Genomic DNA, 55,260 nt, shown 5'->3' with positions numbered 1-55,260 from the left:
TTTTCTCCTTAATGTGAAGGAAGTGGTGAATTAGCTGCCATCGTATTTAGCGCACATGCATTTCTTGGTTCCCAGTTGCCTCAATACACTATATGAGTCATGTGTCCCTTAGAGGCCACTCAGTATCGCATTGCATTTAGAATATAAACATGTTATTTGCCTCTGGGTATAGAGAGCTGGTATACCTGCAGGCAGTTTTACTCCCTGTCTCACATTGAAAAACACATCACTAGATTAGCATATCTATCCCAAAAATAGGCAACCAGATGAGTGATGTTACTGAGTCTTGACTTACTGACTTACTTTGTTCTATCTGCTGAATGCAATTCTCATCCTTGCTCTCTTGGTGTCTGTCTGTGTAAGATGACAGCCATATCAACGGAAGCCTTTGCTAACACATCCACATGGAGATTATCTTCACTATTTGCACATAAACTGATCTGCACAGCAGAAAATGCACACCAATAACGCTGCAAATGAAAGGCATTTGCCAATCAGTTTAAAAAAAAAAAACATACACGAGCAATCACATAACTCTGAGACAAAGAAACATTCTGGAACGCACAAAATAATAGTCAGTTTATCTGAATGGTTGATAGAGTAAAATATCTACATAGGCACATGCATTTCACATGCACGGGCATCGTGATAAACATAATAACCAAATCTCTACAAATGTCACAGGTGTGTACATCGGATAGAGACATTTTATTCTCATTTTTGGAATTAGGGATTATACAGATAAAGATCACTAAAAAGACATTGCATGGTGCAAACATCATATCAGCATGCTCGAGTTGTTCACAAGCAAGGATGGGGCGAGGTCCACCACTTTGTAAACAGCTGCATGAGCAAATAGTCCAACAGTTTAAGAGCAATCTTTCTCAACGAACAATTGCAAGGAATTGAGGGACTGCATGAGTCCAGGATATCATCAAAAGATTCAGAGAATTTCGAGACTCAGGTGGTATTGCATTAAAAACTGGCACTGGAACGCTGAGCCACTGTCAGGTATGTAATAAACTCCATTAGATAAATGCATTCATGTAAACACTTTTGAGCGCACGTACAATCAATAGTAATTATTAGCCAATAATTCCATCGGATATACGTTGACCCGAAATTGATGGATTTGTAATGTATAAAACAACACTTCAACCTTTATTTGCATGCAATTGGTTTGACGATGAGAAAACATACTGTAGTAATCGTAGTATGTTTGGAGTATTTTTTTGTGTGTTACTCCTCCTCTCCTTCTTCCAATTTACCTCAATGACTGATCCCCCACTTTCTTCAGATAATAAGATACTCCCATTGGTCTGTGAGACTCATTCCCTAGGCATCCATCACTCCCAGAGTCACATTACTGCCCTCTACAAGCACCAGGATGTTTTTCTCCTTAATTGTAGCTTTATATGTACCTCACCTCCTGTAATAATAAATGGTCTTGTCCTCCATTATGGCCATTAGGGAACTCACACTGAGAGTAGCACGCCGCCCACATTGAGGACAGCTTGTTTTGAATGAGTTGGTACAGCCAAGGTAGGAAAGAATGTCTCTTACATTTGAGACACGCGAGGGCTTGTGGTATTTGACTACAGCACTGAATTGCTGGTCGTGTTTTTCACAAGCAATGTCTTTCCCTTCACAATGTCACAGCGAAGTAGAAACAGCAAGCTGGACAGTTGACAAAGACTCCCTGGAGCAATGTTATTTGCAACCAGATGTCTCAAACCTGCAGCCAATCTTTATAGATGGGGATTTACTAGAAAGGAAGGTACCCAGTTTGGCCAGAAGATGTCCCTATATAACTATTGTATAGCAAAGACTGCTTGCATCCAAACCTAATCATCAATATGCAGCACTCGTGAAAAAAGGCATTTAAATTAGATGCCCCATAGGGCTTGAATAGAAAGGTAAATGCTGAATGACTGACTGCGTTAATGCTTTTATCACTCTAGCATTTATATGCCGTTGGCACTACAAATATCTTGACTTCGGTAACTATAAAAGTTATGGGAATAGAATGCTGTATATATTTACCAATCCAGCAGATAGTCTAGTTTTGTCACTATTTTTGAAGATCTCAAAACACCAATTATAATTATTTACTTTCTAATAATGTGTTCTGTGAACAAAGAGTCTCAGGTTTGACGTCAATAAACAGTTGCACTTGAGCAAGGCAGCTCCCCTCTCTACTCCACTGCGGCACAAATGATGTACACTTGCTGGTGAAGTGAGTGTAGAAAACGGATGATGTCATCTTCTCTTGAGAAGCACTGACTCCTGCAGTTGGCACAGATGTGGCATGTTGCCTGCCACATGATCACACCATTTCAGAAACTACTGACTGAAAATACAAAAAACAGAATTTTTTTTAGGGGCTTATAGCAAGTCACATTAATAAATACAAAAAAAAAAACATTGTGATATATAATCACTGCTATATTCGCTTAACTCATGAAAAGACCTTCTCCTTCTCTTTTTATTGTGAAACAAATTATAGTTAAATAATAATCATCTTATCACATCTTATGATTGTTATATTGTAGATTGTTGAAATATTTTAGAGTAACGATGGCACAACCACACTTAAACAAAGAAGTGCTCCATATTTGCTGATTCAGCGATAAGGGACCATCTGGCACGCACTCACAAAGCAGCTGAGGGCCATTCACTGCCTAGCATTCTCATTCACGTTGCTGCAGAACTCAGAAGTAAGATGAGAAAAATTGTAAACACATTGGTGGTCTAAATGTTTTTGCATTGGTGGGAGGGAGTTTTTTCCCACAATGGATTTATGTATGGCTTTTTAATATTAATGTTTCTAAAGGGCATTGAAGATCCTTATTCTACATCTGACATGAATATGGTGTTTGTCCACTGACTTTATTTTGGCGGGCTGAGTTCCTATTTGGTTCCTTTGCTTGTGGGTTGCTTTTTTTTTTCATGGTGGGTGGGCCTCTTTTCTGGAAGCCCATACCTGCAAGTAATCCGCAATCAACTAGCTGTTTACAGCCAGTCAGGCCTGCATGCACATGGTTCGGGCTCTCACAGTGGTATGTCTACTAACCCAATAATGTGAACTTATGTGTTTTGGAGTGTATCACTGTTTGATGCTTTGTTCTCGTCACCAATACTTCCACAATATTTGCTGTCGCTTCTTGCTTGCATTGAATCACTCCTGGACCCAGCTTGGGTCCACCTCTTGAACCCAGTAATTCCACCTACAAATAAAAGTAGATCACTGGTAAAATAGCGACTTTCTGGGAGCATTCTTATCAAATATAGTTAAAACATTTTATGTTTTTTTTCCTAAAAGTGTAGTCTTCTATCAGTCTAATCAATCAAGTGAAACAAAACATTAGATCTACAACAATAACTGAATGAATAACTCCCAATTGCTTTTATATAGACACATATTATGGGACATTTTTGTATTTGAATTATGCTGATGGTATTTAGTGGATGTTTGCTACCTGTGGGTTCTCTAGGACTGTTTATTTTTAATTACAAATAAAAGACAATAAGCACAGCAGACAATTATTGGCATCCTCCACACATAGTATGCTTTATCCTATCTTCCAATATTTTTTTATTTTTTTTTGGTATGCTGGGACATTCAATCTATTTTTCAGATGTCTGCTGTCATGTAGTATGTGACTATTTGTGCCTGAAATCAGCAGGCCAATGTACAGACGGTGACACAAGAAACGGACATGGGAATCATTACGGACAGATTCATAAATATCAGCTGCTCTGTTTCTTTTAATGGTCAGGAGTCAGAAGTTTACGGTCCCCGAGCTAAAAGACTCAAGGATAGATCAATGTCAGTCGTCAGGGGGGAATGAAAGCCAGTCTGGTGGAAAAGGGTGGGGGAACAGGAAGGAGCTTCAGGCACTGAAAAGTCATATCATAAAGTCGTCAGGGTGGGCTATGGTGGTTTCAAATCATGAATTCTTTAATGTACTAAGTCCAAATGGTCCCCTGTGCCCCCACAGTGCCTTGCCTGGCACTCTGAAAATAATTGAGGACTTGAGCAAGAGAAAAAGGAGGGGTGACACAGAGATCAGGATGTATACTGTGAGGGAATGAATGGATAACAAAAAGAGCGAGAGAGACCATGCTCTTTACAAAAATTACCTTAGATCTACACTTACAATGCTCTCTTGTGACACAGGGGGTCATGGTTTGTTCAAACCTCCTGCCTCTGTATTATCTGTACTGATGATGAAGCTCCGGTGGAGGGAGAAGATGTAATCTCGTGGCATTTCAAGGGATAGACCTCAGAGAATTACTTCTTTCATTGGAGGTCATTAATCGCTCTGTCCAATCAGCTCGCTCGTAGATCAATACTACAGACCCGTGCTGGAAAATTAAGGCATGAGAAGTGATGCTAGAGTATAAAACATGTAGTAAAGGTTTCCCATGAGCAACTTTACAGATGGTGGAGTGAATGAGTCAGAGTTGGTCCCAATCTTTGTTTTTTAGTGATGAAAAAGTCAATAGCGTATGGTCAGTGAAAGAGCTCACGGGGCTTCTTCTAATATATATTTAATATTTAACTCAGAGCAGCAATTCAATTTTAATTATGTCATAAACATATTCCCAGAGTGCTTTTTTTAACTCGGTTACTCAGAAGCAAGGATAGGGCCATCAACAGCATGTGAAAATGTTAAAAAAGTTTAAGAACTTTTCTCAATGTACAGTTGCAAGTCATTTAGAGATTTCATCATCTATGATCCGTATTATAATCAAATGTTTCAGGGAACCAGGAAAAATATTCCCATCTCAAGCAGCACAACAACATTGTCTGAAGGATGTTGCCATGTGGGCTCAGGAATGATGTAGAATACTATAATAATGGCAAACTTTGATTGCTGTGTTTTAAAATGGCAAATATGTCTTTCCACGCCTAGTACCAATATTTTAGGTGTTGTGATAACGTACATCTCCTGCAAGGTTACTTTCCTTATGGCACAATTGTGATTAAACAGTACAGTGGCATATTTCTACTGTGAACACGTACGTCTGAAAGTAAGGTGAAAACATGGAAGTACCTGTTATTTGGGAACCTTACTAGTTGTCTTCTTTGATGTTTCAGTTCAATGACTATCGGACTCTCTCTCTGGTTGAGTATTCATTAGAAGTTCTCATTCAGTAGTTGAAAAGAATTTGAGCTTTTACAAAACCCATTAAAGGTCAAATGTCACCAATTTAACTGTGCAAGGCTCATAAAAGAAGTCATGCATGCCACTGATGTTCATTGCCTTTCCATTCTTTGTAATGAGCTGCATGCACACTGCTGAGTGTACAGTACTGTACGACTTTAAATGAACCAGCAGTTACTCTATTTGTGTCAGATTGTGTTTGATTACAATGTGGAGGTAGAGTTATTTTTATTTTTTATTGTTTTAGACTTCCAGCCTTGTGATTTTTAAAGGTGATATCCTGCAAAATTAAATATATTAAGCCCAATACCAATTTCTTGAAACAACAGCAGCCCATATACACTTACCCTGTCTGTTCAGCATGAGGGGACAAATAACCCACATCAGCACGCCTCCCAACATAGCCACGAGGGGAGGAAGTGAAAGCGGGATTGGGTTATTCCAAAGATGAATGTGCCTTACAGCTTTTGGGCACAACACAAAGCCAGCGAAAGGGAACATCGGCATCATTTGATGAGGCATTCCAAATGTCTCAGGGGGACCGAATTGCCACAGGCTAAATGACAAATATATGGTGTCGGTGGTGGAGAGTGATTCTGCTGGCTGCCCTCAGGTGCTCTGTGGCTGCCAGCACTCTTCTATTTGTCCTTGAAGATGTTGGCTGAAAATGTTGTCATCTGCTCGGCTTGCCTCTTTTGTTCCTGCTTTATTGTGTGTACAGTATCTACTTCCAATTGCTTTACTCTCTGGGCAGGGGATCTTGCAATGTTTTATTAAATTCACACCCATATGTAGCTTTATATGTACAGTATATGTTTTTGGTTTTTACCTTTATTGTTTGTATTTCTATTAGATTTGTGCTAGTATTTCATGGATTTTATTTCCTCAGGCAATTACTATGGTGACAGTTTTAGTTGTGGCATAAATACAAACAGGAACTATCCAAAGTAGAGTGCAAGGCTTCCGGAAGTGTTAACATAGCTTAGGAAAAAAATACCATCAAAAAGGCAGCTCTTTGTTTGGTGAAAAGGGGAAATCATGTAAAAATATATTTTCAAAAGTGTGTTCAGTGCAACATTCTACTGCCACTTACTGCTAAAAAAAAAAAAAAATGACGTCAAAGAGCCAACTTCACATGACCAAACCCAGAAAACAGATGAGCCATGTAAAACATGTCACTCCTGCTGAAATGGGGTAATGACTGCTTGGGAAACCAGTGGAAATTCGACATGTTGAAGAACAGCCCCCTGAGGGGGACAAGGGTGGCTGAGCCACTTGACTAGAGCTTTCACTTATGATAGAACTTTTATGGGTTTCCCCTCCCACTCACAGAAAAAAAAAAGTTACGTGAATAGTAAATTAACGTGAAATTCACTATAAGGCATAGTAGGGCCAAATTTTGAGTTGAATTGACTCAAAATGGACTCTTTGGTGTGTTTTTATAATATAAATAAATTTGTACTTTGGTGCAAAAGATTATCGTAACATATGATAGTCCTACTTGTATAAATATATCAATCCAAAAGGCCCAACACTGTTTAACTGCTAATCATTTATATCTTTTTGAGTGTGCTGAAATTATTTAACAGAATGCCTGACGGCACCACGCAAGTCCTCAAAAGCATTTTAAATAATAAATATTCTTATGACAATTTCAGAATAACATATTACAGTTTCAATCTTATATTTTCATCACGAGTGCCTTGCTCTTACACCATGTTAGACATTGCTCCCATTTAAAAGTTCTGTAAGTGTAAAAGACTCACACTTACAACAAGCATGGAGATGAATAATTCTATGTGGGGTAGGCATTTGATTTGTTTTTTTTCTACCTACAGTATATGCTTGAATTATTGATATAAGACACAAAGAATTTCTTCCCTGTGCACAATGTGGATTATCTATGCTTATGCCTAAAGACAAAACAACATGGTAAAAACCTCCATCAGAGGCTGAGCGATGGAGTTTGAATATTTGCAGTCAGTTAATGACATTTCCATTCTGTGTGCTTGTCAGAAATAACAAAGCCTCACATTTACCCTCCGCATCTGCTTAAGTCTCTTTCCTCCTCCCCGTGCCCCAAGTGGCTCAGAAATCCTACTTTATAGCAGAGAGGTGTCAGAATTTTAAACAGGCCCTGTCTTTATCCCCCGCTTCCCCGAGCTCTTTCCTTTTAATTCCTCGAAGACTAGGCCGCGGTCGCCTTTTAACCCTCATCGTTTCCTCTGCTAGAATAATGTTGGCTTCGGGTTAGTGGATGAAGTGGGGCTGTAGAAAGTGGAGAGGTGATGGAAAGAGTGGGGAAAGGTGAGATATGGATGTTCTGCACTCAGGGAAGATAGGGTTAAAATGCGAGGAAATACAGCGGTGGGGAAGAAATTTGATTGAAAAAAAATGTTAATCGACTTGCAAACACAAAAAGGAAAGGATTGAGAAGGCTGTTTATTTTTTATTTTTTAGGGATGGGAAGCTGAGTAGCTATTTATCACACTCCACTGTGAAAAGTGGATTTGGGTAGTGGAGGGTGTTTATCTCGTGTCAGACAAACTTGCTGACAAAGCGGAATCCACACACATTGATATCAAGTACGTACCTACTCCAATGGGAAGAGTTTATAATTAACTTTCTTTAAATCTTAAACCATAAGCAGAATGAGAGATTATTTGGCAAAATACAATTGCTTAACATGTCTTCATTTTTATGGAAGACAGGCAGTTGCAGTATTCATGTTGACTGTATTTTTCCCTTTAAATGTACCCACAAGATTGGAACTTAAAATTAAACAATTCCTAAAGTTTCACATCGGGAGAAGATATTCTGACAAAACAAACCGTGAAATGCATGAAAACTTTATCAAATATAGGACATTTATTTTCTTTTTAAATCAGACCAGGACTAAAGGGTATTAAATTGGGAGACGTCTCAAAATGAATTGTCTTTAAATGATATTCTGCTGTATAAGTAATTGCCTGAAATTCACTCCCCTTTGAGTCAATCTCATGTGTGAAGTCAGCGCTGTTAATTAGACCTATTTTCATGTTCAAGGAACCAGCTGAGCCTCTTCTGTTCTCTTTTTTTTCCCTTTCTTGCTCACTCGTTTTCTCTCTCTGGCATTTGCACTTAATTACTGAGGGACTGCTGTCTGCCACAGCGAGGCATTGCAAAGACATGTAATGTTATTAGCAAGGACACACAAAAAACTAAATTAATCTTAAGGAAAGTAGTAACTAGAGTATTGCATCACATATATTTTTCTAGGTATTGTGGTGTAGTTGCAAAAATCGGTTATTGGTTGTGTTGGTTATTTATGCTTTCAGACACTACATCGTAAAAAAGCATCCTGATCATGATGAGCTGCAACAATGAAGCTTTCTACATACAAATATTTGTTAATCAATCCAAATTCTGTAAAATATCATAGTTAATAACATCACATTTGTTAGAGAAACATTAAAAGTATTGTTTTAATTGAAATGATGTAAATAGAATGGGCATAGTGGAAGTTGCCATAAGGCACACAGTATCACCTACTGGGTGTTGAAAATTGGATTCTCACCACAGTGGTTGGTTCCGTTTGTTGTTCAGTGCAGTGTGGATATTGAGTGTGAAGATAAAATACATGTGCACAGACACACGCACACACGTACTCAGGTTTTGACACTTTTGATTGCATTTGACACCACAGTCCACGGGACATGAAAATGTGGAAATTACCCATTGATTAAAGATCTCAATGGGTTCTTTATATATTGACTTGAATCGTTGTACTGATCGCTTTTATTCATTTAGTTTCCTCCAAGGGATTACATTTCTTACTTCAGACATATGTAATTATTTCAAGAAAGAACTGTTTGAACCCCAATGATTAATCTTTGATTATTATTTTTATCCTAAGAAACAGAGCCTGCAGAGATACAGTGAAGCCACGGAAGTCAAACAGGCCCCTAATTTTACAAACAAACTGATCATTGGTTGTGGATACTCTGACTTCCTCACTGTTTTGTGTCACTGGAGTTGTCCGTGCACAGCCCCAATCACTCTAAGGGAGGAAATAACCCTGAAGATTGGTTGAACATTACCAAGACAACACTGCTCAAATGTTTTGCTTTTTCAATAAAAGAAAAAAGAAAGTGGACCATCTTTATCAACTAGAGCATTTAAAGCTGAAATTACATTTCCAAATGCTTGGAATCTTGATTTATTATTTGATCTCTTTATAGCCCTGCAGTTTATGACCTTGGCATACAATTAAACTGCTTTTTCTTCCTTTAATATGTGACCTTTTCACTCCAAAGTGTTCATTGGTGTTTTGATGCTCAAGCTACGTACATACATTCTAGGATAATAATGGTCACATTAAATGACTGGAAAAGAGTAAGACTGCCATAACTGTCATATTTTTTATGTGTTAGTGTTCTTCTCATTATGCAGTTATCAGTCATGGTGTTGCTCCTCCGTTAATGCATGGATTACGGTCTATGGTTGTTATGCCCTGCATGCATGAACATTAACTTCAAGTGCTTTGATTGTAGTTGAAACGAATAAACATTTGCCAGTTTATTCCATAGACTGCAAATGCTCTAAAATGCAATAAATCTGTGTACGGGTTAGTAGTATTTTTTTCCCACTCATCTTGTTCTCTGTAGCAGCAATTCATCTATTTAAGATTTCTTTCCTTTGACGCATTACTTCCCGTTCATTCTCCTTGGTTTCTAAGTTTGTTCAACAATTATCAGATCAATTTAGTAGGATGTGCATGATTGTCATAATTTTCCTGACTTTTGAATGGACAGTCAAAGCATTGAATGAGATTAAACATCCAAGTACTTGTGAAGTATCTGTGTCCCAGGCATCAAATTGTAATTCTAGATTTTTTCTTCTGTAAAAATGTATTTTTCAGATTTAGACAATAATGATAAAGTTCACCAGAGACATGCTCTCTTCCTAAACATATTCTTTAGTTGAGGCCTCATACAATTAATTGCACAGGAACCTTTTTTTCCTGATGCATCTTTCAAACTGTACATTTGCTAAAACTTGGCAAAAAAGTAGCTCACTGTCGAACCACCAATTCTCCCTGTTAATATACTTTGTGATGTCATGTCGTGCCAAGGCTATGCTTGCCAAGATGTTTTCTGTCAGGCCAAAGGTGAGACACCCTGAATAAAAAATGTACAATGTTGGAACTGAAACACACAGACAACAGTAAAATATGGAAGATACAGCAGTTGAGTACAATGAATTTGACTTGTTGCTTGTTTCTTTGTCATATTTTACTTTAATTGACCTTCTTCCACATGGTGTGGTGTTTGGTGAAACCTTATGGGTTAATCATACATCAAATACTTTACGAAAAAAAATAAAACAATTCAACCACATATCAAATCACAAGTTCACTGTTTTCATAATATTAGCAGGATCGAAAGTACAAAATAATGACACAAGAAAACAACAGCAACATACATTACGTATCAACACTGTTTATAGTAAACAGCCAGTACCAATTTGTACGGTGATTTGAGTATGATGAAGATGATGCTCAGACAGACAAGATGCGGCTTTCTTGTAACATGCATGCAAGATGAAATGTCTGTAAAAAGCATCCTTAGGAGGGTATCTTAAGGTCATCACCATCCCTCGCAGCTGACTGGAGCTATAAGTTGATAAATTCAGAGGGGCATTTGCCCTTCAACTTGCACAATTTGCTAGAAGCCATGCCTCTCTTAGACCAGCCCTAATCTAATGCCAACTGTCTGCGAAGAAAAAAAATGGTAAAAATGTAAAATTACCATCAAATCTTTTCCTCAGCCTCCAGACTCTAATCGAAATATGTTCAGTGGTAGCATTTATTGGGTCTGGGAGAATTTCTTATGCTTTGGCCTCCAAGGAAAAATGAACGCAGGCAATTATAGATGAAGTGATTGAACATTCCAGAATTCCTTCTCAGCAAAAGTGAAGTGTCGGTCATGGTAGTCATCCGATGACCATTTTACTGTAAGTCTGTTGTTGCAATGGTGCTGTTGTGAGATGTTTTCTGACATCTTATTTAAATGTAATATGAATCTTGGTGAATTATTATAATCCATTCAGCTAACATTTAACTTGAAATTTCTGTAAGAATATTTCTATATGAGGACTCCAACATAGAAGCAGATTTACCCCATTTGAGTCCAGTCGTGCCTCAATCAAACACATGCAAACACATCCAGAAAGGGAGACGCGGCACAGTCACAACTAAGCAACCCATCACACACATTAGAACCTAACACCCCCACAAGCACTTCTTCTGCATGCCTCTGCCATAACTAACTGGATTAGTCAGCTACAATCGATTTGGCACATGCTATCAAAACCTAACAACCAATCTCCTCTTCCCTGTCCGTCTCAACACCTCACCCCTTCTCCCACCCCGCTCACCCCACCCCTTGCCTCCTGGCTTTTTTAAAAAAGCCAAACCCCTTTCCCCACTCCATCTGTCCCCTCAAATTCAATTCCCACTGTCGCCCCACTGCTTTTTTTTTTCTTTCAACGCACCACCTCATCACTCATTCCCCCTCATGTCTTTCTTCATCATTCCCTCTTTTGTCCCAATTCAATCGATTTCACTCTGGCAGCATTCTTCATTTATTTCCCGATTCCGCCTTCCTTCCATTTACTTTAACTCATTAAAGCCCTTTCTTCTGCCTGTTAATTTTGCCACAAAGCCTTTACATTATTCAAAATTTTGTCCCTCCCCTCATCGTCTCCGCTCATTGTCCCCGCTTCTCCTCCATTAAAAATAAACTTTCCCCGCCTTCCTTGTCCTCTGTCCTTCACTATGACTTTCCCTCCTCTTCCTCATCCCTCCCTGCCATGGTGCCACACTATTGCTCACCATGCATCCATCGAGCCATTCTTTCTTAAACTCACCAGCCAAATCGCTCTCTAACAGATGCCGGCCTCATTCAGTCGGCCTCCCAAGTGTATGGGTGTGTGCCTGTGAGTGTCAGTTGTGTCTGCGTAATTATGCATGTGTGTGCGAAGGAGCACGTACGGGCACGTGTGCATGTGCATGTCTCACTGGAACAGGCCTGGCCAGGGCTAATTGCCGCCTCCTACCTGGTGGTGACAGGCCTAATCAAGGATGATGAGCTCACTGTTGGTCTCTCTCACTCTATCGCTCACTTACTCTCTCTCTTTTGCTCCCTCCTCTTTTGGCAGAAAAATGGATAGACAGCCTCCAGTACCCCATTATGGGTTGGGTTTTTTTTTTTCTACGGGAGAATGGGAGGATGATGGTGGTAGAGGAGACAAGGCTTTTCATTTTTGGTCTATTCTCTGAAGGGGAACGAAAATCTGTCTGAGTGCTCAACGGGTTTTGGTACACAGGTTGCTGTACAATAGGACTCGCTTTCTATCACACAGTAGGGTCATCAAAATTGACTGGATGAATGAATAAATGAATTAAAATATTGTGTTTCAGGGTAGTTTGGGATAAAGGTGGCAAGACAGACAGAGAGTGGTTGTACGCTGAATATACTTGTGTGTTTGTGTGCTTATGTATCCAAAAATTGCCTCTCGTAGCCCAGGACTGCATAACTCGTGTGTTTTTCTACCTCAGTAACGCCCTTGCAAGCGAGTAATGGTGTGCATGTTTGCCTGCTGATAAGTACAGGTGCTTGGACAATGGTTCTTTGCATTAAATTAGGATGGTGTAGGGTGATTGCATGATGAATTGGGGCTGCTTTTCGTCTTCAGGACCTGGATAATTGATGGAACAATGAATCCTGGTTTTTACCAGAAAATCCTGAGTGAGAATACTTGCAAACAATACAAATTAAATAAAATGAAGACTCTAACGTGGCCTATACGAAGTCTGGACGTATCTGATTGAAATGCTGTGGCATGACTTTAAAAAGACGGTTCATGGTCCAGAACCAGTGTTGTAAATGAAAGCCATTCTGCAAGGATGAATGAGCCGAAATATCTCCGAAGAGACACGAGACTCAGCGCCAGCTAGAAAATGTTGTATTTTCACATCTTGCTGCTGAGGGTCCCCAGTTCTATGGGCATTAACACAGGGCGGGGGGGACGGTTCGAGCAGACATGCTTGTCGACAACTCGATTATGTTAAGGGCTGTTGTCAATTGTGAGTGAAGTAATTATTTGTTTTAAACCCACTCTCAACAGAAGTGGCCATCAAAACCACCAACATTATATGATCCAAGTAACAAGCCCTTGGTGCCAAACAAGCCACTAATAGCAGTTTATAGTGAATATGAAATTGTCATTTCACACAACCTGATAGTGTCTAATGCTAATAAAAAATGACTCACCTTTTTACAGAAATATAACATTCAAATAATTAAAGCTGGACTGTTGAAATTAATTGCAAATGTCATCTATGAACACATAATTGAAGTGTAAAAATAACATAACTCACTGGGACATGAATGCTAAGTGGGATTTATTGGCACTGACAGAAACTTTCCTGACAGAAAGTGAAATCTACCTGTCGTTATATATGTAAAATATACAGTGATAGCTGAAATAAAATAATCTTAAGAAAGCTTCTTGATGCAGTATTCACATGAGGTCAGTGTTTTCTTGTATAAAACCTGCAAAGCAGACATTTCTTCATATCCACAATGTTTGCTGTTTACGGTTGTTGCTGTATATCTGGCACTTGCTTTTGATTCTGTCAAATACTGTAGCAACACAATTAAAATCGCCAACACTCGTTATTGGATAGTGTGTTCATTAATGTCTACAGTGATTGAATTAACAAGGCCAACATTGTTGTTCAATAATGAGCCCATTAGCAGCGAGAACCACAGCACTGGAGGGCCAAGCAAATCAGACCAACAATTAGCCGTCAGTGTTAAAGCAGTAAGATTGGGGCCACGGCACAATGGCATTTTATGACAAGAGCGGTCAACTCATTTCCATTACAATCAATTAGTTCTTTTGCTAATTTGATTCAAGAAAAAAAAATAGAATTACCAATTGACAATGACCATGGTGAGTACTTGTTTGAATTTCAACTGCTGTAAATAAAAAGTACATTATCCATTAGTTCTTTAGAACCATGTCATGTTTTTTTTTACTGACTACATTGGTGAATCGCCGTTTAAAATGATATAGTCACAGAAATGTAACATAACATACCAGTAGAACATACAAATGCAGGTGTTGCAGGTCTGTTTCATCATTCTGCCCTTTCCTAGTCTTGACTGATGACAAGAACGTGTTTTGTTTGTTTGTTTTGTTTGTGTGTTTTTGTGTATTTGTTTGTTTTGTTCTTCTTGTTAATAGAGTCTCAATTTGAGATTCTGTGAGCACATTCACAAATATGTGATTTAAATTAAAGATAATTCCATTAAGCATCATCATTTTTAGGAGAGTGGTATAAATAAGTACCAGTCTAACTAATAATATTTGTTTGACTTACAATAATGCTGAATCATACTCTATGATCAAATGTTTATGTATTGCATCAGCATTAGTAGATTACAGAGACTCTAATTTGTGAATAATGTTACCATATGTTACCTTGCAGGATTTCTTAACTAAGGTTGTTCTGAATATCATGTTCTCAGTTCAGCAAGTATAAAGTGTGGCCTCTTAAAATGACCAGAACAACTTGACTAACATTGTTTCTTTGTCTTTGTATCAAAAATGTACCTCAGATATAAACTGTCATGAAACTGTCTCTCTGGTATCATTTCAGTTACTGATCACAATGGAAGCATCACTGCAGCATCAGAAGAGATACCCAATGAAAAGAAATCTGCACCATACTCCCATTTTGATAACATCAGAGTGGCACTATAAGGTAAGACAGCATGATTTTGTTACCTCTTAACATCTAAGTGTGTAATTTGCTTAGCAGCCTAAGGGAGGCAGGCAAGGCCTGTTGTAAGAATGGATACAGTAAAACTATCATGACATCATTTACAAGGACAGTACCACCTTGATTTTGTCAACTTCCTTCTAAATTTAAAATCCAAATAGTGTCAGTTATGACAAAGGTTATTTTAATTCTAGCATCAATATAGTTAATGTGATTTTAACATTGTGTCAAGCCACAGAATCAAATATTTAGCCTATATAAACATCAATGCATCCTTTAAACTTTTTCACATAGAAACAAGTTATTCAAAGCTGGTCTTTTTTGCACGCGCTCCTCAATAAATATTTAACGACCATTTTAAGAAAGTACTTCACTTTACCGACATGATTTTAATTTTTAATGTAATGAGGTGCATGAATTAAAGTCACAAAATTAAAGCCTAGGATTAAGCGACCTGTATTGACAACCCCTCCTGTGGTTGATCTTGTCTGTGAGCGCATGTGGTAATAACAAAGAATTTTTTCTTCTGTCTGTGTCTTCCGGCTTTAAATCTGTTGGTGGTTCAGAGCAGACTCATGCTGGGTCCCTTCAAGCGCTCATGCTGTTGTTCACCATTTGTGTGTGGCCTCTCACTCTTCTATTTTGCCTTCTATTCCCATTTTTACTAGTCTCTCTCGCAGTTTTTCTATCGGTATCCATCACATTCTGTTTTCAACACAATCTCTTTCGTTTGGATGCTTATGAATTTATGGATTTCTTCATGAGAGGTTCTCTTTCAGAAAACCAAAAATGATTTTGTAGTCTGCTGTGTGGAATATGGGTGAGAACTCAAAGCATCAGACTGCTGTTTTTTTTCCCCGTTTCAAACTACGCAGCCGTGTTCCTCCCCAATTAGAGCTTTTGAGATATATATACATGTATATATATTTTTTTAATCTAAAGTATATCAGCCGAATGCCTTTTAGTTTGAAGGCCAAAGTATTGGCATCTCTGCCTCTCTTTCTGATATTTTGGAGAAAATAAGCGTGGATAAAAAAATGCCTTTGGCATTGCGTTGCTACCTTCAGCTCATCAGCCTCAAAAGATGCAGATTTGTCACAGCAAAACCACAGACTGGTGGCGAGGAATAAGGGATGAGGACCAAAGAGTTCATTGCCAAAATATTATGTCAAATCATGTCAAAACATGGACAGTCAATAACTGTTTGCTAATGACAACTTAACTTTTTCCATCATCAAAGTTGTCAGATACAACACAACACTTGTGTGGCTTTCTGACAATGTGTCATAGCACTTGTTGCACTGTGGCAGATGGCTGTTCTGTGCTGAAAATTCTGCTAATGACAAACAATGGCAGCATGGTCACTTGCAAAATATGCCTGTTTATACTTAGACAGAAGAACAAATGAAGTAACAACAGTGAATCAGTGAAGTGCTTAATTTTTCGGAGCCAGGCTACAATGTGGCAGCCTAGAACACACTATGGTATTGAATACATACCGGTTTGTTCAAGTACATGATTCCCACTAATAACTACATTCATTCTGCAGTCTGTATTGTTTATTGTTGGTTATATTCAGACATAGGTGAGTCTCTTAAAAAAATGTCAAGACATTATTCTCACAGGTACATGTGGTTAAGCACAATATCAAGGTCACATTTCAAGTTGTGGTAAAATGTTAAGGAAATGTTATGGCTAGTGTATAAATACGTATATTATTTATTACAAGTTTTGAGGTTGAGAACATCTGTTGTCTACGAGTTTTTTTTTTTTTTTTTACTGTTCCTCTGTCCATACCTTTGTATTGCTTACTGTATCCTCTCCATCTCCTCCTTCATGTATCATCTCACTACTTTCTAGTTTATAGTTCTCCAAGGTCTTCCCTTATGATCCCAGCACCGACTCAGTTGTGAAGCTTTCAAATTGACCATAACTTTTATGAAGGCCAAGCCACTTGTATATCACAAACCGCAAGGACTCCTTTGGAACAGCTGTCATCACATTTTTAAACACCCAATGAGATTAACACATGTTGATTTCATGTTGAGTTTTAGAGCTATAGAATAATGTTCAAAGTGTCATATATACTATATAAATATAAATCCTCCAAAGGTGAGAATCGCAATTCAAAATATAAAAATACGCTAAACTTACATACATGTTAATAATAGATTAGCACTAACAACATAAGTCATTTTTTTTGCCCTCAACAAATTTTTTTTACATCAAGTGTAATCCTAGAATAAAGTATCATGTCTGTGCACCATAAATATTCCGCAAATATTGTTGCCTTTATTCTGACATAGACTTAAAAAACTGCCTTGCTAGTCAATTTCTGAGATTTTATATTATGTCAAAAAGACATAAGAAAAAGACTAAGAAAAGGAATACATAGCTCAGTTACAGCTGAATAAATTCCTCCCACATATGCCATTCTTACATAACATGTCACTTCTGTTTGATGGACACAAATCCCCGCAAAGAATGAATTATCTCTACATAGCCTGAAGAGTCAAGAAAAGTTTTACTGTTTTACATAATCCTGCATTGTTGTAAATCACACATAGAAAAAAACAGTTTTCCCTCCAATTTATAAAAAAAAAAAAAAACGCTTTTCCTTCCAATTTATCTAGGTAAGAAAATCCAGTTCAATCTTGTGATTGCACCCCAACTTGTGCCAACTTTCAAGCATTTTCTAGAAAACTAATATACTGTACTAACATAAACAGTGATTTAATGGGGATTTTAGTGTTTGTTGTTAAGACTTGAACTACCTCATCATGACCTTATTGGTAAATAGTCCTTGCCAGCACCACAAGCAAACTCAATAAAACTCTAGACCCAATGATTTGGTCCCGAGAGGTGTTGAGACAGAAGGAAGGGAGGTAGGCAAGAGAAAGAGAGGGGCTCTAACAGCATAGACCAAGAAATAAATAAGGAAGCAGATGGGGGAGAACAAGATATTGAAATTGAGGGAGACGGAGGCAACGGATAAGCCAGGAAAGAGAGAGATCAAAGACAAACAGTGAAGCAGCTGAGACAACGAGAGTTACATTGAACGAAAGAAAGGGAAACCAATGGCAGCAAAGTAATTTGGTGCTGGAGGGAGAAGTTGTGTTGTGTTTTTGCTCTTGGCCTCACCAGCTGTAATGAGCCTCAGATTACATCTTGGCCTTGACCCTGACATGTGCAAAAGGAATTGCTAGTCGGGCTGGCAAAGCAGGAGACGGCATTCATAGAGTCAGCTCATCATTAAAATATTTTGCCCTCAGCCAGAAGAATTGAAAATGGCAGTGGGTACTGTGCTTTCTCAGAAAGTAAAATAATCATGAATAAAACCAACAGGAGATTAGGAATCTATGACCGATTTGAATCAGCCAATTGGCAATGTTTCAATTCAAATTCTGGTACCCATAAAGATGAGTTATTAGACAGAAGACTAAAAAAACTGAGTGCCAGTCCAAAATGTTGCACAGGACAATAATACTACAGTATAAACACTTCACCTTATGATAACTAAAGTAATTCAATTTCTACATTTATTCATCTCAAGATTTTGAGTTTTAATTTATACACCAATACTATTGTAAAGTAGATATGTTTTTTTTGTTTTTTAAATAGCATAGCTATTTAAGTTGGGTGAACTTTGCTAAAATATGTTAGGGTGTTTGCACCTGTGAATTTGGTACTTTAATCAATGCTATCCTGCCATTTCAGTGTGCAACAAACCAACAAAGGTAAGCCACTAGGCAATAATTCATTTCCAGTGGGGATTCTTTTCCCGCGTACATCGCAAATGATTTTGGTCCAAAATATAAACCAGAGCTAAAACACGAGGGAAATATGTAACACAATTCCAATAAGGACAGAGAAGCCAAAATGCAGTCTTGTAGAATCCATACTGAAATCACTTTTTGCAAGTCCAATAACAGTACATTGATATATGATGTTTCTTGAGAACTTTTATAATTAATAATAATTCATTCTGTTTCTTGTTAATTGCTTTTAGGTTTGTAATTCTTTTTTCTTGTTTTTGTTTCGGATAATTTTTGTTTGCTTGTTTTTGATGGTGATTCTAGTTTCTTGTTTGCTTTGCTGTCGTTTCATATACTTTCATATATATTCATATTTTTATTATTTTTTGCTTGGTTTGGGGGGTTGTGATTTGGACTGCAGGGACACCATAACATTCTGGAGACATTGACAATACAGGCACATTAATTGTTTGTAGTAAAACTAAAACAGAAAAGAAAAACATACAAACATCTATCCATGCATTTTTTTGTACCACTAAATATTCCATAAAATTCCACTGTTGTTGAGAACACCGAAGCAGCTTCTGCAATACACTCCAAACTACAATGCTATAAACAGTATTCAATGAAGGAGGGTTCGTTAATCCTCACCCCGGGCCATGCCACAAGTTACAAAACTAAAAGGTATTGTCTTTCTGATTTAATACAGTCAGAATTGGCAACTGTTGTTGCCAGAAGACAAACGCACACATGCGCATCCAGTGGCAGACCTGCACAACCTTCTGCACTCAAGCTTGTTAAGACCCCTATCTCATGAGAGAGAGTGAGAGCCCTTTAGCCATACTCGTAGGGCTTATTTCCATTCCAGTACCCAGCAACACACAAGACGTGCTCTTATGCTACACATGACAACAGACATACACATGGTCACACACTAAGAATGTGAAACTTCAATCACTTGTAGATTACTATGAGACATTGACTTTTTTTTTTGACCTTGCAAGTACCAGGAAGTGGAGATTGTCAACCTCTAGAAAATGTGTGCTTGAAATCCAAGTGTGTTTTGGTTTTAGTAATATAAATTACACCTCATCTTTGAGTCCAATTGTGTGCGTGTGTGTGTGTGCGTGTATAGTGGCTGATAGAGGCGGATAGAGGAGTGGATCTCATCACATAAAAGGTCACACCTTACATAAAGTGACATACTTTTCCTTGTATAGTACTCTTATTTTAGTTCCTAGATTAGCTTCTGTTTACCATAAAACATGGCCTCAAGGACTCCACTCCACACACACGGGTGGGGCTTGTTGATATACAAGCTGCACCCGTCTTCATTTCTTTTACCTGTTTTACCAAAGCAAATCCTCTTACAATATTATAAAAATCAAGAAGAATCAAACACACTGGTCCATAAGTCGTTCAAAGCTTGCGCAAAAAGTAGCATCGTATAGTTCGGAAATTACGGTACTTATTAATACCATAAAATGGCATTGCAACATTACCTCATGTTTAAGACAATATATGGACTTCCTAAAGTTGACATACAGCTTTGCCTCAAGGTGAATTTATCTTGCCTGACAGACCTTGGCGCTACAGAAAGACATAAAATCCTATCAGACCTTACCATTCGCCTGTAATTAGAAATATAATGAAATGGTTGACTGCGTATTATATCTGGGGTAGGATATATGGATAGGATTCTAATTGATCCTAGACAGCATGGTGTGGCAATTTATTTTCCATCTCAAGTTGTCGGTTAGATTCCTTTGAAATTATAGATGTGCAATGGTTTATCTGTAAATGTGTGTGTGCCTGCGTATGTACTCCTGAGTGATGAGTGACATATTCAAATTTTTGCATTTATTCTTAAGTGATACACTTAGGGCTCTATACTCAGCACAGTTGCGGTTGAGTATAACATCTAGCACATTTTAATTTTTGTACCACTCCAAGCCTTGTCCTGAGTGTTAGGAAAATTGGCGGATGGCTCTGTGTGTTCTGGGTTTATCATATTTTAATGAATATTTAGCAGTATGTGAAAATTTGGAATTCAGTTCAGTTTTACCAACCAACGACAATCGTTATAATCTGATTTTTAAGGCATTTTTTGTACTTCAGCAAAATGCCCATTTTAAGAACAAGCTATTTAACAATATAAAATGTCACGGAGACCAGATGTAGAAAGTTATTATATTTGTAATATACAGTGCCCAATAATTTTGGAGCAATTTCCTTATTGTTTAGATGTTACACTTGAATGAAGAGCAATTATATCAAGATGTGTCAAAACCTCATGATTTAGAGAACCAATATCATAATACCAAAGTAAAAACAACAACAATAAACCCTGTTGACCTACAACACAATTTAACAGTCCAAATGACATATATGAAACTATCTTTTCACTTTGCGGTTTGAGGACAAGTCAAAGTCAAACCTATAGCTCATTCCGTGTGTGGGTGCCTCGATTCATTTTCTCTTGACTTCCAATTCAGAGAGGTAAAAAAAGAAAGTAAACCCCATGGCAGTGACCTCTGCTGTAGGTCCATGAATAATGGAGACTATTAGTTGCAAGTTACTGTACTTTGAGGAAAAAACTGTCATTTCTGCCGTAGGATGTTTAATTTGGACACAGGATTGAATGAGACATCCTGTGAGAATGTTTTGCCTGTAGTGAAAGAAATCTACTCCTGTATAGTCGTTGTTGTCCCTCTGGTAAGCAACGCGACAGGGGGCTACCATCTTGATGAAATTTTCACCCCACAAAAAGAATTTAATAATCCTAAAGCCTTCATCTGATATTCTAAATTTTTGGTGGATTATGCTCAGGTTGAAGCAGATTTTGCATTTTGACAGATTTTCATTTTTGGGAAATCCTGTCTTGTTACTCTGACACACTTTCCAACATTATCCATACAGCATGTGGAGCAATGTATAAAACATGTTTTTTTAATGTCATGGCAATTATGCTCTCTAACACACAGAAATGTTAGTCTCAAATGTTTCTATATCCAAAAGGCCAAATCAGAAACAGTACCACGTAAATCATATAGCTTGTTTCATAATACTTAATAGACAAATAGTCTTGAAGGTGATCTGTGAGTGACAAAATCTTAAATTCCCAGATGACGCCAGCAGAGAAAATATCCTGCCCTTCCCTGTGTGCAACAATGTAAAGCAAAACACAAATTAATCACAATTATTATGGACGAAAATGACCCAAACCTACTCGCATGAAATCACTAAGTACCGCATAAACCTTGCCTCCTTTATTTTTAATTGATTTATTTTTTTCTGCCTCTCCCTGTGCTTCTTCTATCTCTGCCCATCAACAACATTCACTTGGAGCAAATTCACACTTCATTAATTAATTCATCACCTAAAAGCAGAGTATTGATTTTTAGTAATGGCTTTACAAATCTTTCCTGCAGCAGCAGGACAATTAAAAATAACTCCTATTTGCAATACATCATCCATAAGAGGGTCAAAAGTCTCCAAGTCAACAGAGAGGGAGGTTACAATATCAACAAACAGGCTGTAATAACCACCGGTTATTACAGATGCCCAAGGAGAGCTTTTATGATGTTCTTTTCGTTTGTTTGTTTTATTCACTGACGTAATATCAATGACAATGTTTCTTGGGCAAGTGATGGAATGTCTGAAACTTAATGATTAAGCTAATGTGACAACATGTTTAGGAGTTCTGGTGCTCACTAGTCCAAATTTTGTAGTTTTAAATAGAAGTAGCGTGATTGTTATCGGGTGGAATTCTGATAGAAAGTGAGAGTGAAGCAGAAATTAATCTAACTTGGGAGCAGCAAGAAAAATTAGGTACTGTAAATAAAGAATAGTTTTGCATTATGTTATTTCTTCCACATGGAAAACCTTGAAGCCCAAGGCGTAGTTACACATGAGCGCAGTTTTACCCCAGGTATAATTTATCAAGAAGTGATGGTAGATATACAGCTACATTGGCTCGCTCACATATGAAACAATGTCTTGTCCAGTTACTGTAACAAGGCTTGCGCCACCAAAGAGCTAAGATTAATGATACTGCTGGTTGGTCTATATGAGGTATACATTAAAACCAAATGGTGTGCATGTATGTGAAGCAATTAAGAGATGGAGAGGCGGAGAAGTGGTCAGAAGAAATAAAAATTAAAAGTGATTGTTGGATATATGATGCAATCAGAAAACAATCTAAACCATAAAGAATAAGAAAGCAGCAATGCAAGGAAGAGGAATTAGATGAAATACATAAAGAATATCACCATGAAGGGGGAACGGGGAATAATCGAACAACGGTATATGCCAAAGTGCTCCCTGAAAGCACTAAATAAATCTGTACATGGAAGCCACAAGGCATATATTAGTATCATAGAGACCATTGTCTTGGGTTTACTATAAATTAATGGCCTTTACAAAGAATGGTTCACACAAAAGACAATAAAGTACTACCATCAGGGGAGGCATTTATCATGGATAATGGCAAAAAGACATTACAGCTATTGTCATTAAAAATACACCCACACAGACAAAACCCAGTACAGGATGTAGTTAATCTTTGAAGAAATTAATAGAAGTCAATCTGAGTTAATATTGCACAATACCATCCCGTGCCATTCTACGTACGTATACTCATCACTAACCTTATACTATATGTTAAAAACGTGTAAACTGCAAGCACATTAAGAACATGGAAAAAATCTATACAGTCGACCGTTTCAACGACTTGAGACTGTATCCTCCAAGACAACCAAAACCGTCCGGTGCTGATTAATTCAATACCCGGAGAATGAAATGACCCGGATGGGAATATCCACAGACATTTCAACAAAGTAACTTAACCACTTATATCATAACGGGTGTGCTTCACACTTCACACTGAGAAACAAATCCGAACAAAGTGAGATTGAGCTTCAATTTTTACAACCATTAAAGAAGAAATTGTCCAATCTTTTAAGAGCTGACTGATGGGGATGAGAGACAATGACCCAAACACACTGACATGTTGCTGTCATTATCTTATCAAATGACACCCTGGGCTGTACTATCTCTGGCTTGGATCCCCAATTACAAACCAAAGACGAGTTGTGATACCACAGATATAAATTTATAGTGCCTGTTGTTAGAAAGTAATGTTGCGTAAAGGTCATGCGGGTACACCATCAGTATGTATTTGGGAATTGACGGACTGAACTACATCATATTGAATGCTTGCTGTAGAGCAGGTGAATCTTAACAAGCCCAGCCACCATCATAAAACCAGAATCAGAGAAGATTAGAAATGTTAGCAAAAATATACATTTTAAACTCTGGTGAAAACAGACAATAGTTAGTTTGTGGTAAATCATGACTAATCTTCCTCTTACATTATCCTGTTCTGCTGTAGTACGCTGCATCACACTGCATGAATAATGTAGGTGGCATATGACAGTTCAATGCAATATTTATTTTTCACCTGACATTGAGTACAGCCATAACTTCCTTGTTTATTCCCAATAGAAATGTCCTTTGAATAAAGAGCTCTCATGGAATGTAGACAAGAGGCAGGTCCCCTAAGTGGCTCTTCATCTACCTGCTGTCAGGCTTGACCTTGCACTGATGGCTCACTAAGTGTGTTGTGCATGTCCTTCTATTAAGTGACCGCCAGAAATTTCGCCATATGCTGGTGTTTTAACCAAATGCAATATCTCTGATTTCCGATTCTCCAACTTTATTTGGTCCCAGGGCAGACCATTATTCAATAGGTTCCACAAAAAATAGAATATATACAGTTGTATGAAAACATTCTGCATTGTTTAGATTGCACATGTACATTTCACTTGATGTCCAAACACAATTCTTTTTAAGAATGCTTTATTTGTCGAATCACACCATTAAAAGTTAAAGTTTTATTTAGTTATTACTGTGTTAGGTCCTGGTCCTCATGAAGACGATAGTACTTAAAGCGTAAAAAGTATGAAAAAGAGGATTAATTGATTAGAATTTTACTCTGAATGATAATTGACTCGTGGAATGCTCCAGATTCAGCTGCAGGTATCACTGAAATTCTCATTGGCCTCTTCACCATAAACTTCCACTTCACACAGTGTCAGGTGTTCTCGTCTTCCAGGAATCACAATGTTTACATAGCGGCCTTCCATTCCATTGCACTCAAAGGTTTTGGATTGGCCAGCTGAGATTGATAAGATCACAGTGCATCTAAAGGGATAAAAAGAAAATCATTATGAAAACACAATTTGAGCCCTTTTTTCATAAACGAGGGCACATTTGCTCGACATAAAAATTGACATCTTCATTTCTACTCTAGTTTACCATGTTAGGGAATTTAGCAGACAGGGTCGGGCCTCACATTATGACAGACTGAGGGCAGTTTCAATTACATGTCCCGGGCGCACCTGACATTTTGCTAACAGAAAGAAAATTAGAATTGAGACCAGCTAAAAGTAGGTGTAAGTTTTGCCACATGAGTCTAACGCAATGGTTCTTAACCTGGGTTTGATCCAACACTAGGAGTTCGGTGAGTCCGAACACGCCTGATTTATAAATTCGTGATAACGCATATCTGAACTGGCCTCGCAAAGGCAACAGCAGAAGTCACACTGATTTGCAGGTCTGTAATTTGTTTTGAGTTCATGCAGTGTTGGTTTTGTTCTAAGAACAAGGTGATGTTCATGCACGGCTCATTTTGTGCACCAGTACTAAATATTAATGTCTTGAATTCGAAGAAAAAATAGATTTTTTTCACTAAAGACGGGTTCGGTGAATGCGCATATGAAATTGGCAGGGTTCGGTACCTCCAACAAGGTTAAGAACCACTGGTCTCACGTAATTTGGGTGAATTTGATCAGAGAAAAGGCAGATAGATTCTGAGCTTGTGTTTGTGTGTGGAGGGCTTCATCACATTTCATTCATAATTCTGCCAACATCATGCATCAATCCTTTTGAATAATTTTAGAAATGAATTAATTATGATTATTATCAGCTGAAATATATTTTTAAAAGCACTATCCCCGACTGCAGCCCAACTATGTTTAGTGTAGTGGGGGGCACTATAACATTGGTAGAAGGTGTGTCCAAGTGCACACTCCACAACAGCCAACTTGACATCATCCGCAAGTAGAGATTTCTGTGCAAACATGGTTATTGCTACTTTAACGGACAGTACACTTACCTGGGATTAGCATTGCCATTGTCATCAAGGGAGTCTCCAATGCGGAGCTCAGCCCCATTAAGCCGTTCATGACAACAATCTCTTCTGTTTGTAATAATAACGGTATTTATTTTGTACGTTTTCTGGAGGTCCAGTCTCCACCATGGATTCATATCTCGATTTGTGTGAGTACAAGAGTTCTGTAGCCAATTGCTCGCACGATTTCCATCAATGGCCCTTTGGGGAATGCCGTTCCAAATATCCAAAGAGGACTGCTGAGCTTTTCCAACCAGGGCAATGTTATCTGCACACACACACACGCACCTTTTTTTTTTTTCTGTAACTAATTGAAGTAATGCACAGTGAAAAATGTACATTTCAACATTCTTAAGGCCTAAAATCTAAAAATACAATTAGATTTGCCATAATCTAAAAAGTAGGGATAAACTTACCATTCAAACTGCTTGCCTCTTCTGTTATAGCCAACAAAGTGAGAACCACGGCTAAAATAATCATCCTATGAAAGTGGGTCAACAAGTTATTTACATATACTTCAACAACATAAGTATGTCTTCTCTAGCCTGTCAGTCGTAGTCAAACGTCACACTTATTATTTTATGTTTCATGAATCCTTCATTTAAAATAAATAAATAAATATTATCATTGATTGTTATAAACATTCACTGTGGATTAGGCTTTTTAAGTTGCAATGTTATCCTCATAGTTGAGTCAAGTTATGTCAAGCTTCTCCAAATGTCTGGATGATCGACCTACCTGAGGGTATCGGTTAACTTGAAAGCTGTCACCTGTTGATGCCGGTTTAGAGAACACTTATATACTCTTGAGCTTGATACTTGAGCTTGATGAGCTTGACTCTTGATATTCTTGTATGATTGACTTGTTTTATCAGAGAACATCCTGGTCAAATAATGAGTGTTGGTTTTATTGTGTTTGAACTGTGCCTGGCTTGAATGTTGGTTGTTAGCCATAATAACTGCAAGGTAATCGTTGTGGCCCATATACAATACTTTTGTTTTGATTGTTTTGTTTTGCAAGTCAGCACAACGCTGACTTTTAAAGTGCAAATATTGAAACTCAAACACTACTGTTTGCAAGCCACTTTTAAGATGACACTCACCAACTAACAAACGTACTGAAGAGATGGCAACATTTTTCATGTTAATTCACATATTAAATGTACTATATTGATGATATCAAAAGAAAAGAAAGTGTTGAATTGCCAATAAATACTGCACCTTAACGATGTACATAAGTCAATACACATTTAATACATGTGAAATATTAGAAGAATTACACCAGCTCAAATGTTACTAATTTAACAACATGCTATTGACTATTATTATTTGTACTAAATATTTTCCATATGTGTGACTGAATTTTAGCCTTTAAATAGCATGTTGTCTAAAAAATGTAATTGTGCCCCTTTGATTTATATCTGAGTATCCCTCAATGTATATGTGCAACCCTCAATGTACAATACTTTACACACAAAAGAAAATGAAACAAGGAATCAGAAAAATAAACAAAGAAAGTTATACTTTGATTAATAAGGTTATTAATTTTTAATCATTTTTGTTTGACTATTTAACACGCTACCGTCTCCCACCTTATCCTGCCTTGACCTATTTATAACAACCCTCTTCTCCTCCCCCATCCCCACGGTCTGTGTCTACTCGTTTCATTCTGCCATCATTCTACCGCAGTCTCTCAATCCTTGAACTGCTTTTACATTTGTCACCTGCTCTCCCTCACCATGCTTTTACCCATCACTCGCCCCCCTTCTGCTCAACGGAGAAGAAGTACAGCGGCCTTTGTCTAAAAACATGTGGAAGGAATTAATTGGCTCAAGTGTTTGGCTCTTTTCACCCAGCTGCTTCTGTGCGGTTGTCACCTGGCTCTTGCCTTCGTCATCTCTTCTCATTCCTTCTCATTTCCCCTTGTTCTTTACTGCCTTCATATTCATTCTGTGCCGCAGTACCCCTTTGCAAGATCAAGCTCTGTTGTGGCTGAAGAGCTATCGTGGTCTGTCTAATGAGAGAGAATAATGTAAGCTGTGCTGTTGTAGCTGATGGTTAAGCGTGAGGTGAAAAATAGGTGACATCATAGGATGACTTCAAAAAAAGGAAAAATAGTTCCATCCATTTTCTATATCGCTTCATCATATTAAACTAAAGATCATATTCCAACGCAGGTTCTTTATTTGCCATGTTGTAATCTGTGCAAACACACACATTTAAACATTTTAGATAAATGGGTGAAAAACTACTGTACATACATACATCTGTCACAAAGTGATGAAAGCACACCATTACTCTTTCTGTCCATTCTTTTCATAACCACCCCTACACATCCGTGTGTTTGCCAAATGCAAAACGAAAGGGGGTGATCATGTACAGGAAGCCTGATATAAAATAATCTTATTCCACTTCATGATCCTCTTTTTATCTCTTCCCCATCAAACCAACCAACCACCGCTCATCTCTGCACTAACACCTCACATTTTCAATGCATTAATAAAAACGTCTAATTTCACTTCATCCCTCTTTCTATTTCCTCTTACCCCAATTACCATCCACCTCTGTTAATATTGCCCCACCCTGTGCCCTTTCCAAAGAAAGAGGCATGAATCAGGCTACAAATTAATTGTATTCAAGGGGAGGCCATGTGCTTGGCGTACTCAATGTTTCCATGACAACTGGCTCGGGATCTATAAAGATTAGAAAGAAGGGGTAAATAGAGCTGGAAGGGATGGTGTGTGTGTGTGTGTGTGAAGGGGGGTCACCCCAAAAGAGGATAAGCATAATTACAGTGAGCTAGAGAGCCAGTTGAGAGCGACCAACTCTGTAAGCAAGTGTCCCAGCCAGAAAGCCAATAGTCTGTCAATAAAGTCTGCCAAAAAAAAAAAAAACATCTTTCTGTATGCATGTAAAAATGAGTACAACAATAATATCTTAAGAACAATTACTATCATGCCATTTAGGCATAAAATGAGTAATTTAATTCACTTTGAGAGGATGGAGAAGATCTAATGGCTTACCAATTTGCATGAATTGATGAAAAAACTGCTTCATTTTACTGTAGTCGTGCTATTTTTGATAATCGTCAAAATTCACAAAATTCTTACAACATTGTAGAGCGATACAAGTAAATAGCAACATCTTTTCTTCTTGACTTGTCATGCATTTCTCATGGTGAAGTGACTTGCAGACAAACAGCCTATGGCTGGATGTGAGCACCAGCTCAAAGAAAATGGTATTTTCCAGTTAAACAATACAGTATACATTTATATGCACATGTTGCACAAGAGCGAGGCATACCCATTTGTCTTATCTGTTTAGTTTGGTACATACACACTGTATCTTCTACCTACACAAGAATGATTATAGGCTATCAGAATTACCGTATTTTCCCGACTATCAGCCGCTACTTCTTACACAAACTTTAAACCCTGCAGTTTATTGTCCAGTGTAGCTTATCTATGGATTTTTTTATGATATTAATGATATTGTATGATTTGTGCATATCTTATATAAGAAAATTGAACATTAAAACACCTGCAGCTTATCAGTGTGTCTTGTATACACAAAACGGGATTTGCCCCTAATTTTAGCTGGTGTGGCTTATATTTGGGTGCGGTTTATAGTTCAGAAATTACGGATTGATTATGCCTAAAATTAACAAAATTGTCATATGTATATTGGTATGGCATTTTTTCTTAAAAAATGACCATGTCTAGTGAGGCTTTTTCAAAACAGATGACCAAATATTGTGAGGATTTTTTTCTGAAAAAGACGACCATAGTCTTTATTTATTTTTTTATTTTTTTTAATGACCGTGAATGCTTTTTTTGTATGTCTACCTGCCTTTTTGTGACCATGAAAGCTAAATGTTATGGTTTATTTCTGTCTCTTTTACTGGCCTCAAGGTTGGAGCAAGAGCCTCAGGCCCTATTTCCAAACTATGTTTGATGGATGAATGAACAGACAGATGGATGGGAAGATCAATGGGCTGATAAACAAACTGGCAGACAGATGAACGGATGAACAAATGGCTGTGTGAATGGATGGCTGGGTAAGACATTTTTACAAATGGTTGTGCATCTCAATTCATATCATGTCCAAGGAGGATTTTTCACCCATATGTGAATGTGTGGCCACGTGTTTATGCATACAGTATTTATCGTCACGGTTTGTCTTTTGTGTACATGTAAACATCTCACGCTGTGTTTAGCAGACAGTCTAGTAAGAATACACGCTTTAGTTTAGTATCTTTCTTCAGAAGGGCAGATTAGAATTGTTTAAACTTTTCCAAGTGTATGTTCCGTGCTAATATCTTTTAATCCATTATAATAGTTAATAGTAAAAAGTTGATGCAAATAAACAAAGAACTCGATCTTCTTGATGGGCATTGAAAAGTTTATCAAATGAGCATTAAGAATGGCATTCTGTTCTCAGAGAGACGTCAGGAGAGCCATTTCACTTTTTGCAAATCATTCAGCAATGTCATTGTCACAATCGGCTTCCTTTCAATATATCATGAATGCGGATGTTATTCTTCATTAAACGCTGTATTTCTCCAATTCTGACACTCATCACTTGACCTATTTTACAATGTAGACCATCTGAATTATCTCCTCTCTGAACTCTGATCTTTATGAATTTGCTTGGTGGCTTTGTTGACCTCCATTCTTACATTGGCACGCACTTCCTTTATTTTGATGATAATTCTGCTTTCATAACCTTCAAGCTGGTATGATGGATTACTTTACGAGCAAATGCAATGTAGTCTTCACTTTTGCACAAGAAGAAAAAGTCCTTTTCATGTGCTATTTCTTTCTTTCTTTCGATTAGTTAGCTTTATTTAAGTTTCTGCAGGAATTTATTGACTTTACAAAGGTGAACCTGTGGGAACTCAGTCATCCTGGGAGCAGGAGAATTATGCTGCCGCTTGCATTCCCACCATTGCGAGATTCAATACTAATTCTACTTTTAAATGTAATAGATGAAACAAATTTAAAAAATTCATTGATATATTCATATATGCATGACAGACAGCGGCATTGAAGTTGGGGTAAAACATTGGAATGATGCACCAGGGCCCAAAGCACAGGGGTGCCATTGGATTTGTATAATTTTTTGGGAGGTTATACTCGTATCTTTTTTTTATCAATTACGTATATGTACATGTAAAAGAAAAATGTATCCTGCTATGATAGTTCAATTATAAGGTTGCTTTAATCAAATTTAAATTCTTACATGACCTGCACCCACTTTGCAAAAATGCAAAATGTTTCATGTCATGTTCTTAAAGACTTCTTCTGTTCTTAAAGACTGTAAGCATTTGTTGCTAAACATTCTGGATGAGACACAGTGAGAAAAAAGAGACAGGAGTGTTGCCAAGGTTTTTTTTTTTTTTCTTCAAAGAAAGGTTATTATTTATATTATAATTACACAACATAATCAACCAAATTGGTTGCTGACAATCCGGTGTAAAAGGTACGCACGCGTGTGCTGTTTGCTGCCTTTTGTTACAAATGCTGTTTTTTGGTGGATTTTACCATAAACCATTTTTCCCATTGTGAGACTGTGGTCTGTATTGTGTAAAATGTAAAATACAATGCTGGAGAGAGTTCACCAATTTACCAGGGCTAAACAGATTTCTGACGGCGCTACACTACCCTGAGCCCAGGTGACATTTTTTAATTTAGGGGTTGAAAATGGTCCATAGGGCATCATCTATAGGTTGAACGCCGCACTGCATGTGAATTTGGCTTTCTGTCATCTGATTAGACGAGCAGCGAATCCTGATGTCACTTCCAGAATCTTAACAATCTATGTGGCTCCTCCACTGTAAGGTATACAAGCATTTTCGTCCATCTTAGTCCGCTCTTTCCCAACTAAGTACAGACAGTAGGCAGGGGACATCGTTAACTGGTTGCCAACCAATCAACCACACATATAGCTTGTCATTGTTTATAAATTATATGAGTAGTATAGTTTTATATAGTATAGTTTTAGCCTGACCCCCTGCCCTCTCGTAAGCCCAATGGTCCTCCAGCGAACGCCCTCTTTGAGTGCCATTTTCAAATATTAGTGAGGGGTGGAGCAAGAGTGTGGTGGAGGCGAGAAAAATCCTTTATGCTAGCATGTGCATATTGCTGATATTTGCACACATTATTTTAAGGTGCATGTTACAAGGGGGTACCGATTCTGATAATAGTGGCAATGAAGGGAGTCAGCCAGGTGCCTTAACACCTGCAAAATAAAAGTGCATTTCTGCATGTGAGCAGGAATCCATAGTAACTAGCACCAGAGGGAGACATTGCAGTACCTGCTAAATCTCAAAGAAGAGAGAGAAAGAGTTTGTTGAGCTGATAGTTCACAGTAGCCTCTCAGTTGTCCTTTGTGTGTGGTGCTTGGGGGTAGGTGATGTCAACCAGTGACAGGTAATTTGGTCTCAGCCCTGTCCTGTGGGACCAGCAGCACACATACACTTTGCTAACACATATACTTTTTCTAACTGATTGTACATCAAGAGTGGGCTAGCAGCAAATGCCCAGGCACGTAAGTAAGGCCTATTGGTAGGGGTGGGGTTGCTACAAACACATGACACAAATCCGTATGCAAGAATGAATCATACAAAAAAATAGTGTACCTGAGGAAGCTCAGCCATGGGAGTGTTTTGAATTTGTAGATTTTGGAAGTCATCTGTGACATTTTTAACACATTTTTCAAAAATTTTACATGTAAAATTTTTATTCAACCATCCATGAATTTTGCAGAATATAAGAAATGCAGTTATGCCTTTTGGTCCATTAGAAGCTTACAGTTAATGTGCAGGTCCTTTTGAATGACTGGCCATAAGTCCTATTCACTGTAGTTTCTATCCTACAACACATCTTACACATTGTACACCATTGTGAGCAATGTGTTGTCAACATCCTATCATGCCTGGTCAGTGCTGCACTGGCCTCTCTGGACTGACAAACTGCCTAGTTTATGTCTGTCTGTCTGTCTGTCTGTCTCGCTCTTCCACGTGGATACATGTTGCCAGGTGTGGCTGTCCATTTCTGGAGCAATTATTTTCCCTGCCAAGTGACCTTTAACCTCCCCTCTCTTTGGGCAGTTGCTTAAATCTCATATGTACTGTAGTTATGTCACTTAAGTTTAGTACGGTCACCTCTGCTTCTGCCTGACTCGCTGTTGGTTTTTGCTTTTTCTCAATGCAATAATAATCATCATCATCATCGTCACATTTCATCAAGCGATTGTGTGACTGAGGCAAGAATGCCACAAGTGTTTTAACTTTTTATTCTTGCATGGTTCAAAGTATGTCTGAATTGGATTGTATTAGTTGCCAAGCTTTGTTTAATGGCTATATGTGTAAACTATGATTGCCATTGATTGATTGATTGATTGATTGATTGATTGATTGATTGATTGATTGATTGATTGATTGATTGATTGATTGATTGATTGATTGATTGATTGATTGATTGATTGACTGATTGGCATTTATTTCCATTTCTGTGTTATACCTCCCAATTATCTCTCTCGGGCCAAGACCTCATACCCTCTATTGAACAGAGATAGAGGAGCGGTCCTGTGGAGGGTCATGCTCTCTGTATGGTTAAAAGCACTAGATAAGACGCACACACACAACCTCATATGCACACTCAAAACATCAGATAGAAAAAGATCCACACCCATTATCTTCCTCCAACAAATACATTTCACCCATCACTCAGCGGGGCACAGGGCGAATTCACACACAACAAATAGACCTTTGTTTGCACACTAATGAGTTCACAGGAGGCAAATGTTAAACCTCATGAGGTTAGACGGTACCTGCAGTGTTAAACAGGGGTGAAATAGTGTATTTATACTGCTCTCCGTCATTTTGGGCTTTGATGAAGTAACTTTATTACTCTATTTAAATGTACATTATGCATTACACACACAACTGTATAGTATTAGATACATCTGTGCCATCTAATGAGAGCTGCAGAAGATTTCTTTTTTTCAGTAACACAAACACTATTGACTTCCATCTTGTCCGCCTGAATATTATGGCTACAAAACTTGATTCATCGTCACCAGTTGATATGACTACAAGTCCAACTCATGCAATAGCAAATCTGGTCATTATCTTTATAACACTATGATTGTTTTTAAATCAAAGTGTGAATTCTGTCTACAGGATAAAAGTGTGTGAAAACCAAACAACACATCCACAAGGCGTTTGAATAAATGACAATATGACATCGATTTTTTTTCTTTGTTACTATAACAGCTTGCACTTGTTGTGTCTCTGTAGGATTTACTTTGTGTATGTATGTGTTTATTTATCCTGAGGAACACTAATAAGGTCAGGTAAAACTATACCTCAGAGAGTGCCTTGGAGCTCACAATGGAAGGTGTTAAGGTCAGGGTTAGCTCTCATTTTATTGCTCACTAAATTCATCAAGTTATGGATCTTTTCTTATCGGATGGATGGATGGATGGATGGATGGATGGATGGATGGATGGATGGATGGATGGATGGATGGATGGATGGATGGATGGATGGGTGGATGGGTGGATGGGTGGATGGGTGGATGTTTCAGAAGCAGCCACACAAAGATGAGACAAGCGCAACTACGTACATTACTGCATTATTCAACCTACTTTTCCTTTCTCTTCATGTCATTCTCTCATTTTCCCTTCTTCTGCTATTCCACACGCATCCTCAATTCCCTTGGCGGTAGCTGAGGTGCTTAGTGAGATGCTTCAAGGGAGACCAAGAGGAAGGAAGATAGCAAGACAAGAGAAAGAGAGAGCGGTAGGGTGAGGCGGTGATATGCAGTCTTGGCACCAGAGTGCATTGTTTTCTTTCTTTGCCATTTTCACCATCTTTGCCCCAAACCCACTGCCTCACATTTGTTCTCATTTCGCTCACTATCCAACAGTCTGCCTTACTGTTAAGTGCTACGCTTTAGACACATCAAAATGCAACTCACTGATGTGTAACTAATGTTACGACACAATATGCAGCCACAAAGTCTTAGATCATAATTCCATTTAACATGGCATATAAAAAAAATGGAAAGAGACTGTGCGTGCACCATTAAGCATTCCTCAAAATCTAATGAAAGTGGAAGATGCATCCAGCAATTTGACCTATCTTGAATGATTGTTATCTACAAATCATATAGCAGTTGTTGAGCTTTGTTGGCAAGGAGCATTAGCTTATAGATCAACCAGAATTTGACTGGAAGCCAGTGTTTGTGTGTGTGTGTGTGTGTGTGCGCGTGTTTAGTGTGTGTGCATGCGTGTGTGTATATTGCTGCTGCCAAGGTTTGGTCAGACTGCGAACCCTGGCAACTGAGTTCTGCACATTGCAGTCTGTCAAGTGAACTGCCAGGAAGCCTGAACAAGAGTCCATTGCAATTGTTCAGGCAGAAAGTAAGGAACGAGTGGGTGAGGCTCTCAGATAGAGTCAGACAGTTAAGGCCTAAATTGGGAAGAAAATATTAAATGGAAGGCAGATCTGAGAGCAGATTTCATGGGGGATTCATAAGAGATGGAGATTATTATTATTATTACTATTATTATTATTATTAGGTAAAGTATGTTTTTGAGAGAGCTGCAAGGCATGATGGAATTAGAGCTACAAAAAATTGAAGAAATGTAATAAAACATGCTTCAATGTGATGGATGACAAGGCACTGGGAAATGCATAAGATGGTGAGATAAGATAATCACAGCTTTAATCTATGAAGTGCGTATGTTTTACCTTTTACTGAAAGGTTTTGTATTCGATTGTTCCTGTTAAAACTGCTGAGTTAAAAATTGGACCGACATGGGAAGTTGGGTTAATTTGCCCAAACTTTGGGTTAAAAAAACATTTTATTGGATTGTGTGTACAATGGGTTGTTTTGTACAAAGCAGTCAATTTTTTAACCCCAATGAGGTTGTTTTTAAACCAGAATTTTTAAGGGCGTCGTTTTACCAATGCCAATCGTCTTATAACACAATCAATTAAAAACCTAACCTGGAGGCCAGCTTGTGTGGAATCTGTAAGGTTACGTTAAATTATTTCAAAAATCTTATTCAGAGAACTGAATTGCCCTGAACATCCTTTGTAAGACTTGAGCCTCTCATGCTCCTCTGGGTGAACTACTGGATCAGACATTTTACAAGTCAGACTCTCTGTGACAGGAACCCATATGTGAATACAAGGTGAAACTATTCCTCCCACATGGTGCACAGCAGCAATGACAGGTTAAGTAGCCACAGAGGATTCAATTATATGCCGCTCTTACCCAGCGGATAGATGGCTGTCTTTGTATTGACCAGTCTTGAGGCAGAGGAATGAACTATTCATCATTCCCGTACATGTGTGCATGCATACTATGTGTGTGAAGACAGACAAAACCCTTTGAATATAACCCATTGGTTCCATACATATAAATAAATCAATCATTAAACATCGTGCTGTGACTATGTAAAAGATGTTAGAAATATCATTATATCAGTAATCAAAAAACAAAAATTCTTTACATTTTAGGCATTGTAAATTTGTATTCAGGCCCAAAGCTATTGTGGGGCCAATAAATACTGCATTTTCTGTTAGTTTTGTGATGACTGAGCAACATGTCGTTCTATATATGCCCCATATTGTCTTTATTTTATCAACCAATTTCTACGCTCATGTTATTTTAGATTCCCTCTTCTGCTCTGTCTTTACTTTTTTCTCACGATATCGCTCTTTCTTAGATGTATCAGTAGTTGTTTTCCGGGTCTTGCTGGTTGATGGTTCCCTCCCTCCACATGGCCTATGATCATTTATTGATGACAGGAGAAGAGAGGGAGGCCTTCCCAGCTGCTTGTGCCTGGCACCCTGGTACAAACACACACATACCTACAAAATCAGTCACATTGTTTTCATCACCACCGAGGACAATGCATTGGCTAGCACTCATGTCCTGCAAAACTTCCTCAGACGTGGAATGACACACATTGAGAATTGTTGTGAGGTGCAAAGCAGTACACATACAAATGCGGGAAGAAGAAAATCTAGTCTCAGGCCATCAAAAATGCCAGTTTGACTCCCTGGTGTTTTGTTTTGCAGTGTCACAAACTACCATCTCTGCTTGTCAGGTTGAATTCTGTGCTGCACTTTTGCACCCGTTCCCCCCATCTGCCGCTTTACCTGCCTCCAGCACTATTTCACATCCTGCTGTGGTGCTACTAACTCCGTCAAACAGACGAAGACAGGAAAGACACCTGCGTGGAGGGAAAGAGGGAGTTAATGCTTGAAGGGAGTGTGTGAAATCCACAAAACTTACTTATGTAGTGAACAAAATAGATAAAAAATTGGGACGTATCAAAAGATGGACTGGCTCATACTTGCCGACATAATTTGGTTGTGAAGGGCACACGTAGGAAGACTTTTTCCACTCCTGGGTCATCTCTTATACTCAAAACCTGTTGATATGGTATGCTGCAAAAGCAGCAGGGATGAAGCAAAGGAAGGTGAGCAGTATCTCAGCACATGTCCCTGTGATATAAAGGCCGGTGTAAACACACATGTCCTTCCTGTAACGGTGTCATAAATAGCCTGAACCATGCATGTTGCCACTTTGAAGTTACACATGGGATACAGCTGTGATTTACAGCTGGCTTCGGCTGGGCTACCCCAAGAGATGCGTGAAAACGCATGCATGCGCACACACACACGTGCACACAAGCATGTAAATACATTCCCTCATATATCACACACACAGACACACGCAACAACAACCTCTCTATTACCCCAGAGGTGCTGTTAGAGCTAACACACAAAGTTACACACCAGAAGGTTCATCCTACCTCTGCAGCCTGAAGGAAGGAATGAGAAATGTGTGTATGTGTGTGTGCACGTGTGTGTGTTTAAGACAAAATAATTGCACTTGACATTCATGCAAGTCTCTTTCACCGTGTCTGCAAATGCACCTGTAGGTGGCATCAATATCACATGTGAAGGAGTTATTGGGTGTTAGTCGTAGAGAATTACAACACAATTTGCTCAGTGATCATTCATGTAAAATATGAGTCTGCTTAACACAAAACGCCAGAATTATTCTTTAAGAGTGAAATATACATATTTTTTTCCATTGCCAGATACCATAACAAATCAACAAGGCTCCATAAATTTGAAAATGAGATGAAATATAATTATTAAAGACAATCAGCCTCAATAAAAGACCTGTTCTGAAACCCGCATTACGCGTCAAGGTAATTACTATTTGTGTGTATGTGTGCACGCACACACACGAGAATATTAGGGCCCGAAGACAGGTTGACAGCACAGACATCTCTTTAGAGTTTAATCCCCTCATAGGTCACTATGAGTCATGGTGAGGCACAATTGTTGGTGCACATAAAACGGGAGAATTTCATGTCACAAATCGGTCTTTATACGTCTGCGTGCAAGCTGTGGTATGTAGAAGATTTATACAGGCAGACGAGCCATATTTACGCCACTACATTATATGGACAAATCCCCTGAAATTAAGAATGTAGTATGTTTCTTGGATGTCTTGAGAAATCCCATATCATTCTGTTTTAAGACCATAGAAACCTAACATATTAGTTTGTGTTGACTGTGCTAGTATGATGTTTTGTTCTGAACCGCAAAGTTGATAGAATAATCATCATGTTGAACTTGGCCTGGAGGGATGCTTTATAACGGTTTTGTGCCTGAAAACTCCTTGCTGATGTATTTTGATCAGTTCATTATCACTCCTACAATGCAATAATAGTAAGTAGAGCTTTAATCCTGCACTATTATAACTAAAACATGAGACCAAGCCAAAAAAATATATACCACAGATGCATTAATGTTGAGGCAGAGGAATATGAGCGAACAATGAATAATTTCTTTATCAATGAGCCAGCAGGAGGAGCTGTTTCACACAAGATGAACAAAGCAATTGTGAGGCCTGACTGCAGTTTTGTTAAGTCACTTGAAAACATGGAATCACTTGCATTACTGGTAGCATCATGTGTTATATTCGTTTTTGTATTCCTGAGAGTTTATCTTAACCTCGCCTGTTGGACTTTTTGTCATTAAAGACTATTTGATTTTGATTTGTTGTGTAGATCCAGTTTTGTTTCCTAAGCTTCAGTTCACACTCTAAATAGGGAGCTGCCCTGACCCTCAAGCCCCCAATTTGAGTTCTAGAATGCAAAAGTGGCTGATACAAGAGGTGGTAGAGTCCATGTGAAGGATTAAAAGAGAGTGGTGAGCGAATGTGCCCAGTTAATCAGAGTAGTTAGCATAATACCAAAAATGATTTATTCACACATTTGCAGATTTAAGTCTTAATACACTGTTTATTGGCTTCATTCCATCTGAGTATCCAGTCAGGTGAGATTTAACCTTGTATTTCTAAATTTACAGACAAGGCATTACCTTTTAATGCAATGCCCCTAATTTAATGATACCATTAAAAATGCAAAGGACCAGCTGTTTAGCTATTTACATGTTCCATAAATGGTTGCTTTAAGTATATTGTGTGACATTATACACACCTTAATCTTTCTTCTCACCACATGGACATCATGTGGTTCTGTCAATGACTGTTGGTGAGGGTGCCAGCTCACACAATTATGTGTGGTTTTGGAGCGGGTTCACATTGCGGGAGTAAGAAAGGGATCATTTATGGTGTTTTGGGAGCAGCCGGAATGCTACGGCTGCAATGTTCCGGATAACCATTAACATTGCAGTAATCTGTCTAGGACATTAGTCACAAGACTGTGAAGCTACTGCTGTATTTGTGATGATGGTTTAGGTTTGCACATTGGGGAAAAAAATGCAATCACAAAAGGTGAAAACATTTTCTCACTCCAATCTACGTACAGCCCCATACAGTTTGCATAAAGGAAAAAAAAAATCAGTTAACACATGCTTGATTAAAAAAAAGAGAAGGAGCTGATATATTTATTCAGACACCCAATTTCAATGAGGGACAAGCAACCAATTTAAAATAATGTGATTTCAGTGTAAGGGTAATTTCATTTCATATTCAAGTACACTTGAAAGTATATTTAGGTTTAAAGTACCATAGAAGCAACTCTCTGTGGTGAGATATTCATACCAAAATGCAAATTTGTAGTTTAGTCCATGCACAAAAACATATATTTTATAAATATATTATATATTTGATATTCAACAGGATATAGAGTGTATAGGACTTCTAATATACTGTATAAACAATATATTAAGGGTCCTCAAGTTCCTGTTGAATAATAAATATAGTCCTGAATAAAAGAAAATAATCTTTGGAGGACATTTACCAGGACATCAAACAATGTTTTCCACTCACATCTACAGAAAGAGATGTCCAAATGGATCGCACATGCAGGGAATCTCAGTAAATAACTTTCTGATCACAGATTTCAGTTTCACATGTTTCATTCTGTCTGGTACAGGTGGTTTCACGCAGTTCTTGAACCTATTTCTTTCAGGGAGATATGACCAAAGCCATGACAACAAACCCAATAGTGTGATTATAGAGCTGAAGTTTTGGTTTTTTATGTATATAGTCTGATTTTATGGCTACTCAAAGAAATTGTGTACTGTGTCAATATAAGCAGGAGTTAAAATGCACTAAAAACATATTCAGTCACATGTTCGGCTATCCAGAGGTTCCAATATGAGAGAATTGTTCGATGTTGATAACTTGCATAATGACTGCTTCAATATCAAATGGGTAATGCCATATTTCTGCATGACATTTTGCTTGCTAAATATTCACCATCCTGGATTTGGAGAGCTTAACCTTCTATATGAATATGAGGTTATTGAAAAATGCATTGCAACCTCCAGTAAGAAACCAGATATTAACTAATAAAAAAATAAAAAAAACCTCGAGTCAAAACAGAAACTTTAGTTTTAATCAAAAAAGCCCTCATTACATATTCCCCTCCATAGCTGATGGTGATGTTTCTCCAAATGTAATTAAACTCGCGCCTGTGAGGATAAAAAAAATAAGCTTGTTAATACGTCCTGAGTGTAATGAAAAAAAATAAAGACAAAGAGTAAAGTACACACAAGCACTGCCTCCCATTTATTGCTTCAGAAGTAATATTCCATCTAATAAGCTGTAGACGTGAAAACATATGGCAGCCTATCATTACAATAAACCCACCTGGCAATTGAAGGTTAGATTGAAGCTGAAGAAAACTTGGTAGCAAGAATAAGAAAAGAGAAACTTAGTCTTACTGCACCTTATAATTTAAAGATGAAATTGTCAGTTATTATCAAAGGAACAGTTATGCTTTTGTAATAGGACGATGGTGGTGAAATAAATAGATTACGCACTGTAAATCAGAGAAAAGAAGTGAAGTTGGTAGACTTGCAGCCTTATCAGGAACCACTGTGGAGACTTCTGAGTACATTTGTCCAGCATTACAGTTTTCAGTGCCATGACACTTGGAGATGATCACTTGTATCCACGTAGATGGCTGAGCAGAAGTATTGGTTCTCCTTATAGAGCTCTTAATCGTTTTATTTCAGTTTAAATTATATTTTGACTCAAATGTATAAAGTGCATGTTGACAAACTGCAAGGAATGCTCAGTAATTAAAAAAAGACTGAGTGATTAAAGTTTTAGGTTTTACAAACAAATGACAAATTATTTTCCCACTTCACAAAATAAACTACTTTCTATTGCCAAATTACTGTAATTCCCTAGCTACTATGAATAAGAACCATGTAATATTTGTGACTATTTCAGCTTCAGTTGCATTAGAGCATTTAAATCATCCGATTTTGAGTTAGCACATTAAGAGCAAGCCAATTACTCAGCCTGTGCATTCATAACCTCTGTAACTGGAATGGTTTAATTTAAAGCACTCACAAAGTTAATTCAAGTTGACGTTTAAATGGAGGATAAAAAGATATATACTCTATGAAGGAATTGAAGCATCAACATGGTCAGACTACAGAAAACCCGGATGAATAAATAAACAAAAATTCTAATTAAAAACACTCCAGCACTGCATACAGCTCATCATTGTTTATGAGGGTGCATTTAGTCAAATATCAACGCACACGTACATACACGTGCACACGCACACGCACACACACACACGTTGACACCAACACATTGGTGATACTCCTTTGCATTTGAGCAGAAATGCAAAAAATGAAGCAGGGAAACAATATCTTCAGGAGTCCTCACAGTGAGAAACTCTGAGGTCCGCTACAGAGAGAGGGAATCATAATGACCATTGTAGTAATTGCCTGTGTGTTTGTGTATGGAATAGCAAGAAAATGTGTGTGTATGTGTGCTCCATGCATCACCTCTAGGCTCAACTGATGAGCTCATTACTTTTGCTCTCAGAACCCCCTGCAGTCTCTGTAGCTGCAACACACACCGGAGCTCCCCATGTGTGCTTACCGTTATGTGTCAATGTGTGTTGTGTGCGCATACTTGTGTGTGCGTTTGTGTGGGTCAACATGGCCTTTACTTTGGAGTTGTGCCTCTGAACTATTTATTGTAAAAGCAAAAGGCCTCGACAGAGATGTGAGAGAAAAATGAGTGAGGGAAATGTGATGTCAGAAAAGATAGGTGAGGGGAGATGAGTAAGCCGTATGCACATGTGAGAATAATCAAAATAAATCCTGTTTCATGACAGCTCCAGAATTGACTCATTACAAAAAAAAGCTTTTACTCTATTGCTATTAATACCTCATAAAAATGGTAGATAAGTACTTTATTAAGCATTCTGTGCATAGTACAAGTGGCTGAGCGAGAAGCATATTCAAATATTTGATGGGATTAGACATGTATTTTAACAACGATGTGGTGAAAATGTACAGAATTTGTTTTTTGGGGGGCTATGAAAGTGGAACTTTGTGTACATGTCTTTCTCTAGCCAACAGCTGGAACTACAAGCCCCATTTACAAGATTCCGATCAGTGGTGTTGCAGCAGAGTTTATGCGCTGAAAAGTAGAGGAAAATAAAGTAAGATACCATCTGAACTAAAAACAAACCTACTTAAATGACCACAAAGCAAGGCTATTATCGGGCTGCTTAATGCTCTGAAAACACGCCAAGAGTAATAACGTATTGTGATTTCTGAAATTATAGTACGGACGTTTTTAGCATGTGTGACTCTGCCTTCTTATTCAGAGTTCATCGAAAGGAAAAACGAAAGATGAGGGGGTAAATGTTGGATGTAGAAATGATTACTTCATACTAGGGTTAGGGTATCAAAGTAGGGATTAAAGCTAGGGTTAGGTTTTCAAACTAGGGTGATGGTTTCAAACCAGGGTTTCATACTAGGGTTATCTTGGCTTTCACTGTTAATATTAAAAGCGTAAAAAAGCAAACTGTAAAACAGCAGAAAAAAGAGTGTAATATAAAATTATTAATATATTTCACGCCGTTACCCTCGTGAGGGTAAACTGTTCCCATAATGGATGGATGGATGGATAATATATGTCATGTCATATACTATCTACACATCTATATAGCTATATCTACATACACACATCTGTATAAACTTGTTATTTCTGGGATACACTATGACAATCAGTGATAAATACTGTGTATTCACTGAAAAACCTGTATATGTTACGAAATCAAAATATGTCATTTAAAAATCTGAGATAGAATTGGACAACACTAATGTATGAGTCGAGGAAAATCAACTGGATAAAAAAGAGGAGAGGAGAGATAGAGGAAAAACAAATATTACACAAAATAGGCTGAGGCAGCAGAGACATGAAAATGAAATGTGAAATCGTAATGGAGGCTTGATTGGGGGGAGATAACATGACACAATGAGACTGAGAGGAAGAAAATATATATGACATTCCCTGACAAGGAATACACACACATGCATGCCCTCATAAACAATTTAACTATACATATAACACACACTCTTCACTTATTCCACACCATATGCTTGTCCTATTTGCTTATGCTCTCACATGCAAGCGGTGCTGTGGCTATAATTTAACAATAATTTATTCCTGCTGTTTCATATGTCTGCATCCTATTGCTACCCAGATGGACATGCAGTGTGGCATTCAGTTTCCATATAGTACTGTGTCAATTTCCAACATCTCTATCAGATAATATTCAGGACAATCTCACATGATATTCGACTGACGCTCTGTTTTTCTCATAGCATTGTGCTTTTCTGATTACCATCACAGGCAATATGGAGCACTGCAATTCTCTTGCAAATGTTGCATGTATAAAACTGCATTATGCTTTTATTGGCGAATGACAACATTTCTAGCACAAGGACAACAAGAGGCATGAAAATGAAGGCACTGTTGTCTAGAGTTTAGTATTAAGAATAGTATAAATCATTTTGGCTTCCATTGCAACCTTCTGAGCTACATGTTTGACTTTGAAGAGTAAGAGATCATCTTAAAAATGAATACTGGTCCAATGTGTGCTCATGGTTTGGTTAATTACTCGATATGAACAATGTCAGGTTTTTGCAGGAATTTGATGCGTTCACAATAGAGCTCGACCAAAAATTAACTTCATAGCTATCACACAATAGATAATAAATGATGGCAATGACATCATCAATTAACTATGAAACCTCCTAGCAAAAATGATGGCTGATTATGTGATCAGTCTGCCGAGCATGATTTCCATATAAAGACTCAGAGCCATTGTAACATTCCGTGGAAGGAACTGGCCGGATATACACTTGCAACACAAAGGTAGTGATGAAAATTGCCTTCAGGCTGCGCTGTAGGAGTGAACAACAGAGGAAGCCTCAATTTTACAAAAACATCAGCAGACACACACACACACGCGCACACACACGCACACACACGCGCACGCGCGCGCGCACACACACACACACACACACACAAAACCCCTTCCATGTACAGTACTCAAAAATACTCATTGATTTTCTACACATGAATACAGCGCCATAGGTGGTCAGGCAGAAGTGTTTTATTGTGCATGAATGAGGCTCAAATATCACTATGTTGCATCAGCCTGCTAAATGTCTTTTGCCTTTTTGAAGCCACACAAAACAATAGTTCACAGTTGGAATGAAAAACCTTGCATGTTTATTTAAAGACCCTATAAACTGACAAAAATACTGTAAAATCAAGACACCACAGAGAAGAGTGTTTTAATAATAATTCTGCCAAATTGAAATTAGGCAAGATAAAATGTGGTTCCAAAATTATGAAAAAATAGGCTCCGCTACCGCTGAACTAGATGAAAACACCAAACAAGCGGTTACAGCTCACCTGTTTTTATGGATCTGGTATTGTCATATTCGCAAGCTGAGCCCTTTGGTACAGTGAGTTTAATTCCTTCCGTGACGCTCACACCTCAATAGTCATTGCTCTCCACTGAAATTAATGGAAATGTCATTATTTTGTTCCATTATATTGCACGAAACACACTTTATCGACAATATACATTGTCCAAAACACTCGTAAGCCTCGTAACCATACTTTTGAAAACAAAGTGTGGCGCGTTGACAAAGCCGTGTCAATCCACCAACCTCCAGAAACATTTCCCTTTTCCAGTTTAAAATAGCTTTCTTTAGCCACCAGAAGCAATTCACTGTCACATTCATACTGTCACTAAAACACTGCCTTAACCCAAGTCAGGCAACTGCTAACACTACTCTAGACCAGTATTTTCCAACCTTGAGTAAAAACATTTTTGATCCCAATATGTGATATTGGATCATTTCCTGAGACACACCTGATGACCTCTCACGGCACATTAATGTGGCACACTGGTTGGGAATAACTGATATACAGGGATTTTGCCATATTGTGTAAGCACAATCAGTTGTAAATGATTTATGGCTCATTTAAACGTCCCAATAATTACAAACTTGAAAGAAGGTTTTTTTTTTTTCCACATTAAATAAAGTGTGAACTTAGCTACTTTGGGTTTATTTTGAGGAGCACACACAAATGATGCACTCGTCAAGCCTGTTTTGTCCGCGAACAATTATTATCTTTCATCAAGGGAAAGCGAATGTTTGGAGGCGATTATGACAGTTTCTTGAAAACAGACACTGAATTATGCTCGACCCAGGTACAAGTATTTTTAGCTATTGAAAAGGTGTCTTCAAACAATATCTGTGATAGTTTGGATTCCTTTTATGCCCACTCAGCCTGTTATTTCTATCTAAATACATCATGCAGAGCACAGTTGTTCTACTTTTGCTATCCTGTTATAGTCTGACCTAGTTGTTATTTGCTGTGTTTTAGTGTTTCTGTATCAGGTGCAGTTGAGTGTCAGTTATAGCTCTGGTGTCAGCGGTTGAGGTCAAGCGTTACCTCTCTTTAAGTCTAAACTCATTTATTGCACATTTCCTCTGTTTGCTTAACGGCTGGCACAGTCAAGCACACCTGACGGAAAACAAAGTAGCACTGCATACATTTAAGGATGAAAATATTTTATGTACACTGGAAACTCGGTTCACGAATGACCTAATTTGTTTAAGACATTAAATTTACATAGAACATTTATCTTGGGTCACGCACAGATTATGTGCTATTGATTAAGTGTCCTTGGCCAAAGCGCTGAACCTGAATTGCTCAGTGGGCCTTGCATGGCAAGGTGCATCAAGAGACCAAAAAATACGTTGTTTCATTGATTCAATTATTTTATTATTATTCATCAGCCAATTGATTGGTTAATTATCTCATTTTTTTTTTTTTTTGCCAAATAGCAGAATAGGTACCGGCCTCAAAAAAATTATATCACACAAGGCTTTAATAGGTTATTTGAATTCTGGCTTGCGACACAGGGACAAGAAAAACACAAAACATATGACTTCCTACTTATGTGTCATATTAGTACAATAATTCCCATTTTGCTTGTTCTTTGTCAAGGGGGTTATGTTTCCATCAATATTTGATTATTACTACACTAAAGGTAAAATAATTTTGTTGTATTGTTTTGTTATCATTCAACAGTGATTAGGATTGTTCAGCTGTTTGGATTTGTACTTATTTTATTGCCTCATTCTGTTGACAACACCCCCCACCAAGCCCAACCACCAGCAGCAGCAGTTCATTCTTTGTGTCAGGACTGTATCTGTCTGGCTCTGTATGAAGAGACAGGCAGAGGCAGGGAGAAGTTGTTGTGTTTGCAGTCTGACACTCTTCAGCTCATAAATTCCTGTCAACAGCGTGTATGTCTCCCCCCTCCCTACTCTTCTACGTCAGTACGTCCATTACTTTAAGGAGTGGAAGAACCCAATGACCCCACTGTCTCACGCAGGCGAAGGTTTCGGTCTGTGACACAGAAACCAAAAAACGTGGGCGGTATCTACCAACATCTAGATTTTCACTTTGCTCAGTCTATAGCCTTGTTGTCCTCCCTTTCTGTCTTCCGCTTCATCGGGCCGTGTTTGCAGATGACAGTCGTCATTGACAAAAACTTTCTGCTGTTGGACGTAAACACCTGACACACAGAAATCCGTCAGAAATTGATATAGATACTCATGGACAAAAAGCAGAACCTATGCTATAATAGCAGTGAGACTACATGGGGTCAGGCAAGATCCAAAAATCCAGTATGTGACAGTAGGAGATTACATGAAAAACGATACAAAACTTATGCTCATCTCTTTCATAATTGAAATGACAGAATTATTCTAATGCAAGTTAAGTCTGTCTAAAACAGAAATAAACAGAATACTGTCAGGCTTATTTGCTCTGTATTTACTGCAAGATCCATGTTCTCGCTTGCATTATTTTGTACGAGAGCATAATTGTCTACCTCAAAACATTGTTTTTGTGATGCCACAAGAATGTTCCATGTCAAGAATAATGTGACTCATTCAAGCTTGAATCTTATTTTTAATTCAGAAGGGATTCGGGAATGGCTTACACCTGTCATTGTACAAATGAATGACAATGAAAAATGTGAGCAATTTCCATTTTAATTTCCAATAAAAAGCAAGGCTTTCTCAATATTTATGGGCTCTATTAAGGCGAACAGGAGAGACGAATTTAAGCGTGAAAGCATATTCCTTATCACAATTAAAAAAGTGCTTTGACATTCCTGTAAACCTTTGAAGTAAGATTAATACTAATTTTGGACTCAAACAGCTGAAAAGGAATTGGCTATTCAGTCCCATTCATTCTTTTTCTCCCCTGTATTTATTATCCTGGCAGATTTTCCTTTTTTTTTCCTTTCATAGAAAAATTACTTTTAGAGGTGTGCATGCGTAGAGTTTAAACTAGAAGTATGATTGAGAGAGCCAAGAAAGAACAGTAAATTGCCATAAAGTGTCCCTTCTTAAAGCATTTAGTGTTAAGTGAAAATCAGTCACCTATCTGCATTTACACCAAAATGTCCTACTAGTCAGCATTTGAAGCCAATGCAAAACTTAAAATTTCAGCAATCCATCATTGACTGCAGACATGTAATTTTAAAGCCCATCATCATAAAAAAAACAACAACATACAATTCAGCTAGTACAAAGAAACACATTGATGTCAGGGATTTCTAATTAGGGTGAGAGAGCGTGAGATACGTCCACCTCAAGTACAAAAAGAAGACGACAGAATGGAAGGCTAAGGTGACGAGGTTAAGAAAAATTCTCTCAACCTCACCTGAAAGCACTAAGCATTAAGACAGAAAAAAAAGAATAATACAAGGCCCAAGCGGCTGCTTAAGATTTGCATGCTGTAAATTATTCATGCAATCAGCTGGAGAAGGAAGACGAGAGATAACGGTAGGGAACGGATAAGAGAAACAAGTCATAAATACAAAGAACAAGAAGTTGGAGCATATGTATCAACACAGACCGAGACTGAATAGCTATACATGGATAACAATGGTCCTGTCTTGACCATATGCCCTTCTGGACTGCCACTTGCTGTAACTTATACACAATGATTCCTATTAATGTCTATGAATAAAGACATATAAAGCGGCTGCAGCAGTTTTCTTTACAGTGAAAACACAATTGTTCAAGAACACTGGTCAACTTCCATTTTGTTTGAGACTAGTAGACTCCTGTCTATTATCTGTTGTAAAATCCGGCTTTTTATGGACATACAGTTGCATATCGACCTCCTCTCGATGTAGTTTGAGATGAAGATATTACACAAGCTCAAGGAGCTTAAAGACAAGTTGGTGAGCACCAAAACACATGGGTTACACATGGTAATTCAGGTAAAAAGTGGGAAACTATATTTGTGTCTGTGTTGTCTATGCATGGCCTCCAACTGCATCAGGTACCCACGCAATAAATACAAATTGTTAACACTTAACAGTAACACTGGCAATAAAAAAAATTAAAAAAAAATCCCAACTCCGGTGAAGAGTTCATGTTGTGTCTTACTGTGGCGAGTGGGGGGGGAGTAGGATGATGGATAAGAACGAAAACAAGACTGGAGGAAATGCAGAAAACAACTAGCAGATGGAAGTTCTCAAGAAAGGCCAGTGAGGAAAGGGCAAACCTGTCAACTCTTATGTGCAGGAAAAACAATGCACAAACAGTTGTATCACTCCTACCATGTTTTTCGCAGCAATTGCCAAATCTCATCATGACTTCCTCTTGTTTTTCTTAATTGATAAGCGTTCTGATCCAGTATTAAAGATTATTGCATTGCAGAAACATTTGATTATCAGAAAAATATTATATATATGGCCACCGAGTATGTGCATGAACCAAACGCCATGGAAAAAAAAGCAGCAATATGAGGGGAAAATCGACATTAGGACTGACTGACAGTTCCCACTGAGCCATTAGTGCAAATTAATTGGGTGGCTGTCACTTCATTCAACTATAATTACTTGAGAAATTATTTAAATGCATGCTAATTGACATATGACAGCACTCTTGTAGTCGTACAGACCGAACAAATCTCTTCCACTTTTGTGGGTTCACAATGAACTAAATGGTCAACGATAACAATTTGCAATTCAGTGACACAAAGCAGCAACATGGGGGAGAAGGTGAAGGGCAGGGGAGACAAAACAAGAAATAGTGACATGAGTGGTGGGTTGAATCTCTGAAAAATTTTTTTACACATTAATACAATGCTGCATTCATGAGCTATGAACTTAATTACTTTAAACGTTGATACTTTTTTAAATATTCAGATATAGTGAATATTTGATCATTTGGTTCTAATTAATGAAACATTTTATAGTGTGGCAAAACATACATTTAGACTTTTAACTCTAATAAATTCTTCTTATTTGAGAGTTACTTGTGTTATCTGGTATTTATAATGGAACACTGTGGCTGAGATCAGGAGCTGTCAGCTGACAAAATAAACTATTAGACTAGATTCATTAAAAGTGACAAAATGATGTGACAAAGTGAGCGCAGGCTGATGTTCATTAATTAAAGATTTCCTTGGATGATCCGTATCTATGTGTAAGGAGGAACCGTAGCTGTCAATTGTTAATTTGCATCTGATATCATGTGCCTCTATATGAAAACAGGCGGGCACCAACCACTTAGATAAGTACATTTTATTTATATCATACTGTCATTGACATACGTTGAGTTTCATGTCTGGTGTGGCACTGATATCAGAGGGACATTTACAAATTTATGAGGCGAACAGAGTGCCGTCATTGCTATTAATTTAGCACCCAGATCTGTAGTCGTTTTCTTGAGTTTTTTCCAAAAACATTAAATTCATTGTGTTTGATGATGGGTGCTGAAAACATGTGCAAAGACTGAGGACAATTTAGGACGAAACTTTATTCACTGTCAGTGATTTTCTTTTCTTTTTTTATGTTCTCTTCTTTTCTAGGGGACTTCAATGCTCTCCTGGACAACAGTGAGACCTGGAAGGTTCAAACAACACACTAAATATAAAAGTAAGTCTTAGTAAGTCGCGTAAAATGAAATGAAATAATTAAAGATTAAGCTAAAATACCATCTGGCAAACATTACAGTGCCTTACAGTTATGCATATGGTTTCTTCAGCATACAGGAAATGGCTTATTTCTCCTAAGCGGACCTGCCTGAACCAAGGAAGTGGCTAACCACATGAAACTAACGCGATCCCGCATGTTTATCGCTGACATTTGCACAGGTGAGAGATGAACACAGCACAGCCTTGTTTAGCTCCTTCTACTGAGCTATAAAACATGTTTGGATAAGTGATGAACTCATGTCATTTATAGATGTGAGAGTCACATGTGCTCAAAATTTAATTCAGACATGAAAAGCCAATAGCCTACTCTTACATAGTTTGGAGTTGTTTTAGTAGGTGTGGCATCCTGTGTTGCAAAGTCCCTACTTGAGTGTGTTCATTGCATCAAAGGTATGCTGTTGATACATTTGTTGAATGCTTGATTTAACATCTTATATCTATGTGCTCAGCTTAGGTATATTGAATGGCTGAATGGTCAAGTCATATCTAAATTTATAACTTGACAGGCTTGCTTTTTGAGGACTTGCTATATTTATTTGTGTGCACATCTTCAACTGTGTCTTCCTGTTTAAAGAGAGTGGAGGAAGGGGAATGGAAATTTAAAAAAGCTTTCTCCCAAAATGTTTTCTGAGGCAATAGTTCCCATTTTTCAATATTCAATAGCTTGATGAGGTTATTTGTCCTTTTTAAACCACATTTGCAGCACTCATGGCCTTGTAGCAACAAGAAAGCATGGCAATTAATGTTTTTCAACATCTGAACTAATGACATTTCTTTTATACTGATAGTCATAAAATTACTTTACTAAGGCTTCTATAATTAACCTGGTTTACAGAAAATCAACTTTTCACAGATTACAAAAATCTAAATATCCTTGTGACTTTTAAAAAGTCAATAAAGAGGCTTTGAATGTTGTCAAAGCTGTGTGTAACCTTTTTTTCTTTTCCATTTTTGGGAGTCAGGGTTGTAGCGTGTGCTTGAATCTACTCTTTGTCCTTATTCTGACTCTTTTCATTCATCTATCGAGCTCACATTCAACTCTGCCCCAATATGCCCACCTATTTTGCATTAACATTCGTATCATATCGAATTTGGCCCCTTGAATGGCTGGTTGCACCATTTTGACCCATTTTTGGTTGCACCTTGGTTGTATTTTAGGTCGCACGAAGTTCGTCACAGTCAAAAACCACAGACTACTATTTGACCACAACAAAGAGAGAAGACTTTGTCATACCGCTAATAGCAGTAGTAGTAGGAGGAGGAGGAGGATTATCATTTTACCAAAGATATTCCCTTTCAACCCAAACATGTCCCTGCTTTCTTGTCTGACTGGCTTCCCTACGTATTTCTGATGTGAGTTTTAAATCTTATAAAGCTTGAGCAAAAATGGAAAGGAGTGGGATGGGGGGGGGAGGGGGGGGGGGACTGTGGTAATAGCCGTATTTTCCTTCAGTTGTTTTTGATTTCAGAATAGAAGAGTGTGTCAGAAAAATCAGCAGGTGCTCCCCTGTCTCGATTCCATGCCAGATTTTTGTATGGGGAGACAGACGGAAAGCAGTTACCAACTGAGTAAAAAGAGATACTAAATCACAGCCCATGCGGTAAAAGGTAAAAGGTCTTGAACTGAAAAACATTTAGCAAATGTAATTCTGAGGACATTCGGGTGTTACCACAATGCATTTAAATAGCTTTGGGTTATGCCTGCAGCTCAATCACATAGAACCACTGAAAAAATACAGCTGCAGCATCTTTTCCTGACCATGATTGTTCTTAATTAGTCAACAAACTTGACAGTGTACCTGGCACCTGATAGCAAGGGGAGGAATCCCGGAAACAAGAGGACAGAGGGGATTGTGGGTAAATACAGAAGTGTGTGCCACTCAAACTGCATAAACAGTGCCACCTGATTACCCCAGGTGTCTGTATTCACACAAGAAGAGCATTTCAATTTGAAACTCTTCCTCCAAACATGTCAGCCATCGCCCATCTGTCTGTCACCCTGCCATGTTCTGACAGTACCACAAGCACAATTAATGGGAATCTGTCAGGATGGGCCAATTTAGTCCCAATTTCCCTCTTGCTACTCAAATGTATGCATGAGTCTGTGTGTGTGTTTCATAATATGAGGGTTGTCATTTTATTTGTAAAAGGCACCATTTCAATCAGGATGTTCCAATTGGCCCATTTTGTAGCGCATCCCATTTGGATCTTGCAATTTGTGTAGCTTTATTTGAATGCAGCCCCACATGAAAATGGGCCAACCGACTAAAAAGTGTCCTTTTGCTACACACATTGTTTTGCATTTTAATAAGCGTGTATTCAAAGGCTGGTAGCTACGAATAGCCACCAAAATAATAAGTGAATTATGTTTTAAACATTGTGTCATGATCTGTACTATTTATTTTGTGTTTTTCAATTCAACATGAAGGCCAGTGGCCAGTACATATCGATACAGTTGTGTAATATCGCCACCTAGCCATATGTTATTGACTCAAGTTGAGAAAGCCCCATGGCACCAATTTCTGTCATCCATGACTATTCTCATTTCATAATAGAAAGCTTCTGAATATCAGATGGCAGATGTACTTTCAAGATACGACTTAAAGGAAAATACTATAGCATTAACAGTACTGGTTAAAACCTGGTTCACATGGCAGGATAATTAGCCTCATTTTAGATCAGATTCTCCCCACCCGACAAACTTTGAAACAAAACTTGCTAAACTTTTCCATTTGAAGTTGATTTTTTGTTCTGTTGGTCAAATTAAAAACTGTAAAAAGACATTAGCTTTTGAATTTTTCTTGTTGTAAGATTACAGTAACTACATGGGATGAAATGGACATTTGTACGTAGTATATTTAATGGTATTGTATAGAAGCAGCGCTATGACTGCCTACACCTTCTCTCATTATCAAGGCATTTACAATGACTCAAATTAAAACACCCATTAATCCGTCAGTGTAATCCCTCTATTGCATGGAGCAGCCTATTCAGCCCCAGTGTGGATTAGAGAACAGTGAGACCCCGTGTTGGTGGTCACTGGTGTATAACACCTCATAAAGATAATGCTTGTGTGTATGTGGGATCCTGTGCGTGCATGTGTGCACACGTCAGTTTCCCGCTGTGCTGGTGGTCAGCATTGCAGCATTTCATAGTATAAAACGTGTGTAGTGTGCGTGTGCATTGGGGGTGTGTTGTCTGTGTGGATAATGTGCTTCTTTTCTCCCTTTGTGTTTACCTGGTGAAGGGGAAAATCCCTGTGAGGTGGTCTTCTCACAATGTGAATTGCAGAAAAGGAAACCTGTAATAGAGGAAACAGTGAATTAATAAAAAATAAGACAACTGAATGTAACACTATTCAGAGTTAAAAGGTTAAGAAATGGACAGATGGGTGGATCTTATCACATAAAAGGTCACACCTTACACAAAGTGACATACTTTTCCTTGTACAGTACTCTTATTTTAGTTCCGAGATTAGCTTCTGTTCGCCATAAGACATGGCCTCAATGACCTCTTTGATGCAGGTATGCGGCCAAACTATTACAGCCAAGATAAAAGGTAGCGTCTCAAGCACATACACACAACCTTTATAAGAGGATAAATGAGCATCTTAAGCATCTTAAATATGTATACTGCATTTTTATTAATTGCTTTTCTAAGCATTATAATGGGGTCCACTGGTGAATAGTGGTTCAAGAAAATATTATTCCATTCTATGATGATTTTATTGAAGCATAAAACAGAATGTTGAATTTTGATGGTCTGTTCTGCAGGAGCCACAAAGTCAGGTATGCTTAGGAATGAATGCTATGAATGCACATTAACGAGGCAGTGGTTTGTCAAAAGGACATTTTCAGTCAGCAGATAATAAACGAGACAAAAATATAAATGTGATCTTTGCTCTATGGGAAAATTAGTTGGCAGAGCATTTTATCAGCCAAATAAACCCAATTCCCTCTGTAGAAAAGTAAACGGGTGTGAGATATTGCTTTGATGTTAGGAGAATTAGGTAGAGGAGATAGGAAGGATTTCCTATTGTTCCCTTTCACGTCAAAGAAGTCAATAAAGAACCACCCAGCCTACAGAATGGAAATATCGGTCTAAACTAACTGCATATGTTTTTCAAGTCTGGACTAACAAAAAAGGTGCTCCGATTGTTTTCAATCGTGTCCGATTTTCTTCACATAGCACATACTGTGATTTATGTCATTTCTTTTACTTGTGTTTTAATATGAGGCATTAATATGAATTGTATTGTTGCTCCTTTGAGCCCCGAAAGCTAGGAAATGTCACTGAGCCGAGATGTAAATTTGAGGATTAGACAAGCTATTACGTCCTTACTTTTTTAGTATCAGTGCCATGATCATCTTCCAGTAAACACAAGAAGTAAATTGTGCTGTAGTCCCAAATATATAATGCCCTCCTAC

At 38.0% G+C, this 55,260-nt stretch overlaps 1 protein-coding gene and 1 long non-coding RNA gene across 2 annotated transcripts; one reads left to right on the top strand and one right to left on the bottom strand.

Moving 5' to 3' along the window:
- Positions 1-2,962: 2,962 nt before the first annotated feature.
- LOC137840600 (uncharacterized) lies at positions 2,963-31,516 on the top strand. The gene is made up of 3 exons (XR_011087354.1): positions 2,963-3,059; positions 14,881-14,985; positions 29,861-31,516. It is a non-coding gene; the product is annotated as an uncharacterized lncRNA (long non-coding RNA).
- LOC125975110 (fucolectin-1) lies at positions 24,601-27,101 on the bottom strand. The gene is made up of 4 exons (XM_049730260.2): positions 26,689-27,101; positions 26,367-26,431; positions 25,936-26,218; positions 24,601-24,962 (listed from the first exon to the last, which is right to left on the bottom strand). Exons 1-4 carry the CDS (start codon positions 27,090-27,092, stop codon positions 24,788-24,790), a joined length of 927 nt encoding a protein of 308 aa, XP_049586217.2. The 5' UTR covers positions 27,093-27,101; the 3' UTR covers positions 24,601-24,787.
- Positions 31,517-55,260: the final 23,744 nt, after the last annotated feature.

Source organism: Syngnathus scovelli, chromosome 9, assembly GCF_024217435.2.
Source record: "Syngnathus scovelli strain Florida chromosome 9, RoL_Ssco_1.2, whole genome shotgun sequence".
Classification (NCBI taxonomy): domain Eukaryota; kingdom Metazoa; phylum Chordata; class Actinopteri; order Syngnathiformes; family Syngnathidae; genus Syngnathus; species Syngnathus scovelli.
The sequence above is the reverse complement of the archived record's forward strand: the minus strand, read 5'-3'. Positions and strand labels throughout refer to the sequence as shown.

What these genes read in the sequence shown, in the direction of transcription:
- LOC125975110 (XM_049730260.2), bottom strand. Translation starts at nt 27,092, where the DNA reads ATGAAAAATGTTGCCATCTCTTCAGTACGTTTGTTAGTTGGTGAGTGT. An exon ending in AAGTTAACCGATACCCTCAG is followed by an intron (nt 26,432 to 26,688) that starts GTAGGTCGATCA and finishes CCACTTTCATAG; the next exon opens with GATGATTATTTTAGCCGTGG. An exon ending in AATGGCAATGCTAATCCCAG is followed by an intron (nt 24,963 to 25,935) that starts GTAAGTGTACTG and finishes TTATCCCTTTAG; the next exon opens with ATGCACTGTGATCTTATCAA.